Source organism: Stylophora pistillata, chromosome 12 (genome assembly GCF_964205215.1).
Source record: "Stylophora pistillata chromosome 12, jaStyPist1.2, whole genome shotgun sequence".
NCBI classification, from domain to species: Eukaryota; Metazoa; Cnidaria; class Anthozoa; order Scleractinia; family Pocilloporidae; genus Stylophora; species Stylophora pistillata.
This window is the reverse complement of record NC_142530.1, coordinates 16,886,166-16,956,450: the sequence shown is the minus strand read 5'-3', so window position 1 is coordinate 16,956,450 and position 70,285 is coordinate 16,886,166. Positions and strand designations below refer to the sequence as shown.

Here is a 70,285-nt window from a genome sequence, read left to right as displayed (position 1 = left end):
TTTCTGTTTGTTTTTCCATTTCATCTCCAGCTGTATTCTTTGGCCTCCCACTTCAGTCAATTAAATGGACACACATCTCAGTCTGGAGAGGATGACGTCATGTTACTTCAGCAAGCTGTAGCTGTTGTTCACTCTCTCCATATGCTAACAAAGTAGGCATTCTACTGAATGATTTACATAGCAATTGTAACTTAAGGATAATTTTCAGTGCTAAGTGGTTTACCTTGTGTGTGTAGTCATTGTAACTGTTACATAATTGGTTCCTGATTATTCAGGAGTTAAGCTGGTTTGTGGCTCTTTGTGTCACACCCATTGTGTCTCGAACTGTTTCTAGAAACATGCCCGATTTGGAAATTCAAGGACCAGATGGCAAAAGCGTCACATTGGACACTGTTTGTGAAGTGCTAAACCATTTTTCTCCACGTTTAATGTCAAGCTCTTCTACAAAGTCTACATCAAAAACAAAACAGAAGAGAAAAAAAGCGGAAAGGTTCAGCGGCGGTCCTAATACCACCCAGAAAATAGATTCCTCGATGGCTGAACTTAAACCGACTCCCGAAAAGAAGAAAAAGATCGGAGTGGCTTATGAACCTCATGTAAATGGATATCACGTAAACGACAATGAAGGCGCGGTTGAGAATGACCATATCAAGGACACATTAAAGGTAAGTTGCATGATACATGTCTGGTAGAGAGTGGAGGGGGCGTCAGCGAAGGGAGCGGAGAGGTGAAATTAAGAAAGGTTTTCAAATCACAGGCGCCTCGTACATTTATAACACGGGGGCGTTTTTGTCTACTGGCTTAGACAAAGTGAACAGTTTGGTTTTGACATTTACCTGTCCACTGTACATGTACGTTAAGGAAATGTTTAGAAATGAGGAGGAAGATACTCATGGGACACCGCGAGCTTCTCACTCGCGGTCGTGTGTGGTGTTCGACGGATCCGGGTCTGCTAATCGATACTCGACTGTCAACTGTTTTGAATGTCTACAACCCGAGAGATTTTTAAGTTTCGCTATGTTTTCTTTCAGGGCTCAGCGAAAAGAAAGCGCCTTATTTTATCTGAAAAGAAGAAGAAAGGTGCAGCTGGGAAGGTGAAACTCGGAAAAAAGAGGAGGTCTTTACCCGCCATTGAATTTGAGTAACAAGACGTTATGGCTGGAACGTAAAATCCGATCAACCAAACTATATTCTTGACGCAAGGTCTGTTTTCGGATGATCTCCACCCCAGCTCCTGAGGTCCTAATCGCCCAATCAAAAACAACGCTAGCTTGCGCTGTGTAGGCCCTTATTGTTAGCGCTGTAGAACGAGCGGGGTCCGGTGCTCGTTATCAGTATCAGACCCCCTGCAAACATTTCGCGGGCTAGCATTGTTCAAGGCCTTAAACTTACTCGTGAGTGAAGAGGCGTATGATAATTAGGGCCTGATCACCCGTACATTATCAAGGAAGGACCTGGCTCTCTAGATATTACTTCGTGTTTTGGCGTTATTTTCGTTTGAAATTCCAGACTCATCGATGATGCAGAAGCCCTGCTTCCGCAAATAAAATATTCTTGATGCTGAACACTTTGTCTTCTGGGTCAAATTAATTTCCCTAAAAGAAGTAATTTGGAGCAGGCTTCCAAAATGGTTACATTTCCTTTATCTCCATTCAGTAATGCCTTGTCTTTTAGGTTCATTAAAAGCAAAAAAATCAGTTAGTCTGTATCGGATACCTATACCTTTATTGGAAAGAAAACGAACCTACAAGAATGCTTTCACGATGCTTTTTCCGGCTCTAACATTATGAGACGACTACCTAACTTGCTTACATGCATACAAATATGTTATAAAACGTAAAAACAACCATTGAAAACGCCAATTTATGCCACAATTATCCACTTAGCGTACAAAAAGTCGCATAAAAATACTTCCAACATTGATTCCGGGAGATAAACATGGATTTAAATTTACTTGAAGATTATTCTTAGTTTTATTTGATTTTTTCCGCTCTATACCGTTCAATACAGGTGGAAGACAATCTGAAAAGGCCGTTGGGAGGGCTGTCAAAGAACACCACCACCACCACACTATATAGGTGAAAGTTACAGAGATTAAGGGGAAAAAATTCGGGACTTTGGAAACTGACTGCTTTCACAAGGTGCCAAACAGTGCGCGTAATACCGGTTCGACTGATAACCGTTTCACTGACTGTATTTCGAGTACGTATGTTTTGCCTTAAGCACAGCGTATATGGGCGTGTCCTTATTAACACGAGTAAACATTCTTGAAACAGATTAATTCAGAAAAATATTGGGCAGAAAAGAAAAAAACAAGCAGAAATACCAGCCCAGTTTTCCGCTATCATAATACTTTAAAACCGTGTAAAGGAGCCATCTTTTATCCGAGTGAATTGTGCGAGAACTTTATTCCCTTGTGGAACCTCGTGAAAGTTTCATGGAGGAGGGCTGAGATAAAACTAGATTCTACTATTTTCAAGCATTTTACAGATTGGAAAGGGCTAAAACCAATTTTATATCAAAGAACAAACAGGAAGTGGGATTAAAAACTAATGAAGGTTACTGATCGATTGCTAAGGAATCGTAATTGTAAGGGTTGTTCACAATCTTTGTCGCTTTGCGACCAAGATATGCAACCCCAACCAGCGCCATGATGGAAGCTACTGTTAGCGCCACTAGAACAATGTTCGTCGCACTTGGAGCCACGGACGAACCTGAAACAAGGAAGATGAAAATAAACGTTTGGAGCCTTCCATTTCCTAACCAACGCTCGCGGACTGTTCGTGTATAGCATATTTTTCTTCCAGTCTCATTTTTCCTCCAGTCAATTTATTGAAAAGAGAAAGCAGTAAATTCTTCCAGAAATGTTCCGACAATGAGGGAAAAATTTGTACCACAATTGAATTATCGAGAATTTTCATCTCTTAAGTAACACTTAGCTACAAGCTACTTTCCACAATAAACAACAGAAACAAATAATTCAAATTGAACATAAATTGTTAAGAATCCCAACTGGCCGGAGGCAAACCAGTTAACTATTTGCAAGCGTGGCCGAGGATTTGAACTCGGAGCTATCGTGAAACAAATCCAGGGAGTGGTCAGGGCGGGACTCGAACCCGGGAGCAGCAGATTACGAGTCCGACGCGCTGACCACTCGGCCACGCTGCCTCCACAAGTTTAAAAGGTATGATGATGAAAACGACAAAGATTTAATGTGTCATGAGTAAGAACGGAGAAGTAGAGAACACTGTGAGGTGGAATTATGACCCAGGTGCATGACGCGTTCATTAGGCCACGGAACTAGGTCGAAATTTGTTCTTGTATGTTTGATTTCTATTACGCGTTCTTCTTCGTACTTAACACTTCATGAGTAATGATACTTCTAGTCAGTATTGGTTCGGTCAGAAGTATATAAATTTTCTGGTTTCATTAAGTGATATTCACAAGGGCGTTGAATGCAATCTCAATTTGTTTCTCATTTTAACCACATTGTTTTAAGCTTTAAAGGTATTAGCAACTTACGTTGGTTCTTTTCCTTCACATCATGGCTCATATCAATCCCTTTCGCATCGGCGAATACTTTCTTGGGCCCAGGCTCTCTCTTGCTATTTCTTTTGTCATGTTCGAGTAAGACTGGACCTTTGGAGGTTAGGTCAGCAGAACCCAACACGCCTCTCTCTGGAAAACGCGAAGCAGCAGCACGTTTCATAAGATGGCTTAATTCCGTCTCGGCATCTTCCTTTTGTGATTTCTTGGGTTGATCTTGAACCTTCTTCTTGTTTATCGAAGGTGCTTCCGGTAAGACTTTAGCTACAGCCTTCACAGTGCTTTTCTTGCTCTCAGAACGAACTTCCGCTTCCTTGCTGGTACCCGACGCCACCACCTTCTTTACGTTCTTTACGTTTGGTTGAGCTACAGGCTTCTTCGCACGTTTTGCCGGAGTCTGAGGTTTCTTAATCTTACCAGGATGATCTTGCGCGGGCGGCTTGCCGAATCCTGGGAGGCATCCCTTCGCGCAGCGAGAGTTTTTATCGTTAACATCACACACATGGACACGGCAATGGATAAAGACGTAATCGTGGTTGCCAAGAAACTGGAACGCTTCGAAACTGAATCGGACTTTCGTTGGGTCAGAAGAGTTATGGAATTGAACAGTAGGGTCCCTGCGACAACTGGAGAGAATGAAAAATATATGAGAATACTAACTTTTATTTATGATCTATCCATCAAGTACTCGTTTTAAAAACTAAAAGAAATGTTTTATTTTATAATTGTTTCGTTATGATTCAAAATACATTACATGTATTTGGTTATCAGTTTTATCAATGCGGTGACACCAAAGCTAGGGTATTACAAAACTGTTCTTCTTTACTGGTGCTTTTTTTTTAGAGCAAAATGCCAGTGAATTGTGGTTTGCCTGTTGGCTGCTACCACACTTATTTGAAGTGGCAGGCTTTAAAGATTAAGCGCGACGGAGCGGTACAAAATTTGCCCATTCCCTGTTCAGATTGATTGAAATTTGGTGTTTATGTTTTCCTTCTAAGTTACTACACCTAAGTGTTTCTTTCGGTTTTAACTATTTCTGCATTACAAACAGGTGGGTCAACCTCTAGGCTTCAACACTAAAGAAAGAAATGAGAAAAACTATATCTTACCCTTCCACAATCAACGCGTGTCTGAATTTCATAGTAGCCTCGTGATCCTGCATTGGTGTCGAACAGCAGTTGGAGGCAAATATCTTCAGATCCTTCTCGCGAGTGTCTAACGATGCTTGCACGAAAACTCGCTCACGGAGTTGAACTTTGATGGGGAAGTCGTCTTGCGTATACTTCGCGGACAATGGCGCCAAAGCTCGAGATCTTTCTCCATAACTCCCATCCTTAAATATGTCCAGGCTTAGAGCGTATTCACCGCGTCCTTTAACGTACACATGGATTTTCTGCGCCACAGGCTTGTACCCGACGGAGTGGACGATTTCGAGGTCGTTGAAGTAGCAACTGAATGGAACTTTGATTTCGTTAACGCCCACGTGGGTTATGACGTCCGAGTCTTCGTTAGGAGATTCGATCACCCTATTGGTGTACACGATGAAGTTTTTGTACACGTGGGAAGTGGTTCCACATTTTGTGATGTCTGTAGACAAGCTGTAGTGCGTAGCGTTCCCGTTTGCTCGACAGCTTGAGTTGATGAGACTCAGGTGCTCGTGATGTAAGTTGTGGATGAGGTTTTTGGGTAGAACGATCTCCATGTGATTTGGATCACAAGTAAGTTGAACACCAGGACCTACAAAGATACGTACACCACAAATATGTACAGTTTTCGTATATTGTCACTATTCTTTTGAAGAAAATAGGTTGTCAAAGTCAATTTCCCAGATAGTGTAAAAATTTGATTAAATGTACCGATTCTAAATTTTCGAATCTTGATTGGGTAGCCACATTTTTACGGAAAAATAATTGTTAATTTCCGTATTTAAAGTACACTGGAAACCCTCAACCTCTCGTGTGTCCAACTGTGAGAACAAACATTTTGCTTTTAAACTAAGATGCATAAAGTATGAAGATTTGGCGGATCTGCCGCAAAGCAGAAGTGCGCATATGCGTCTTGAAGTTTCTTTTTCCATTCCTTTGAACTCAATATAGCGAGACCATAAAATATCAAAGACATGGCTCTCATTGGTACCATCTGTGTTTCATACGATGCCAAGCCCGTAAATTCCTTTAAATAAGCTGTAGGTCGTGCTATTTGACCTGACGTCAAGTCTTCAATTCTTCCAGAATCTACGCGAGCAGCTTACCTTCGCATTTCCTCTGATTTTTCGGATCCAATTTAAGCGGCGGAGGACACTTGCACTTGTAACTTCCAGGTTTGTTCACGCAGAGGTGACTGCAGAACCCATTAGCGGTATCACATTCATTCACATCTGGAGACAACACGTACAGATTGAATTGGATTGTATGGAAGTGTATTTCAAGGAGAAAGTAAAAATACCGTACTTTTGATTATGATACCGTTTATCGAAGAGGTGAACCGGTCGAACGGGATAATTTTTGTAGCATTGTACTTGTCATGTTTTTAGATTAACTATTTGGCATGTTTACTATGTTTATGTTGCGGTCAATGTTTAACTTTAAGGTAACTCTCGAAATGAGAGGGTCAAATTGTTTTTTTTTTTTTTTGTAAAGCACCTTTCAAAGGAAAAGGAGGGCACCACACGTTCAAAAAAATTGATTACTGCTACGTGCGCATCGCAAGGAGCCAAAGAGAAACCAAAGAAAATACGCCTTATGCAACAGGTTCTCGCGAGGGACTGAACGCCACTGTTCGGCGGATTCGCTCTTCCATCAGGATCGAGTCTTAGGTTAGGGTGAGCGACCATTTAAAAGTTGTGGCATCGCAAAACAAACACAAACACAGATTACAATTGAGATTGGACTGAAAATTTTGCCTCAAACGAATTTATGAATATGTGAAAACTTACCATCACATTTGACAGGATCATCAGCATTTGTCCAAGAGCCGTCTAACTGGCAGCGTTTAAGTCCCGGACCATTTCGCAGGTATCCTCTGGGACACTCGAACGAACAAACTGTATCGACGTCGCTTGGGGCACTAGTACAGGAATGCTTGGTAATCACACGGGCCCCTATTTGAAGGGCTGGGCATTTTTTTTCACCCGGTGCCGCAGCTGAAAATGAATTTGAAAACTTTTGTTCTTCAAATTTCTACTTCTTTAGCTAAGAAGGCCAAATGTTTCCTACGATCACACTCGCAGGGCCAAATATTGGAGTGAAACTCGTTGCAAATGGGGCAAAGTTTTTTGCTCCTATGTTACTCTCCCAAATCCATTCTAGTTTGAGTTTAGTATGCCTCATCCAGGAGTTCCTTTACAACCATGATCACTGCTTATTACCCGACAGGTCTCGTTCGACTCAACCCGCTGGGAGTGTAAAGCAGTTAGAGTTTGGTTAGCGATTAAAACTGGTCCAGAACGACTGCTTGGGTTATTTTTTCCTTTGTTTTTACTACCTCTCTCATGGCTATGTGTTCATGTGTCTAGGCACTAAAAGGTCATTGTGTGTTATGTCAGCATACAGCCGTAAAGCAGAAATTCCTTCAGGAGAAGTTTCCTTTTGATCATAAGATGTTTGAGTAGGGGGCTTCGAAAAACCTTCGACGTCACATATTTGATTAAAGGTGCTAATTGACGAGTTGTGATAACGCGAGAAAGCTTACTTCCCTCTTGTCACCTCAACATTTGGCCGTGTCCTTACATTTTGTAAAATAATTTTTTTGAATTTATCTTGCTTTATCTCGAGACGCATTTCCCCTGTCTTCGAGTTTGTCCCTTACACTTTGTTCCGACAGGAATGTGTTGAGTAGGCGATAAGATAATGGCACTCTTATAAACAATTCTTTCTCAGCTAATCAATAACGTAAATCATTTTAAAAAGTGCCAGAATTAAAGCAATAAATGCCGCCAGTAATAATGCATATCGGCGGTGAAAGCTAATTCTGGTGTACAAAAAGTTTTAATTAATGTTCTGCAGCAATTAAATGTTTCGAATAAAAGGTAAACCAAATGGGTTAAAGCTGGAAAGATAAAAGTAAGAACATTGGTGGTGTGAAAGAAATTAACCCGTAATATTGCTAGTAAATCAGTCTTGGAGCTATGTGCGTCTTTCTTAATATTTGTCCATTTAGTCAAAGAAAAGACGCGAAAAATATGTCTTTGCAAGAGTCAATGTTTCGGTAACATAGCCTTAATGAATTTTTAAATAGTAAAAAAGGACCTTTTGGTAAACTGAATCGATTTTGAATCGTTATAGTCTCAATATTTTTTCCAAGCTGCAGTGTTCTTGAAGGGGGAAAATTTTAAGCGAGCTTATACATCACATATTTGGCTCCAAATTTGAGCAACGATAGAGGTTATTGAGTAAGGAAAGTTTCAAGTCATAAAATGTATTGTTTACTTTTCTGTCTTTTTTTTTATGACACTTAAAAACGGAGTTAATTATTCCAGTGGATTTCAAATTTGTATGCTGATAAAAATCGCATTTGAACGAAAGTCGTTATTCATTGCAGTTTCAAGCAGTTATACCTCAGGCAAAGAGAACAGAGACTTACAGCTTTAAAGTACAGAAAATTGAAATTAAAAACCATCATGTTATGATTACATACTTCTGTAACTGAGCAAACATTTTCGGAACCCGGCAAGTCTAATTCTGACAATTGCAGCTTATTCCAGGAGAGCATGTGAGAAGTCTATGCCATTTCAGCTATATTTTGATTGATCCAACTGTTTCAGATTCATAAGAGTCACATCGTATGTTCTTTTATCATTAGACAAGGTTTTTCATTTTGCAGCCGGGTACACGAGAATTTGTACTGCATAATTAAAACTCTAAGGGAACATGTTAACATTCTCACAAAACTTAGGATTACATTAGAAAAAAAAAATTATAAATAAAGTCAGTTACCCCTTTTTGAAGAGATGAAAAAAGAATAAATCACTGTTATAGAGTTATTTTTTAACGCTGGAATTTTTTGGGCTATGTTTAAGCAGCCCTGTTTAGACCTATTTAAAAGCCTCTAGGTTCCCATTGACAAGGTTCACAACTGTCCTCAGTATTTAACTTATTATGAATTTCGCTTTAAGGCTATTAATCTACCGATGGCACTATAGAATTGCCACAAGGACAAAAACTATTCTTGAGTTGCAAGAGCAAGTTTCATTCAAAAATTTAACTTGGTTTATCATCAGAAATGATATGCGATATTTTCACTACCTATCGCTTCTCAAATCATAGATCAATCTACAAAACTGGAACAATATTCAACTTACGTATTTTGGCTGTTACATCGTCCAGCAAAGCAAGACACACGAGTAGTAAGTAACGGTACATTTTTGCTAGACTGGAAGAGGGAAAGTTTTTTTCTTTCCCACACCCAGCAAAACTTAACTAAAGTCAACAAAACTTTGGACTTCAAAAGAATTTTTAGACGAGATTAAAATGAGCCCCAAATTAACATAACAATCGCTTCCCACGAAACTTTAAAGGACAAGAGAGGTAAGGAGCCGAAGTTTTTGTGAGCTTAATTGTTTAAGCACAGTAAACAACTAAAAGAGGTGTACACCATGGTTATGTAAACACGTTAAAATCCCGGGATGATAAAAATTCCTCCGAAGGCAAGCTAACTGTCGAGCAGATGCTTTATTATAAGAAATAACGAAGAATTTTTTTAAAGTCCTGTTGTATTTCTAACTGCCCTGCGATATCATTCCTTATATAGATAAACTTATTGCGAAGACTCGGCTTTGTTCATGGAAATCACTGTCGAGAAAGATATTGGGAGTTATACTTTTTATAGGAAATGTTTTGCTCCCATTGTTTGCTGATATAAACTTTAAAATTAAGGTGGGTTTAAAAAGCACATAGAAGAATGCATTCAAGGAATTGACAGATATAAGTGAATAACAAATAATAGACCCGGACTTTAAAAAGGCGCTTTCCGCCTCGCTTGTTTGTAATTTAATTTATGATCTAGATTCAAAACAGAGGAAAAGGGATTGAGAAGTTGAAGTCACCACAACTTGATCCGGATTGCTAGGCTGGAGCCCAGTATCCTCACTTCCGGATAGTAATGTCCCAATGGTCGGCACGGTTGTAAGAATGGGTGCCAGCCTAATATCAGATAAACCAGGGCCCGGCTGTCCAATGCGCCGATAACGATAACCAACGGATAACTCGCTATCCAGCGGATCAGTATTACCAAAACGAACTGCGCTATCCATCGGATACAGATTTATTCAGCGAATAGCTGAATCGACCATTTGAACAACTGGGACCTGGCGAATTGCTATGGAGTAACAGGATGTTTAGTCTCTTTATTCGACTTCAACTGGCATCATGTGCGGCTGTGATGTGTTCTTAGCCTAACAGAGGCTACTTTTTTCCTTTCAGTTCCTCATCTCAGTGTCGCCATAAAGGCAAGGGTTCCACCTAATCTTAAAGTCATGCTACATGAGAAAGCATTTATGACAATTTTCTGTAGATTTTACTACACTATCCCATCATACAAAGTCACTGCTGCAGTCGGAGGGTAAGTGAAACTTGATTTATTTCCTTCATCAGTCGTTGCAGCAATCAGTTTGGGAAGACAGGTTAGGATAAAAAAAACCGGGAGCTATCTGGCTCTTTAATTCTGAAAGTTAATTCGTGAAATCTGGGAATAATAGTGGAACAAATTTCATCAAGACTGACAAAATTCTTTCCAACCCTTTGTATATATTCTGTTTCTTAAGAGTCATTTGTATTAATATTTAGTCTTGGCTGATCTGGGCGAAAGTTAAGCTTTTTTTCAACGCATAATCTTGTCATCTGATCTTGGATGTCTGTAATGAGGTTTCATACTTGAAAATGAAAGAACTACGCATGATTCGATACTGTATAAAACAAACAAACAAACAAACAAAACAGTGAAAAACAATGAACAAAAAATGACAGTAGTTAACTTTCGAAGTTATTTTATTCTTGCTCTACAGAATCCTTCACTAATCTATCTTGTGTAACATAGGAACACCAGAAAAGATGTATACAGCGCTATGAATTTAAAATCAACCCTGATCTAACAGTTGCCACTTAACTCTTTTTTGATAAAATATCTTTAAATAAATGAAAACAGTTTGACATATAGTGGGTAAAAAAATTAATTTACATGAAAGAAACTGCCAAAAATTTAACGAAATTTGTTATTCATATCAACTGTTAGGGTTTGCTTTGCGAAATAAGGAACGAAATAAATGTGTCGTTCAAGAGAATGAACAAACACAAAATGCAGAGATTGGATCATTCAAAGGCAAGTATAGTTGTTATCTCCATAAAACCTTTCAGATTTTTTTCTCACTTTTGCGTTCACCGATGATGAAATATTGAGAGAGAAAAAGCAGGATAGCTGGCAAGGAAAAATATTCACTTTTCAGCTGGCACGGTTTGCACAACGTGAACTTTCTAAAGGGCAATCGAGAAAAGGTTCGTAAAAGGTTCCATTGTTCAAAACTGGTCGACCACCTTGTAATTGCGGCCGCGTTTCATCATGCGTGTGACGTGGATGACGCCCACGAGAGCGAGGACACTTGCCGTAGCAATTACAACCATGAGACCGTTGGTCACGCGTGAGCTCCACCCTAAAATGCAAAAACTTGTTGTTAATGATGGTAGTGTTTTTGCCGCATTAACCTAAGAAGGGGTCTGGGAGTTTGGTGAGGTGGGAGGGTGGGGTGGGGAGGGGGATTGGAGAGGGGGCTGGCTACTCGTTTAACTTTTGTTGTAACTTTCTGTGCGTAACTGGATCCAGACCGTTGAATCTCACCTTTTTTCTTTGGGATCCAAACAGCAAACTAGCAGTATAAGGAACCTAAGCCACCGAAAGTAACTTTTTAGCCAACTGGCCTCCTTACGCAATGACACGCAATGACACGCAATGACACGCAATGACACGCAATGACACGCAATGACACGCAATGATCAACAGATCAAGGATTTTATCGCGGATATACACCCTGAAATTTCATTTTGCGCCTTAAACTGTTACTTGTCAATGTGAATTGGGGACATCACTCTTCTTAGTTTAAGTTTCTCAGATGATGAAGTGTAACTGAGGACAAGTTACAAGAACTCTAGAAACACCGAAATCAGCGACAACATAATTAACAGTGTTAAAAAAGCTTCAATTACAGCAGTTCAAAACACTTGCCTTTCTTTTCTTCGTTTTTCCCTTGCTCATCCTCCTCTAATTTAGACTGATCCTGTTGAGGTCCTTTCAGAGCGATCACAGGTTCATCATTTAAACTATCCTCATTCATAGAAAAGGGTCCCTTTGAGATTAAATACTCGGGGTCCTTATAGTCTAGGGCTCGCTTGCTTCTGTGCTCCGCTTCCTCTTTCTTTTTTAGCTTCTCCATAACGTCCCATGGTGGGTTAACGTGTAAACCTGGGACGCACCCTTTGGAACAGCGGGAATCGGGATCACTTGCTCTACAAACGACCACGCTGCAATGCAGGTATACGAAGGGAAAATCACCCACAAACTTAAAGGCTTCAACACTGAAGCGTTTCTTCTGACGAGAAGGTGAATCTTCCATCTTTACTGTATCATCGACTGGGCACCTGGGATAAAAACTCCGGATTAGAACTAAACACAGATTAGGACTGAAGTACAGGGAATACAATTACATCGTCTATTGAGAGTGTCAAGTGAAGAAATAGTGAAGAAATGAGAGAGTTAGACGCCATGCAAGCTACAGAGATAATGAAGCCACGGTTTACTAAAATACTTCGTCCGTGATAAAAAAAAAATGAGAGAGAAAACGATGGAATTAACATGTTGTTTACCGATTACTGGGAGCATCAAATTGAATTGCTAGGCCAAGATTCCGCCAGGAAAAAGGAAAAAAGTAGCAATTTTTGGTTCGCAATATTTCCCAGATAGTCTAATGTTTTGTTATAATCAAGGAAAGGCCAGCGTAATATATATATTATCGTATAAGACTTATACAATACAGATACTTGTAGTATTACAATATATATAATAGATAACAATAACAATAATAGATAACATTTATTATTTGTATTGCGCCTTTTCTATAGAATATTCAATAGAGCAGGGAACAGGCCGACGGGAGTTTTGTTCTTTTCTCTTACTCTTCATTTAATGGTTGAGCTGTTATTAAAATGTGCCTACCCTTCGTGGATAAGTTCGTGCCTGAATCTGTCCACTTTTTTATGGTCAGCGGTAGGTGTTGAACAACAATTTCCTGCCATAATCTCAAGACTTTGGTCCAAAGTAGCAATGGATAATTCAAAGAACAGCCTCTCACGGAATGGTACCTCCACTGGAAAGTCACTCCATGAGTGAACATCCTGGTAATCTTTACCATGATAGAAATCCATGCGGATTGAAAAACGACCATACCTGTGGAAAGGGAAGTTAAACAATTAATTGCAACGGAAACTCTTTCCAATTAGAATTTTGTTATATCAAGATGGTACCCTCCAGTGGATAGAGAAACTATTTCTCAATTACTCATAATTGGAATCAAATTTTTACTAAAGGAAATACTACTACTACAGAAGTAGCTGCAATGCACCAAGATGCAGCGGCTTGGACTGATTATTTTCTGGTCAAGGAATGAAGAAGGTACACAAACGGCAGTGCTACGTTTCCTTTCTCCAGTGACTATCTTGTGCAGAAATAGCAACAACAACAGTACATCAGGACTAACAATTCTCTCAAGGCCTCACCCTTCTTCATCAATGTACAGCTGCTTGACCTCTGGCTTCAGTCCAACCGCTGAGGTGATCCCGTTGTTCAAGTAATAACAGCAGAATGGGATGTCGAACTCGTCTTCTCCAACCCGAGTAATGACACTGCCAGGAGCAGCCTTTTTCTCCACGATTTTATTGCTATAGACGATGAAGTCCATAGTACTGCGTCTTTTGGTGCCACACTTGTCCAATCCAGTCTTAAAGATGTAATGCGTGGGTGTCTCTATTACGGGACACGATGGGTCCAGGAGGCTGAGGAAGTCTCCTTGCAGGTCGCGCAAAGCTGTTTTAGGGACTGTGACCTCGATAGCATGTGTGCTGCAGTTTAGGAGGAGACCAGGAGCTGCAAGAAAACAAAATTTTGTGATAAAAATATGACCGTTCTGGATGGTCTTGTGTAAAGCGTTGCATCCAGGGCCACCTACCGTTGCACACTTTATAGGAGCCTTACAGATTGCCTGATTTTGCTGGTTGATATTTGTACCTTGCATCAATCCACCTTCAGAAGCCCGGTAAAGTTATCAGTTTAAATCGACAACTTAGCGAATGAATCTGCGCAACAGCCTCTTTGAGTGATATTTTCTGTTAATTCCTTCTGTATTACGTGCTCTGAAAATCGAGACATCAAGTTATACGCCGTGATTGTATTTGTCATGAAAGAATAGCAGTATCCTTATTTTTCTCGTATTATTTAGGCAAGTTTAGTCTGTGAACCTAAAAAGGTCTTCCTTTTGTTCGTTGGTTCATCAATGTCTTCATCAAAGTAGAGTAATATCATTTGGATGTTTTTGACTGTCACTCAGAACCCACGATCCTAGGTTCTTGCTATCCCAGGCGTTTACGGCCATCACAACTGAATAGGCAGTTTTTCTTGTATCTACGTTTCCTGCCCAGGGATTCCTATGCCCAAGGTGTGACAGAGTGTGAAGATCAAGGATCGGTGCTTGCGCAGTCATCAGAAGGCGTGTCCACAGAGTCAACTTCCCACCGATCCTCGGACCCATGGAACCTGCCAGCGTCGTTACGTTCACGATCATTTGCTGCTCCTCGTCAACGGGACCCTTTAGTAGAGATTGAAAGTTTCACCCCGAAAAAGACCTGACATAAAAGACAACATTGTAACAACAGTCTTATAATTACCCACCTCTACAATTGAGTTTATCATCAGATAGAACCAGCGGATTGGGACAAGTACAGTTGAAACTGCCCACATCATTCACACATTCATGACTGCAGCCACCCTTGTCGTACTCACATTCATTAATATCTGAAGTTAAATAAATAATAGATAACTATATGAATGATTCCACAGAATGAGTCAAGAAATTTATAGTAATGTTTATTCCTGTACTATAGAAATATAACGCTTAAATTTTCAATTTGATCACACCATTGATGGTAAAAAACCATCTTATGCTAATTACGGAAGAAAGACCGGCTTGCGTCTTTATAAAGTCACCAGAGCACCTTACCTTCGCAACGGATGGGACCACTGGGTGGAGTCCAGGTTCCCTCACTTCCACATCGCTGAAATGGGGGTCCCACTAATTTCATGCCGCTCGGACATGCCAAGTCACAAACGGTTCCGGGAGAGCTTGGTGCTTTAGTGCAACTGTCTTGAACAATTACACCTTTGCCAACCACAAGAGGACTACAGGAGCTACCTTCAGGAGAAAGACACGCGGACATGGTTAGAAAAAATTGATGAAAGGCTTCTTAACTCTTTAAAGTTGAAATTTTCTTTAAGTATCGCAGTTTCCGTTTACTTGTTGTTTCGATACCTTCATGTCTATAATTCTTGTTTTTATGAATTTTATATTGTTTCTCTTTCGCTTTAATAGTTTTCGTTGTCCATTCTAGTAATGAACGCATCACGTCATGACGTAGTCAGAAAGATGATTATAATGCAATGAGTTCTCTTTTGATCGAGTCAACCCTCTTTGAATCCTGTTACGGGTAATGTAGAATCGCGATTGGTTACTATCGACGGGGTGCTTCATGCATCAGTAAGATTTGAATATCTACACGTCATTGCTACGAGTTAGTAATGAGTTCTGTGTCAACAAAGGGATATGATTTTATACGGTCGATTCAAACTATGTTAACTAACAACACTGAAATGCAAACTAAACATCCCACGCAAGATTAAATTTTGGCGGTAGAAATTAAAAGCATTTTTTAATCAGTTTGTCATATTTAAAGATTAAAAAAACTCGTATTTGTCGAACACAAAAAGCTGCAATCCTTCACTTTGCTCTTCAATAGAACTCATACTCCATACTTAATCAGTGAAAAATCAGTCTTCAAAAAACTGAGTTTGTTTTCCGATTTGATAAACTTTTTCTAGATTTTAAGGGACTTGATTTCCAAATATTACTAGCCACGCCAGCTGGCGAAAAACTTCGAGTTATTATCAAATAGGTAAAACATCCATATCTTTCTTATTAGTTATTTCTGCAGAGTCGAATAAATGTCTCGATCAATGCAACCGTTGGTGTAAAACTGCAAAATTTTTATTTCGGAAAGGAAGAGTCCGTTCATTTGAGCTGACCTCATACCGAGCAGAAATGTCTTGCAGGCTGTTTTAGTTTTCCTAACTCGGTTGTTAACAAATTAATGCTGAATCTTTTTTCTTCGACTCTAAGAAGAGGGGGATTGCCTGATACAACAAAACCTGAAAATAACTCAACTGAAATTTACGGCTCAAATTTTATGTACCAAAGAAGATATCAAGGCCACATTAAAATGCAGTTATGATACATCTTTTCAAAAGTAGGAGAAGGATTTATAATTTTTTTTAAAACAATTTGCCACGCGTTGATGTTTTGTGAGTTGAAGGAGTTTCTCTAAACTGAGTACAGCTTTGAATTAAAGTCAGTTTATGATCAATGCTTCTGCCCATATCAGTTGTAAAACTTTTTTCAATTTTTTGAACGTGTGTGCGCGTAAGTGGATCGTTACTTTCCAAGGCGTTTCCAACTAAACTTACGAGCAAAGTTTCTAGCTCTGCACGTCTACGAAGCTATGCAGTATAAAATATCATTTACCTGGCTGGCCAATGTCAGGAGCATTACCTACTGCGATAACTTCAGCCGTGGAAAGGAGAACAAGAGAAGCGAGGACTAGTAAAAGCCTCATGGCTGATTTGAAGAGAAAAACAATTCCGTTCTTTCCCTGCAATCTTCTCTGTGTGTAAACAAGGTCAGCTAAGAAAGTGCAGTAAAAGAGATTTAACTTGGAGTGATTAACATTACAAAGCCTCCTACACACAAAAGTGAAAAGTAAACCGAGGGATTGACAATAATTGACACATTCCAGAGCGTTCTTATTGTGCAAAGAGAGCGAAAATTTAGCCAACTTTGCTTTGTGCTTTGACGTCAGCCTGAGTCAACATCGTTGCTATATGAAAGATTCCTGTGAAACTAGCTTACGGCGCTTTATCTAAACTGAACTATGATTATCAAAAGCTTAATTCTCAATTAGCTTTCGATGGTTTGTTGAGCGCGTGGCTGTGATAGAGACTAAAACAGCCAGAAGACGAAAAGAATGAGCTTAGATTATACACCTACTATAAGGAATCTACAATTGACGTGGTTCCTAACTAAGACGGTTGAATTTTTTCAAAACATATATAAAAAAAGGGAATTGAAAAACTGGACCACGAAGTGCAGTTTTTAGAAAACAGAATTTGGTCACACCTAGACTACCGACCGTTGCTTTAATGGCCGTCATGGATGTCGTGACACATGTACATGCAATCGAAATACCATTCAGCTGTTCTTTACTTAAGTTTGCTTTACATCGTCGATTGATCGGAGAGCCCTCCCAAAAATATAGTAAACAGAAGGAAGGGCGAAGGAAACTTCAAACTATTCCTAAATTTGTCACCTGATAAATATTCATGCGTCCTTGTGTAAGAATGACTTCCCTGTTGCTCCGCGTATGTCTGCTTTGTGGGGTGAAAAAAGTCAAGTCCTATATTGTTTGAGTCATCGAAGCCATTGACTGTAAAGAATTTATTGGCAGAAGATTACTGCCCAAAGAGTAGGCAGCTCCTAATATTTTACACCTTACAATTATTTATTTAGGATGTATCGTTGTGTTCTGAACTCCAGTATGTGCACCTATCAAAAGTTCCCTGGAGCGTTCCAAAGGAATCGATGCAGTTTAGTCGGCTACGCGCTTTTCCGTAGTTGTGTAAACACAGCGTAAACTCTTCATGTTTTTCTCTGGCACGGCTGAAGCGAGAAGTATTCTGTTGAAATGACTGAAGCTTTTTGTTCATTTGATCATACAACAGCTATAATATAGTTCTGCTTTATTCCAAAAAAGGAGCCATCAAGAAAAATGTATATTCCATTGCTCAGATTGTGCCATAAATTCACGGAGAAATTTTATTGATGCCCAAAGACTGTTGGTGCACGTCTCGCAGAAACACCTTTATAATCCAGCTTAAAAGCGCCACAATTTACACATGCCACTCGCAATGGCCCTTTTACAATGGCTATCTGTACTTTTTGAGGGATTGTCAGTCAGATGAGAGGTTCAAATTTGCTTCTACGAATTCAGAGACGCAATCAATTCACTAGTCTCCATCGCAGCCGTTGTTTGGGCTCGTCACGCAACGCTCCTCGTCACGCAACGCTCCCTTCCCCAAACAACGGCTGCGAAGGAGACTATCAATTCACTTCAAACTTTCCAACCATTTTTTTGTTTGTTTGCCGTTTTATTAAGAGGCTTCAAGAGCAGAAATGTCATTTACTATTTAATGACGATCATGATAGCTTTAACAGAGAGTCTATGTATGCCTTCGAAAAATGATCATTAATCTTTTATATAATAATTCTTGTTGACCTTGATCGTGAATTGTAACCTTCCTAAGTCGCTCATCCTACAACGAATCTTTATAACGCGAATGGTGGCTCCTTGAAGAACGGAAAATTCGCGCCTTCAACGGAAATAATCCTAGAAAGAATCAGTTCAGTGTAATTTTCAATTCAAACCATGTCATGGAGATGTACTGAGCCAGTTTAACGCTTTTCAAGCTGCCACAATAGTTACGCATACAGTCGAACCTGCATTAAACGGTCACCCATATACTGTAATTACCAATAATTATCGAAAGGGAAAGGTGACTTTAGTAAGAAGCAAAACAAAATTTACCACAAGTTCATTGAAGTATCCATGGAAATTAAAGCCCGGGGCATGCGCGCTCCATTGACAGGTCGATTCGTGTTACACTTTCCACGTGACTTCATTGGCTACTTCGCACCACGTAGTGTATAATTGGCGGACAATTATCTCGCCAAAAATCCCCTTTACATCGATATTTGTCCTCCGAATTGTTCGTTGAAAAGAGACAAAGCCATTGGAAGTAAGCCAGCTGAAGAGTTTCAACTTTTCATCTTTATTGCTTTAGATGGAAGAAAAACGAACTTACTTTGTAGTGGTTGGGGGATTAAAAAGCTCTTCTCCAATGCTGCTCCGAAAAGTACAAAAATTTGAAAGTTGGAAACACAAAGACGAATATTGAATACCGTTTGAACTCCAGATTCGTGAATTGGATTTGGTCAAGAAAAGAGTTGACTCTCTAGAAGGAGTGCGGATCTCTCTGGTCGTGGCAACAATGTGTGATGAGATACAAAACAGAAGATTTAACCCAAAAGTAAGAAAAGGTGGAGGATATCGAGGACATGCTAAAAGCATCAGGAGACAGAGAAAAGCGCCAGTAAGCTTTGTTACGAGCTGAGCTGAATAGGCAGTACTTATATCTTATTAACCAAGCGCGATGGCCGTACTAGGAGAACATCGGCCCGAGGTCTTGACAGTACAGACTGAGCGCAGCGAGGTCCGTACAAAAAAGACCGAGAGCCGATATTCTTCCAGAACGGTCCCGAGCAAGCTTGGTTAATAAGAGATTTATTATACGACTGAAGTTCAAAGGGACACAAGTGCGGTGTCATTCGGGACCATTCGGGACAGTGCCCGGTCCAATACTTAGAGAATATTGACCGGCAATAGAGCATTTTGATTGGTTGATTTTAATTATTGGCCCTCTGACTGCCCGAGTCGTGTAATAATACCACTTACATGCACTGAGGTCACTCAAAATAGTCAGTAATATGCGCGCTCATCCCGTGGCAAAACTGACGGAGGAAGCTTAGAATGTCTGTCCAAGAGATGAAGGAAGAACAGTTCTTCGAAGACGATAATAGCGGGCTGTTAGTTGAGGTCGTCAACGAACTGTTACCATGTGGAAATAGATAAAGGAGAGACACTAGTCTTCAATTTTGTAAGATTGTTGCTTAAAACTGCAAAAGCATGTGAAGCCCTAACCAGATACTCATAACAACATATGTCACATCGCTGGTTAAAAGTTTGAAATTAATTTAGACGTTTCGCGCACAAACCTTGAGCAAAAACAAACCTCTTACTCGCTTTAAAACATTAAAAAAAAGATAGCACATTCAAAATTCAAACTGCTTTATTTTGGCTGCGTCAACGTGTATGATGTGTTGCGTAGACAACAATCTGTCGAAGAAGCAAAGATGTAAAAACAAAAAAAAAATTAAGTGTCGCAAGAACCAACTCGTGATAGTCCTCTTCAGTTTAAAAGAGAGGTTAAGTCGTGAGTTTGTCATTTGTTTTCTTTCTTGCGTCCGTTTTAACATCGTCAATTTCACTTTTTCTGCAACAGGTAATTATGCGTAGCTTTGGACCTAAAAAAGCGTTCAAGCGTTTCATTATATTACGATGCATACATTATGAACGCCAGAATTACATTAAAATAAACCCTTCGACAACAATAACAATTGCTGAGTATATCAAACCTTTCGGTCGTTAAAATGCGGCTGGTTCTCGTTCTATTCTTCATTGTTGTTGTTAGCATCGAAAACTCTATTCAAAAGGTTAACCGTGACACAGAGTATATTGGAGACAAATGCTCGATACATTCATGTGATGATTACCACAGTACACTGAAAGTTGATCGCGAGAAATTTAACTCGAAAGGTATGCTACCTCGTCAAATAATTACTTGTGTTATATCCGATATACAGTAATTACTTCATAGCGATGCAACATACGTTCTGTATAATAGTTACTGTTATGAAAGTAACCCAAATTCGATCAGAATGCAGAATTCCCTTTACCAGGATGCCACGTCAACAAGGAATAATATTTGAACTTACAAATAATCTTTGTCTGCAAAGATTTCACCTTATAATTAGGTTGCTAGAATTTTTAAACCAACTATCTACATCACTAGCATATTCAGTTGCTTCACGTGGAGATTCAATTTGCCTATATGTCTGCAAATGTTTTCGGCAGACAAACCTGCTTTAATGACTTAGCTGCACGAACCAAGAGCCTCTCATAGCTCAATGAAAAAAACATGCGAGGCATTAAGCAAACCCTAAGCAGAATTTCGTCAATTTGACACTTTTCGGGACACCCGCAATTAGTTTCTTCCAAAGTATTGATGTCGGCGTAAACTGCAAAAATATTGCAACAGTGTGTTAACTATTAGGAGTTACTGCTGTCTGTAATACAGCTCAGATCAACTTATTTCCTGTTTCACATATTATTTTCAGCCAGTGGAGCTGTTGTGATATGTCTTCCAAATGAAATGTCGATATCTCTTCCCAAGGCCTTGCTCGCCAGGGTTTCTGGAGAGGACCTCCGACTCCTGGACTCTAACTGCTCAGCAACAGAAAATGCCACGCACTTTGTTCTGACTACATCTCTGACTAGATGCGGCACATTCGGTAGACAAACGGACAGCAGTATAATATACAGTAACGAGGTTCGACAAGTTTATCCTGAGACAGTGATCATTACACGGGCTCCAGAAATTCAGATCTCTTTCAGCTGCCATTATTCCAGACATGGTTTAGTATCAACTGGCGCAATCCGCGGAAAGGACACAGAAGAAAATTTTGAACTTGAAGATGATAATTGTTGGAAAGACAGGTAACGTCGGGCAGCAAAAGCAGCCCATTTTCCACCTTAGCTCCATGTGACTTGCTGCACTGACTTCAAAATATCGACGTCCCACCAAGTTTTCCTTTCTGCTCCTTAATTCCAAATACCCCAATATCGATATACATATTCTCCATACTATTCGCTACACATTTCCAAAGGTGCTGAGAAGAAGAATTTGTTTAACAGTCAAGAGCTTCTATCGTTGTTGATCATTTCCTTTATTCTCACGACCTTTAATTACGTGTGATTCAGTGGTGATATTGTAAGGAGAAATTAAATGCTAGTCACTCTTAGGGTTTAGAGGAAGAAGGGGGGTTAGAGAGTTAACACTTTCTTTTTTTTTCATGTTTGCATCTCTCTTTCACATGAAGTTTTTTTCGGTAGATTCTTTCCGCTACAAACAATTTTTTTGTCATCGTTTAAGAGGCGAGGGGATATTTTTAAAGAATTGTGAGGGTCACAGTGAGGTTAAACTTTGGACGTAAAACAGCCAGAAAATTTGCCTTTAGGCGTAAAAATTGACAAGTTTTAGTCATTAGTCGTGAAAAAAGTTAGCTATTAAAGTATTCCTTATAATTACTGAGGAAGGAAGTTGGCCCTTAGCCGTAGAAGAGCCAAAATCTTCAACATTCCCCATTTGAATCCTTAATTGTCCTCAAGTTCATCCACCTCTTCTCGAGGACTAGAAAAAAATTTTGCTTCAAATTTTGTAGTTGTCGAGGATTCAGATTTCTGTGCAATATTTCTTTGAAAATTCAACTGAGTGGTATTTAAAATGATGTTGAATGAACATCATAATGGTAATGTCTTCACCAGTCGATGTTTTCCTTACGTAAAGAGATATCACGTTAAGTTTCTCAGTGACACTTAATTCACTTATATTTCTCTTTTGTCTCCAGGTTTCCTTTGTATCCTCGTTTTCCATCGTGTCCCGCTGAATCCAGTGACAGGAACATTGAAACAAGACGACTAAAGCCATAAATAACAACGCCCATAACAGAAGATACAGACGCGACAGCTCTGAACAAAGGACAACACATACTCATCCGTTACGAATCGATGTCCTAATTCAATCTCTAATATATATAAGTATCTGAACGGACGTCGTAATAGATTTAGATTTTACACAATTTAGCAGTAAGTATAAGAGGTGTTCAGTCGATGAATAACGCAGCAATTTCAAAGTGGCAAGGCTAAAAGCTCAGATTTTGTTCCTGTGGCATTGCCGACGTTCATTTGTTGTACGTAGGCAATAAAAAATTGCACAGTAATTTGATGTTTTCACCCCAACATCAGTAAGCATATTTCCCGCATTGTTCTCTATATAAATTTCCTAATAATGAAGATCATTTTCTTTATTCTCAAGACCTTGATGTATGATGCAGGGGTTACATTGTAAGGAGAAATTGGATGTTAGTCGCTCTCATCTAGTGATAAAAAGGTCAAGGTATCTTTGGATCGAACATATTACACTTCATCCACGTAATTTCATGGTTCGTAGAACATTTTCCGTGTTCACATTATGTAAATAGCTTCAAGATAATAAAAGAAATTAATAAACAAAATTTCCTTTTGTCCACATTTGAAATAACTTCTGATATATCATTTTCAAAGCGGAAAATCTAATCTTGTCGCCAAAAAAATTCATTCCCAGCGATGAGCTGAAGTCAGTTCCACTTTTGGTCCTTAAAATGTACGAGCAGCTAGTCTTACTAGTATTATTGCAAGTTTGCTTCTCTCTAGTGAGGTGTCGTCAGGGAATCCTTTCATATGATACACCGCAACAAGCCATGCGCGAAGGAAAGACGGGGAATCAAATAAGCGACGAAACTTCACAAGAAACCCTTGTAACAGGTACAAACATGCTGTCTTACAGACTAAAGACAATTTTAGAAATTAGATAAAATAATTTTTTCATTCTTTCCTTAGAAGATGAGTTAGAATTGAACTGGTTAGAAAATCAATGTTCATTGTCGAGTGCTTTTGGCCATAACGTGGACAAATATTTGTCATTTGTAATACACTTGTAAGGCTCAACTTAAAGGAAAGTAATCAAGGTTGATGTGGGAAGAGAGCTTAACTCTAAGGGTGGTTTTAAGAATGGCTAAATAATTTCAATCATAATTCATCCGGCGGGAAACTTTATTTAGTTATCATTTTTCATTTGTCGCAATGGAAACTGCCCAATGAAGCTGAACTCAACAGCTACTGTAATTATTAATGATCAAGAATTTTTCACTTAACAAGAGAAAGGTTATCCTTTCTTGTGAAAGTCAAACATTAATATGTTTTCGAAAGAAAAAATTTTGCGCAGTTTGTTCGCTCCTTCTATCCATCTGTTCTGTTCTGTCGACGTTGTCCTAGCATGCATTCCAGGAAAGAACTCGACTAGATTTACTTTGTCTCTGAGTTACCACTTACCAGTATGTCCTATTCAAACAAAATTTTATCGCAGATAAACTAAATAATTCATATTTTGACCGATGGATAATAACAGTTAACGAAATGATGCTCACAGGTGAACTGCAGTTGAAGAAAATGCTAAAAAGGGGAATAAAAAGTAAAATTCATCCTCGAGGAGCTTCAAACCTTAGTTATCGCTGATTAAAGTTTTCAGTGTTATTGTCTGTATTTTCTTCAATTACAATTTATCTGGAAGAATCATTTAGTGATAGCAATAGAATATATTGGGAAAATTTTGAGTTCACTGATGAATCCTCCATCATGGATCCTAAAATGAATCAGTAAAAATGCTAAGCTGTAGTGACTTTATTTTAACTTCAACAGAAGATGACTCCTCCCTACATTATTCAGATGATAGTAAAGGTTAGTTCTTTGGGGTAAGACAGAGATTCTGTTGCAAATGATTGACTTTTTAGTTCAATTTCAAATTTCATACGACTGATGAATGAATATCAAGAGAAAAGTAAACATATTTGAATCATTTTTTCTTGGGCACTTCTTTTCAAATATGGTTTTATTCCTTGTGCATAATCATGGATTATTTAGCAATACTTCTAAATGATATATTATGCCCCTTCCTTTTCAGATGATGAAGTCACTGTGGAGTGCTTACAAAACAGCATGCTTATTGCTATTCCCAAGTCCTTGCTCCGTGGTACAGACCGTGAGCATATCAGAGCCCTGGACGTGGATTGCGGAGCAACCGACAATTTAACCCACTATATCCTTGACGTACCGCTGACCAGTTGTGGAACAAAGAGCAGGCACACAAACTCGTCAATTATTTACAGCAACGAAGCTCTGCCTGTCCCGCCTATGGCAAAGGACGTTGTTTCTCACGTGCCCGATTTCCAGATTCCGTTTCATTGTTATTACGATAGTGAGGGACTGGTGTCAGGAGTTGGACTCATGCCACGAAGTGAGAAAGTTATCTTCTCCGAAAAAGGCTTCGGCAAATTCACCATGAGGCTACAGCTCTTCCCAGACCTCAGGTTTGAATGAGATGTTATACTGACACTATTGATCCCAGCGAAACGGTTTGCGTGTATATATAAGCCGGCGGTATTGAAGTAATAACAATAATAATAATATGCTAACCAGTTGTGGATAGAATGCTTGTCATATATCGCCTGGCTTACAAACGAGCATGAGGAAGCTTTTTGAAGCCATGATCAGTTTCGTTGGGGAACTCGAACTTGTCCCTGAATTCATAGGTATGATTTGACCTCTAACATCTACTCGGCTGTAAACCAGTACTGTCGTAGTTTAAGATAAACACTGAGAGTAGACTGAGAATCAAATCTGGGAATTTGCGTTGTTCAAGGGATTGCCAACCGCCATCTCTCTTTCGCTGATGAGTTTTATATCACACGGCAGAACACCACTCGGACAGTTGTCAATATCACACTTGATATCAGTCATCATTGCCTTACTTTATCATTCTAGCTATAAAGTGAGCAAATGCTAGCCTATTTCAACCCAGTTGCACTCAGTTTCAAGAGAAGAAGAGTATTTCAACAGTTTCAAAACGAACTTAGTATTGGACACTATGCTGATATGGCTTTTCACTTTCATGTTAGGTTTGTTGGCCCATACACTCAAGACGATTACCCCATTACACTAAGACTACGCCAAAAGATATTCTTTGAGGCATCTGTTGACACCATTGACCACAGGCTAACCATCCTCGCCAGGGAATGTTTTGCGACGCCCAGTCCCGACATCAACAGCTCACCCAAATATTGGATCATCAAGAATGGGTAACTTGCATTGAGAGTGTGCGGCTTATTAATTCTTACATCAATCTTCTTTCAAAAATAGTAGAACCCATCTGATTTATGTCGTGATGAAAAAGTTAAAGGGGAGATGATAATTTCTATGTCTTACACCTTTTCCTTTTTTCGCTCATACTAGCTGCAAAATGGATGAGACACTCGAATATTACCCGGCCAATGAGAGATCTGAGCGCTTTAGTGTGGAAAGTTTCAAATTCATCGGAGAGCACCCATTTGTCTTTGTGCATTGCCATATAAGGGTTTGCAACCATTCGGATCCAGAATCCAAATGCGTACGCATCTGTGAAGATCGAAGTAAACGTGATGTCAGCGTTGTGCAGGAGAGCGTCGATGACGTTTATCCTCTTGCCCAGGGCCCTATCACGTTGAGAAAAGAAGAAGTCAAAGATGAAATGGCGACTAATACTACCAGAAATGGTGAGATATTAAAAACCGATCGCAGTTATGGCCTTGTGTGTATTGCATCTAAATTCTATTATATTTTTTTGAGGGTCATTTGGAACAATACAAAAATAGATTTTCAAAGTTTAAGGAATTAGTTCTCTACGGAGAAAACAGATGAACAAAAACCCAAACGAGCAAGTGAAAAAAGACTGAGGGAAAAAGTGATATGACTGAGTCCTTTCTGTATCGTTTTTCTCAGGTCCAACTGTACCCGTTATTGCTATGGCGACTGCACTTCTAGCACTGAGCGCTCTGGGTGCAGCACTTCTAACAAAACACAAGAGGAAGTCTGTACACGAGTACAAGATGCTTGTCGAAGAAATTCAAGGCTGAAAAAGTGTAATGATATATAGATACAACATTTTGCTCATCTGTCTACGTAAAGAGTCAAGCTTCATTTTTTTTTTCAGACGAGAAAGATATTATCACTTAAGTAAGGTATGAAAAGCCAAAGAGGCGCATACAAAAAAAAGTTACCGTTCAAGAGAAGCTGACCAGAATATGATAATTTGCTTTCACAGCTGTTAAGAAAAGAATTAATAGACGTGATCTTCAAATTTGTGTGTTTACTTTTAGCTTCTTAAGCAGATGGTTCAAGAAGTTTGCGTTAGAATACGAGAATTTCAACCCTGGAAATAGTAATTGGAGGCAGGCTGCGATCAAAACTGAGGGTCTCAGGGGGTTAACCGTTAGCCGTAAAACGGCGAAAAAAATTAGCCGTTAAGCGTAAAAATAGACAAATCTCAGTTAACCGTTAATCGAAAAAATGTTAGCCGCAAATGAAAGCCATCACTCCATTAACACCCTCTATAAAATGCCGATTTAGAACTGTGGGAAGTTATTCTTGGACAGATAATTATTAAGAATGAATTTTGAATTACTTTGAGAGTGTTCATATGTTCATGTTGGAGTTCAGAAGTTCAGTTTATCATATGACTTTGAAGAAGACAAACTGAAAACTGCGCAAAACACATTTTTATCGGGTATATGCCAATGTCTTCAACATTCACTTTTTTCGCATCGATTTATTACAAATAGAAAGCTCCTCTGTTATATCAGACGTTTTTTGAAAAATTGCTGCTCATCATAAAACTTGAAAGAGAGTGTCAATCAAAATCAAGTCACACCCGCCAACTGATAAGTTTATTGCTCGTTCACTCTCGATCTTTCTTTTGCCGCCATCACTTAACTGAATGCCTCTCTCCCACAAATACTTTTTTATCATCCCACAATTAATTTCGAGAAATTTTCGCTCATTTTCACTATCACGGCCCTTTATTTCATTTCCCATCTGCGAGAAAATAAACTTGAAGAGATTTTCCTATCCGCTTATAAAGTGGGCCATAGCACTGAATCAGCACTGTTATGAGTGCATAACGATGTGCTACGTGCACCGGATGATGGAAGGTGTGTGATGTTGGTACTGGTTGGACCTGTCGGCAGCGTTCGACACAGTGGATCATGGCAGCCTACTATCGCGTCTCTTCCAGTGTATTGGTGTTCAGGGCTCTGCCTACACTTGGTTTGAGTCCTACTTGTCCAGTCGTTCACAGTTCGTCCAAATCAGAGATACTAGTTCTTCTGATCGTCAACTGATCTGCGGTCTTCCCCAGGGGTCTGTGTTGGACACAATCCTATAGTTGGTCTATACCTCTCCTCTCAGAGCTATCCTGCGTCGCTATGGTGTCGGGATTCATATGCACGCGGACGATATTCAACTTTACCTTAGCATAAAGACCATTGAATTGGAGGACGTCATGTTTGCGCGGAGTAGGGTTGAAGTTTGTTTGCGTGAGCTGAACCAACGGATGCTTTTAAACAATCTCCGGTTAAACAACGAGAAGACTGAACTCCTGGTTCTGCATGCTAAACACCGCCCTAAGCCACAATTAGATTCGATTACTGTGGGTGATGCCACTGTCGAGCCCACATCTAGCGCACAAAACATTGGTGCCGTCCTCGACGATACCATGAGTTTCGAGGAACACTTCAATGATCTATGCAAGACTGCTTTTATCATATCAGAAATATTAGTCGCATACGTCCATGCCTTAGTATTGACTCCACCAAAACACCAGTGCATGCATTAGTAACGTCTCGCTTAGATCATTGTAATTAGCTTCTTTATGGCCTACCTGATTATCTTATTCAGAGACAATATGTTATGAACGCGACGGCAAAAGTGATCACTTGCAAGCGAAAGTTTGATCATGTCGGTTGTTGGCTTGACTTCGCGAACCAAGATTAAAAAGGTTGTCCACGTTGACGTCGGCTGCAGGCACGTTCATGGCTGACCAGACCGATGCGGGAAAGGCAAATCCGCGGGCAGTATCTGTAGAGAAAGGTGATCTCCGGAATGATGGTGGAGGCGGCGCGGCCTTCCTCTGTCGCTTGTCTTTAAGTACCTCACGTCTATCCTCCTCAAATTAAGCGGTGGCTTGGTTGATTGTGTGGCGCCAGGTACCACGGTCTGTAGCCAGGTCAGATCACTCTTTGTGGTCGATGTTGCAGATGCTGAGTGACTTCTTTAGGCTGTCCTTGAATCTCTTCTTTGGAGCCCCTCTCTCACGATGTCCGGTTGAGAGTTCACCGTGCATGACAATCTTAGGTAGGCGGTGGTCTTCCATTCGGGAAACATGACCAGCCCATCAGAGCTGGTGCTTCAGGATCGTGGCTTCACGCGCCATACCTCTAGAACTCGGTTCCATTTGCGATTAAAAGCAGCGCATCTGTCTCTAGTTTTAAAGATAAGCTTAAGACCTATCTTTTTCGACAAGCATATTTTTAAACTTTCAATTTTTACTTATTTTTTGGATTTTTAGTACTTTTAGACTTTTGATTTTTTCGATTCTTTAGACTTTTTTCCATTTTCTAGTGTATAGGTTATGATAATTTGACACCGTAAAGCGCATTTGGGCGTTAGGAAAATGCGCAAAAAGAAATAACTTATTTATTATTATTTGTATTTTATTATTATTCTTTGTACCGAGATGAAAGCTACACCGCAGTTAGCCTCGTTCTCGCACAGTAATTTGGAGACCAAATGCAGACTAGAAGAACTAGGAGAACTAGTTGAGCACGATAACCAATGATCCTTTAGCAATCTTCCGACATTGCACGTGTTTGGAAATCAACAATACTGTAGTTTATTGAGTAAAGGGCAAGGGCAGTGAGTCTCTTTAAGTCCCGTTACTATGCAATTTAATGATCCAACGAAACAGATCACACTGACCTAACAGATTAATATTATATATCGATGTAGCAAGGAGGACTGGGTTAATTAAGTGCAATCGAGCTCGAGGTATCAACTGAGCAACCTCAGTGTGATGTATTTAGCTGTCCAGTAAACGTTTTTATTCCTTCTTCATCCAAACGTTGAGCCGTTTGTACGTGAATATCTGAAGTTCCTCGTCCACTTGGTTTACCTCAGATGACTACAAAATGGCCACGGAGGAAATCCCTGGAAACTGCGAGTTTTCCGATTTCTGTAGATTTCGTGCAATTTTAACGAAATGAACAAACATGTAGTTTACGAAAACAGACCAAAAGCGATAGTTTAGATGAAGATTTCACGTCAACACGGATAACTAAATCAGTTACCCAAAAGTTTATTTCTGTCTTTGGAAATCAAGTGATGGCTTTCACTCCCCCTGTGGGAACTATGGTTTGAAGTGGTTGGTCATCGGAGATATTGGGGCTTAGAATACCCTCATTTTTGGACTTTTTCAAACTAGAAAAAGTTGTCTTTTTCGATGTTTTTGAAGTCTGATAGATGTAGAACACAACGGGGACTGAAGCTGAAGATAGCTTTTCCGTTTTTCACAACAGCAATGCAAAATTAGCTCGTTATTTATACAACAAAACGCAAAAGATAAAGGTTTCCCAGGGAGACCCCATATCTCCCAGGGAATAAAATACTTTGAAATACTATTTTCACATTTGTTAACTCTTGATGCTTAGCATTTGCGCCAAGTTTGAGCCAAATTGGTGATTTTAGCATTAACGCCCCCTGCCCGGTTTTTCTCGTGGACTCGCTCTCAAAGGCATTGTTATCAGTCTACATTTCCTGACCTACTTGATTTTCTACCTCCGAAACTCGTTCCAACGGAAAACGATTTGATAACGTTTTTCTTCAGCCAGTCTTTGAAATGTATTCTTCAAAAAAAATACAAGTCGTTATCCATAGTGATTTGTAAGAATGGTCCGTTTAGTTATCAGTAGGGCGTGTTTTGCGTGAATTTTTCCATGCATACAACCCCCAAACAACAATCGCTTAGACCCACCACATGTTAAAGAGCTTTTCATTTTTTTCAGATAATTGACGATTATCCAAGGAATAATCATATTCGTGTGATACACTTCATTTTTAATAATGGTTTAAAAGAAGTTAACAAAATTTAGTTCATGTCATTATAAAAAAATTCCCTTTGCGACAAATTTCATCTTTAACATCAATAGTTTTTTCATGTGGTTCGTCCAGGAACTGTAAAGTATATAGCAGCAGATGCATGTACTGTCCCTAAAACTTTCTTAGATCGTGTACTCATAGAGATTTGTATTAAAGACAGAGCTCACTCGAAATGCGGAAAGTGGAATGCGCGATTTAATATGGACATTGACTCAGGACATTAAGGGGAAGATAGCTTAGGCAAACTGAGGGAAAGGTACCCGAACCTTGGATCACTTACAGCTTCATGCTTCTTTATTGTTCGACTTCCTTGCTGTTACAACGTCTGCTAACTCCAACTACAACTCAATCTTTAACTCCGACTTTCACTCCTACGTCCACTATTATTACCAAAAAAGGCTTAACGCTTATTTTATAATATGGTTGTGTTTCCTTAACCTTGATATCTGACGTCATACCTGTGTAATATACGAGATGAGCCACAAATGACCGAATAAAAACAACCTTAAGAGCTAACCACTACTTTAAAGCCGATAACTCCCAGTTTAAGAAAACATCCATACTCGCAGTTGTGAACCTTGCGCTACCAGAAAGTACAAAAGATTAATGAAGACTAAAGAAAAATCGAATTCTAAATATATCGAAAAATCCCAAAATATCTTTCTCTGAAAAACTACAATTCTTAATTTCAACTACACAGCAATTGCTTTAATCAACGACGATGGTAAGTTCTTAATTAGCGGCAAGGACAGACCGCTCCCGCACGGTTTGCAACCCAAACATCATGACTTTGTAATGCAGCTCTGGTCTTATATCTTGTCCTAGGATAATGAAAACAATAGAGCAATGTCTTGAGTAACAAAATTGGCGTTACTTATCAATGTATATTAGGCCCGGAGGGTGGGTCATTTAATATTTTTGATAGCTACCGAATAAGGAGCGCCTGAATGGAGGAGAATTTCAACCACGTGTAAATCCATAAGGGAGTGCTGCTTGTTTCTAAATTTTGATCCTATTTCCTACATCCTGTATATCAAGAGCGTTTTTCACATTCAATGGTGGCGTTGGCAAAAAAATAGTCGCTAAGTTCAAATCTATGATGGGCCGATTAGAAAAAGTATAATTAGAGTAGGCTTCTTAGAAACCACAAAACTGCCAAACGTTGAAAATCAGCTATTTAGGGTTCGTTATGTAGGGATTAGCCTCAGTAAAAGTTCCCTCTGAACAACCCCCCTCCTTACGTAAAAAGGAATTGGAGAAAATTGTAAGCAACTGGTTAAACCCATACAAGTGAAACTAAGAATAGCCATAGATATCCGAGCGCTAATTAGAGTGGAAAAAATAAGCGTTTAAGCGGCGATGAGAGTTAGGTAAATTTTCATACCTTGACCTTCTGCACCTTCTTAAACCAAGAAAACCGCAACTTGTGGTATAGTAACTTCTATAAGAGGTATAGACGGTTGTGTAGTAGTACTGAGTTTCAAGACGGCAGTCAGCTACAAGAAGGAGAATTATCAATAGAAGATTGTTTCATAACGCATTCTCTTTTCGTGCATCACAACTCACACCAGGACCAGGTCAACACCCTGTTGCATCGACTACTCATGTTGTAAATATCAATGCAACACTGCCAAAAATAATTTAATACTTACATTTACAGCTACTGCCAGACATGTAATAGCAATTGTAACACCGGCAAGTATAAGAGCCAATGGTATTCACACAGTAGGCGTTGCCAAACGAGGAACATGAATGGCGTCCTGTTGTGCACTCGTCTAAATCCTGACACGTCGTTGTTGTAATGGGAGGGGTGAAGCCAGAATTGCAATGACATTGGTGCGACCCTTGAATGTTAACACATCTCGAGTTTAATGGACAGCTGTGAGATCCTTCAGAACACTCGTTAATATCAACGCATTTATGAGGACCTTGGTTTCTCCATCCGGACAGGCAGTTACATCGGTATGAACCTGCGTAATTGACACATAGTGACTCTGCTGGGCATGCATTTGCATTCTGGACGCATTCATTGATGTCTTTGCATATAGGCAAGCGCGCATCTGATGGATCTGGGTAATACCCGCTATTACATGTGCATTGCCAGCTTCCTGCTGTATTAATACAAGCAGAGTTGGGATCACATCCATCAACTCCGAGACTACACTCGTCGATATCTTTACACGCAAACTCCGAAACTTTCTCCCAGCCTGGATCACAGATACAGTAATAACTTCCAAGGGTGTTGACACATTTGGATGGACCAGGACATCTGTGAAGAATACGCGTTAAAGGGAAAAAAATAGAGCAATTATGTCGAGACAGTGCACTTCACGGCTTATGCAAAACCAAGTTTATGGGATTTAACGTTATTCATTCTAGGACTTGAATGACAATAGATAATAGGAAAGCTCTCTGTAGTAACTGTACATATCTCTCTCCATTCGAGGTATCCACAAATGCAGAGGATGTCGGATAATTTAAAGAACGAACTCCGTCAGTTTTTCTAGATGTTTTTCATCAGCTTTATGTTTTCGATTACTTGCTTAAAAAATAAAAATTAAATCGGACACCCGAATAGAAGCCAAACTACTTAAAGCCAAATCGAGAGATCACCTATTTTTATTGATTACATCTGTTCCTTTTGTGCATACGTCCACATATCAGGACATATAGGATGTGCCCCTCGTCTTCCCCATCTCATGTAATTCCCACGGGTAGACAAAGAATTTGGGAAAGCATTAGGATTAATTTCTTCCGAGTATTCGGATATTTACTTCTCTTTCTAATGCCCAATACTACTCCTTTTTTCATGCGAGGAAACTCACGCACCTAGATAAAATCTTAAAAAAAGTTACGTCCGGTAAATTAAAGAAATATTGGATGATACCTATCTGTTCCTTCAGCACATTCGTCTATATCAAAACAGATGGGATGTGCCCCTTTTCCACGCCATCCAGTGTTGCAACTGCAGTTAAATCCCCCCGGGAAGTTAATGCAGGTGGCCTGAGAATCACAGACATTTGGGTATTGGCACTCATCAGTGTCGTTGCAGGTTTTGCCATCGAAGGACCAACCCACAAGAGTGGGGCATTCACAGCGATAGGACCCTGGTGTGTTGATACATTGCGCGGGCGGAAGACATTCATGAGAGCCAAGAAGGCATTCATCAGTGTCCTCGCATATAACAGAAGTGCTATTCCACTGATATCCCGAGAGGCAAACACACGGAAGGAGAGAAGAAGGATCACGATTGCAAAAGCCATGTAGTCCACAGACTTCACCTTCCACAATGGGGCATGCTGCATTTTGATCGTAAGAAAAAACCGTAAGCTCTAAGTATAAAGTAAGTAATAAGGCTTCCCTCGTCTTCCATTTTTAATAAACAAATTTTCTCACCTTTGCTGCAATTTTGTCCAAAGAAATTGTCATTGCAAAAACAAGACTTGTTTTTGTAGGTTTCGTAGTCGTAGTTACGCGTCCCGTGACCACTGCAGAGAGTCTCTGGTGAACAAATGCTGCAGTCGAGTGGTTGCCTTGTCCAGCCATGGTCACAATAGCACTTCCCGTCAAAGTCACAGTGCCCATGGCCTGAGCATCTGACTTCTGACATGCATACTGAGCAGTTAGCTCCTCGATAATGCCTAAGGCAATCACAAGTACCATTTCGTAAGCACTTTCCATGACTTGAGCAGAGGGCGTTTGGATCGCACTTGGAACATCTCCCGTATGGTTCAAACCACTGACGTTTCCACCCATACATACATGTACATGTGTAACTGCCTTGATTATCTGTGCAATATGAGTTCTCAATACAAGTGTGTGACCCATGAGAACATTCGTCGATGTTTGTGCAGTTTGTACCGCTGCCTGTCCATCCTGGGTTACACTTGCATTCGTAAGAACCAGGGGTGTTATAACAAGAGGCATGAACTCCACAGAAAGGAGAGTCGCTTTTGCATTCATCAATGTCTGAGCAGCTGTAGCCATCTCCCGTGTAACCCGACATACAACTACAGTTATAACCACCGATGTAGTTGCCACAGGACGCTCTTGGGTGACAATTATTGAAGTCTATGCTTGAACATTCATCTACATCTTGACACAAGGTTCCGTTCCGTTGAAAACCATTTTCACATGCACAAAAGTAGCCACCAACGGTATTGATACATACGGACTTTAGAGTACAGTTTCCAATTTTCAAAGAACATTCATTTATATCAGAGCAGTTGGTGAGTCCATCCCCAGCAAATCCAGAATTGCACTTGCAGTAAAATGACCCGACAGTGTTAAGACAAGAAGCATTTGAATGGCAAGTATTATTTGTGAAGCATTCGTCGGTATCTTGACAGGCCCATTTACTTCTATCGATGTGGTATCCCTCTTGACATGTGCACTCATATGATCCTGCCGTGTTCTTGCAAATCATTTCTTTCGAACAGTTATGAAAGGTTTGGTTGGTAATGCTGATATTTGCACTTGAAGCACCTGTTGCGTACCAAGGAATCGAAATAAGACTGGAAATACTCTCCCCAGACTGAATTACCTGCACAGTGGCTTCGATGCATTCTATTTGTTGGCTGTCGCTGTGATCACAGGCACAAACCAAGGTAGTGTTGGAGTCACGGACTGAATCTCTGGAATTGTTACGGAAAATACAAGCTTCCGTGGAGGAACAGACACCGGCTTTGCACTCCTCCAGGCCACCTGCAATCGTTTTAGTAATGGTTCCTTCACATTCATTAATTTCGAAACAAGCATCTCCGCTCTGAAAGTATCCCGAACGACATCTACATTCAAAGCTTCCCTTGCGGTTAACGCAATCAGCGTTTTCCTCGCAGGAGCCATAGAACTGTGGATTGAGACACTCATCAATGTCAACACACGTAGTTCCATTTTCATCTTGAGTAAATCCATCGGGGCATACACAGTAGTGTTCCACACCCACTGCTATACAAGTCATGTTTTGACCACATCTGCTTTTATTGGAATTGCATGGGTTTACAGGATCACACGATGAGTTGTCCACGGCATCACATTTGCATTCATATCCACCAAGCAAATTCTGACACAGCGGGGCAGAAGCAGGACAGTCAAATTTTTTTAACGAACATTCATCGATATCCATGCAAGATTTCCCAGTGTTTAAAAATTCTCCAATGCAAGTACAGACGTCTTGAGTAGTATAGGTAACGTTTATCCCAACCGAATGAGTCTCGTTGTTTGTCTGATTTCCACATTGGTATTCCGTGCATACCCTTTTTTTATCCTCAAATCCTTCCATGCATTCACATTTGAAACTTCCATATGAGTTCGTACAAAACGCAAATGGGTCACAGGCAGCCAAACCAAGAGCACACTCGTCTAAATCCTGGCATTCTTTCGTAGAGGTCTCCAATGTAAAGCCATCTTTGCAATGGCAAGAATGATTACCAGGCAAATTATGACATTTCTGGTTGGTAGGACAAACAGATTCGTTTAAACATTCGTTGACGTCAAAGCAAAAATAACCATCACCTTCCCATCCTTCTTCACAAGAGCATTTAAAACCGCCAATAGCATTGGTGCAGATTGCATTAGCTTGGTTTTCATATGTAGAGCAATTGTGTCTGTCCTCAAAGCATTCATCTATGTCAACACAAACAGGATTCATATCGAGGTAACATTGTCCATGTGCTGCTGATCTGTAGGTGTCATTTTTTCGCCATCCATGTTTGCACGAGCAGGTATAATTCCCCTCGGTATTGAAACAGTTCTCATTTCCACAGCACAAGTGTCTATTGGACTCGCATTCATTGACATCCGTGCAGTTGTAGCCATCGCCAGTCCATCCTTCCTCGCAAACGCATTTGTAACTCCCAGGTACATCTAAACAGTTTGCATTAACGCCACAGTTGTCGTAATTATTTTTGCATTCATCCACATTTTCGCAGAAAATGCCATTTCCAACCCAACCTTCGTTGCAGTAACACTCGAATGTTCCGTTACCTTCGATACATTGGCCATTTTCGGAGCAAATGTTGCTATCATTAAAGCAATTTCCTCTTTTCACACAAGAAAAGCCATCTCCATAAAAGCTATTTCTGCAACGGCATTTTACGTATGGCAAAGAATCATTTGAAGTCATACAATCAGCATTTTCGTCGCAGATGTCGAGGTGGGACTCTGACTCACAGCCCCCACAGTCCAAGCCGTCAAAATTACAGGCTTTTGTATCACAAGCTGGATCACAAGAACCATCATTGATCGAGGTTAGAGCGCAACCTTCCGCACAAGTGCAATCTCCACCATCAAAGTCACATATTCTATTATTGCATTCTTTATCACATTGACCATTACTAAGGTATTCCTTCGGACATATACTTGAAGAGCACATGCAGTCCATTTTATCGTAGTCGCAAGATTCTACAAAGCATGCCATGTCACACACTCCGTCTCCTATTGATGTGTTTGAGCATCCTTGAGAACACTGACAATCACTGGCATCAAAAGAACATTCTTCTACTTGGCATTCTGATTGACAGATACCATCTCCTACCATGTCCACCTGGCATTCAGCAGCACACTCTTGAACGATGGGTGTCGGACAGTCACCATTATCAAAGTTGCATGCCTGCACATTGCAAGCAGAATCACATGCCTCATCACCTAGAAAACGAGGAAGACAGCCCTCATAGCAAAGACGCATTGCAGTAGCTGTTGGATTACAGTCTCCTCCATCCATTTTACAAGACGACACATTGCAAAAAACGTCACAAAATCCATTTCCGATCATAGGAGGAGAACACGACTGAGGGCAGTCATCGCTTAGAACCTGCGAAGTGCAATCTCCGTAATCGTACATACAAGACGCTTTATTACACTCATCATCACAAACACCATCTCCCTGAATGTCCTGGCTGCAAGAACAGGTTGCGGCGAAGAGGCAGTCGCCGTCATCTAGACTGCATTGCTGTGTGTTGCACTGATGGTCACAAATGCCATCTCCTAAGATTTCTGAAGCGCAACCAGGACTGCACTCCTTTTTCGCACAGTCACCACCATCGTAGTCACAGCTTGTGGAGTTGCAGGTGTGGTCGCACAATCCATCTCCAAGCCATGTATCTGGACAAACACAGATATCCTGACAGTCTCCTTTATCGTGTAAACACATAGGTGTATTGCAGCTCGGATCGCAAACGCCATCGCCAATCCAATGTTCTGGACAAAGCAGAGTGCATAATTTAACTTTAGAGCAATCATATCCTTCCCATCCAAAGTTACAGACACATACACCATCGATACAAGTACCGTGACCAGAGCATTGACTTGGACAGTTGTTTATCTGACACTTTTTTCCTGTATAGTAAAAATCACATTGACAACTCCCGTTTACCATGCAAATACCATGACCAGAGCACCAAGACAACGAGCTGCACTCAGTAGATAAATACAAAGATGGGTCGTAGTCGTTTAACTTGCGTAAGACAGACTTTTGACGGTAAATCTTGATATGAAAATATGTCTCCCCGTTGGAGCTTTCGTTTTCAACAAGGGCGAAATCCAACAATCTAGCTTCGGAAAGTATTGCTAATCCCACTTTGAATCTTGTTTGATTTCGAAGTGATGACGTTGTAATCTCAGCAATATCGTAGTCGCCGCCATTTCTACCATATGGTGATACTTGATCAATTCCAAGCTCGATGAGTTTTTCGGCGGTTAACAATGTGATTTTTTCCAATGATGCGTTCTGAGATATCACATTTTCCACAAATTTTACAACTGGGCGCCTGTAGCTTTGAAAAATAAGTAAGGAATGCAGATCATCACAGTTACGTATTTCGAGTACAACCTCTTTTGCTAAGGAAAAGACGCTTAGTGGTCCACGTGCAATAAGGATATCCTTCTCTCCAGTTATTTTCTTTAGGCGGTGTAGCAACCTAACTGAAGTGTCAGCAAATATGTCATTTATACCTCCAGAGTGTACTGAGAAGCCAGATAAATTGAAATGCGTTGTTATGCACTCACCATTGTCGTAACTGCATTCTGTTGTGTTACAATCTTGGTCACAGATTCCATTGTAGAAATGTATTACTTGAGAACAGCCGGGGCTGCAAGGAAGTAAGTAAGGCAAAGGATCTTTTAAGGCACCATCGTGCACAACCTTGACTCTAACGAAATCAGGTAATAAAGAATCATTTCTCGAGAGCGTTGTCCCAATAATCTGTCCACCATGTACACTGGTGATATTAAAGGGTTTTAAGTGGGACACTGTTACAGAAAAACCTTCCCATTCACTTTTAGGCCAGCCAGTAATCTGCAGACTGTCCTCTGTTATGTTTACGTTACCAGAAATTGGTGAAGAGATAACTGATGACTGATGTACAAGTACGTCAAGCGACTTCGTTATCTCAAAGCAGCCTTTCAACAACATACCAGTACATGGCTCCTTGACATTCCAAGCACATCTTTCAGTTCGTAGACATTGTTCTCTACTCAAAATCATATCACAAGTGGGAATTCCCTTCCGCTCAGATGCTAAAGATCCAAAAAGTCCACAAAAGCTATGTAGTCCGGCCCTATTCACACCGATGCGTAGCATTCTTGGGAACAGAGGATGAAAACTCGAACTTGTAGCACGATTTTGACAGTCTTGTGGTGTCCCTATATTCGGTATGGTTACATGAAAATTGAAGGCCAAGGTGGAATCTCCTTTGTCTGCTCTGTTTGCCATTTGAATGTCAGTTCCATTTACCTTAAACCTGCGAGATATGAACTGAAATGTATCGTTTTCTTGCGCCGTGTAGACACAGCCATCTTTGGAACAATCATCTCCATAGACACCTGGAATGCAGTAACATTTACCACCTCTACAGATTCCTTTACCGTTACAAAGATGTCCATGGCTTACAGGACAAGTAGAGGTGCAAGTTCCCTGGTACCACTCCACCGAGTTGCACAAAGCTGGCGATCGTGGTCCTTGTGGACCACCTTCATGACAGGCTGGTCCCTCATCGGACAACAGAGACTGACACCAACCGCACCCTTTTCGCACAGTACAGTCTGAACATCTTTGACTAAGCTGGCACGTTTCACTACATGGAAGTTTAAAAAATGTGTGATTTTTGCTACATTGGTTTTTTGACTTTTTCGAAAGGCATTCATTCGAGCTCTCGCACCAAAAACAGCTGCTACTCGCTCCACTAAAAATGCATTGTTGGCAAGTGATATAAGTTTCGCAGATGCTTTCTTCATTTCCCTCGCTTTCAAGATTTGTTATATTTGCTCCTAACCTCACTAAGTCCAGAAAAGTGCTCAAACAAAACTCTTTTATCGGAGACACAAAACCTTTCAAGCTGGAAGTTGCCTTTGACAATTTAGAAGGGAGTATCACTGGATCCCAGATCTTATTATCGTCTGGCGTTTTCGAAAGGTTTAGAAATCTTCTATACCTCGTTTCCCAGCTGAATGTAACATCGGAACTTGAGGGGCAATAATAATCAAATAGAAAGTTTGAAAGCTTTCCATTCTTAGGAAAATCAGCCATTTGTGCACCGAAAATATAGCCATCAAGAGCACTATTGATCGTTGACATGGAAAGTCGATTTTGGCAATATTCTTGTCTCGTTTGCGAGAAACTCCACGTGTTTAAAAACTCTTCTGTGCTTAATAGTACGGAGGAGATCCAAGTAAACAATTCGATGGGATCTCTGATGTGTGGGTGTAAAAAGCTGCTTTCGACTCCAGATAGATGTGCAACCTTGGACGAAAGAAATCCAGCCATGATAAAGTCTAACTCAATAAAGGATCCATTAAAACTGTAATATCCTGTCAAAGTTCTTGAAAAATTTCCTGTCGTTAACGTTTTTAAAGTTTTGTAAGGAATAGGGTGGAAGAAAGACAAAAATTTCCAAATCCTGGCATAGCGTTTCTCTCGTGGACCTGCCTTTAAAGAGTGCAAAAATGACCACACTAGTGAGGCTATTTTTTCTGGAGTTTCAAATGGAAACATTGTCTCTACCTTCCAAATATCACAGAAAAGCTGATCACAAGGAGAGGATGAGATGTTCACCAGGAATCTTTTAGTGATAGAACTAACAAGATTGCTAGCAGTTACATTTATAACGAATTCTCCTGATCGTGAAAAATAATGTGATACGGATCCAGTAATATTGCGCTTTAAGCTCTCATCTCCAAAGTCAATATCAAAGGAGACGTTTGTTCCAGTAGCTGCTGGAATAAAGTGTACAGCACGGCAAGGCTTGAAATCTCCCAATATGCGAAGGCTGATATCCGTGACTGGAGCCTGGATAACAACAATTGCGCTCTCTGAGGAATTGCTGACATCATTTTGCGCCCAGACGTCCACAGCATAGACTCCTGGAGAGGTGAAAACGTGTGATGAGACACCGTACCGGCTAAAAGCAGTGTTAAAACTGTACTTGTACTCAACATTTGTTCCCGATACTGTAAACGCCGAGAAGGAAACTTCCTCACCGATTGGTTTAGGGCTATCTGATATTATTGCTACAGCTTTAATTGGTCTTTCACAATAGGTACCATTTCCGATCCATCCACGTCTACACTCACATCTAAATGATTGGCCTTCAGCTCCATTACGAAGGCATGTGGCATGTGGGTGACAGTTATTTTCTCCTGTTTTACATTTACCTTTGTTGATAATTTCGTCGTAAGACGTCTTTTTGTCTGCCATGTCTTTTTTAAAGCCGTTTGTAGATTTTCAGAAGAACGTTTTGCATCCCTTTGTGCTTCATCTCGCAGCACTGTTTTAAGTTGTTTTTCTTTTCGAGCACCTTCCAGCTCTCGTTCTTTACTCCTCACTCGAGTCCTTTGGTCGCTTTGATCTCTTTGTAATTCATTTTTTTCACCCTCTCTTCTCCTTTTTTCGTCAGTAAGTGCATCGCGTCGATAGATTGCACGTTTTCCAATCCACCCACCAAACGTTTTTATAATCTTTCCACCAATGTCACGAATTCCACGAGCTATCTCATCCGCTATTTTGTGAGCTAAATCACCTATTCGGTTGACTACATCTTTTAATGTCTTTGAAATGTTTGTTAGAACTCTTTTTGCCTCCTTAACAGCATTGTCGATGCGAATAGTCTTCTTTATAGCTTCCGTCAACGCTTTATTTGTTTCAGCAAGTCGTCTCCCTGCTTGTTCTGCAATCTTTCCTACCTTCTGGACGGTTTTCTCGGCTACTTCTACGGCTTTTGATGCTGCCTCTCTTAAGCCTCTTGCTGCCAGTACAGCAGCTTTATTTAAATTTCTTGCAGCCTCAGCCACGGCCTTTTCAGCGTCGACAAGGTCGTTAAGAAATTTTCCAAGTTCTCTTGCGGGGAATTTGAGCCCAACCTCCAGCAAGTCTTCAAAAAGCCGACCCATATTTCCAGCAAAATCCAGAACACCTTCTACAAATGCCCGCAGTAGCTCAGTGGGACTACTAACGAGGAGATTTTTAATCAAGCTAAGAGCTTCTTTCTTGATGAGCTTTTCAAAAAGGTGAGGAATTTTCTCTGGCCTTGCGTCCCTTGTGTCGAATGTTAATAATGGTAGCTCTATTCTTATTCCCATGAAATGGAAACTAACTTTTGCTGAGCTCCTCCCTGGGAATGATATCTTCAATTCCCCATTAAAGCCAGTACTTAGGACAATTCTTCCAATGTCTACTCCGGCCACATTTATTTCACCAAGGTCGACCTCGAGGAAGATTCGAATTTTTGCAGCTGCCTGAACATTAAAAGACAATCCTTTCCTTATCAGATCAATAATCATGTCAGCTCCCATAAAAACAGCCCTGGCCCTTACAACCGATGTGGAGAATGAACTCATTACGTATAGATGAGACTTGGACAGTCGCACACCGAAAAGGTAGATATCTGCATTTGCATCAATAACAAACGAAAGACCTGAAAGAAACCTTGCGGTGACTTTTCCATGAAAACGAATTACTCCAAGTAAACTGAATCGTAGTTCACCTGATATGGTTATGGAATCTTTTGAAACTTTTGCCTCACCAGTCAAAAGCAGTAAGGAATTCAGTTTCACGACGGCTTTTGATAAAAATGTCACCGGATTTGCAGAATCTCCCAGGTTAACGCGGGCCTCGGCATCGAGATCTAGTTTTATCAGGTTGGCTATACCCGCAGCAACTCTAAAAGAGAGACCAGCATTTCCGAAATTCTTTATACGAAGTTCAACATCTGTAGAAAGAAGAAGCAGGTCGGCTGAGGCTATCAATAAGGCATCATCTCCACTTGCGTGAACTGGATAAGGCCATATATCTTCGTTTTCCTTTAGTTCATTGGCTGACGACGCCGCAAATTTAAGTACCGACCACCTGAAGGGACCAATATTAAAAGCTATATCAATAACACGGTAACGGAGTGGAACAGTTTGTAGAAGCCATTTAGGTTCAAATGTCTTGAAAAAGTTCATCCATCCAATAAGAAACATCTTGCCATCTATCGGTGGAACTCGTAAAGTGAGTCTACTACCACCTGTAAATGTCGGAAGCTGGATCATAGTCAACTCATTATCATGTGAAAACTTCAAAACGAGTAAAGTACTGTTAGCCGTTTGTAAATCCTCTTTCGATAGCAAGTAATCAACGTCTGTGTAAAACTTTAAAATCCCAATAAAGAAAGACGAAAGCGTTCCAAAGTCACGGTAGTCTGGTCTTCTATGATATATCGTCGCTTGAGCTTTAGCGCCAATGAGAGTGGCATACTTGATGGAAAGGGGGGCGGCAAAAATGGGAACTGGATAGACTCCAACAATGACGAAAAAGCAGTCTCGGCAGAGAATTCGCGATTCCATTTCCTCTGCACTAATAAATAAAGGATTGTCTTTCGGAAGGTGAGAGAGAAGAAATAAAAACTTGAGATCCCAGAGGTAAACTTCGACATTCACATCCACGAAAGGCACACCAAAAACCGAGCCAATTGAAAATTTTTTTAACGAAATTCCTGCTAAATTACCAGAAAGAGTAAGTGGCGTCAGAACGTCGACCGATTCGTCGTTCTGAACTTCAATAGCGAAGGTTAAAGGGCCGCTCTCACTGATGGATATGGTAGCATGGATCTCCTTCGGAAATTCTGGACTTTTGAAGCGTTCAATGCCCCTTGGTAAATTGTCGACGTTAGAGCCAATCTTTTGCAAGAAGCCTATTATATCTGGTGGAGGCCACAATGGTAAGTTAAGGTTAAAAAAGTCAAAGAGGAACGGAATCTTCTGAAAAAATTGCCTCAAAAAAGGCGGCGTCAGTGGAATGCAAAGTTTTTCCAAGTCCTGAACATTAACGGCAGATGAAAATCCATCCTTTGTGTAAGCAAAGGATGGAAGTTGAAGTCTCACGTAGGAATCCTTCTGACAAAGCCAGGTAAAATCACAGGTGTACCAATCTTTGCTTTTACTGCAAGGTATTACTTCGTCCAAAATTGGAATTTCTTTGAGCCTGATTGCCAAACCTGTCTCTTCTGTCACCGAGATGTCCAAAGTTAACGAGTCTTTGAATACTTTGAAAGGCAAATGTTTGTTGAGGACATCGAACCCATTGACAACGATAGCTAATTGAATCTGGGGTTTTTGAGGTGAGACAAATACGATTTTTGGATTGAAGAATTTGATATCTAATTTACAACTAATCCCGGCAAGTTCCTTCTCAATCGTAACGTCGCGTAGCGTCTTTTTTATACTGAATGTAGCCGAACTTGATTTTACAGTTAGTATCCCTTCAAGGTCGCTTAGATGCTTCTCCAGCGGCACACCCTTAACAGATGCTTTGATACTTGCGGTTAGTTCCCACTCCTTATTTCGCCTCAATTCGAGATCCAGATGTTGAACGGCAAGTCTCACTTTAAAAATGTTTGTTGGATCAGGCAGTGGAAGTGGAAAACGAAAACCAGCGTCGAAACCGTGAAGATGGCATCCAATGCTTGCGTTTAGAATTTGAAAGTTTCGTTTGCTAAACGTTATCCCCAATCTATTCAAGGTCACTGTATTGAAATTCAAGAGGGCAGCTGGTACAATCTTTAAAAGTTCGTCGCCACCAATAAGATCAGCAATGTCGCGCAAAACCAATGGCTGATTTTCCAGTTCCTCTATTTCTAGAAGAATGTGATCATTGTCAAGTGACAAAGCTGTTGGAATAATGGCTCTTCCAAGCTGGATTTCTACGAAGATAGTAGCTTTGACTTTTTGCTTTACTGCGTCAAAGGGATGTGCAACAAATAGCTGAATTTTAATATGTTTAATGCGTATTCTCAAAGGAAGCCAGACATCTGTGAGGTTAGCTTCTACTGTGCATGTTATATTGGATAGTTTGAATTGAGCGTTTGGAATGAAGGTTGCTTCAAATTTTTCCAACACAAACTCGTTGGCATTTGATAGAATCTGGTCCGGAAGAAGCGACTTTAAATCAAATCCACCACCTACCAATGAAACAATGGAACCTGCTGATAACGGATCGGTCTTTTTTGGTTGAAGAGTCAATTTCCAAGCCCGAGTTGAGTACTGTGGCATTACTATGACACCTTGGGCCTGGATGACATTGGCGCCTACTCCAAGTGTGACGAGGCATGCCAAACGTCCATCGACACTTAATTTGGGAACTTTCTGCACTCTTAGTTCGGCTTTTACTCTTTCTATCCTCAGCCAGTTGTTGATCAGTGTCACTGGATCGTTGAGTGTAAAATCCAGCCTAAAACTTTGTATGTTCAGTTTCCTCAAGGGAGAAAGCAATCCTAAGTTTAAATATCTCACTGTAATCTTCACTTTGTCAAACACCGCCGGAAAAAGACTTTCTAGAACAAATCCTCCAATAAGATGTTGGCCAATTTCTTTGATTGTTATTTCAGGCGATCCGTCGAAGTCCATTATAAGCTCAGTTAAATTTGATGGGGTTGAGCCAAATGGTAATTGAAAAGGGATGGGATATTTTTTCATAATAAACAGCCCTTTCAAAGCTGCACGAAGAATATTTTTCATTTTAACATGTAGGGTTATATTCTGAAGGGCCAACGGAAATCCAATCAGGTTCCACCGTTCAAGGGCGGTTGCGGTTAGGTTAAACATAACCAGGCGTCCTGTATCGGATTCAAATCTCGCTTCGAAAGGCCAGAGGGATATGTTGCCGATGACTTCTGAAATTGGTGAAAGTAGGCCTTTTGGGATCGCATTTCCAACCAAAGGTAAGATGGTAATTTCTGATAGCTCAAAAATCACAGCACGTGTAAGTTTAAGTGTTATCAACGAACGCTTTGACGCCGGAATGTTGCATTCTAGTGGTAATACAAGTCGCTTCATGTTGTTGACAAGCTCAAATCCGGTAGATATGTAGAGCATATAGGTCGGTATGTCTCTGAGATCCTTAACACGAAGTATCATGGTGGGGGCTATCAGTGAACAACAAGATCTGAAAAATGACCAAGCTTTTGATATCCTTATATCAATACTGAAAGAGTTCACAGAATCAAAATTGTTCGAGAACTGAACCTCTGATAACTGTACCAGCGAGTCTTCGGTGATGTCTAGCCCTAGAAGACCAGCGTCTGGAACATTTTTTAGCCCCGGAATCATCTTTTTAAAGGCATCTTGGAGGAGCCTCTGTAGTTCAGAAGTGTTCACGGGCTTAACCAGAGATAATAGCTGACCAGTGGAAGTATTTTTTAGCTCTAGTTCCAAGTTTGTATTTCCCAGTATGAGTGATCCTCTTAACTTGAATATCTGAGGGGACATCATAACTGTTGCGTTAACGATGGATATAATTCCAGCTCCACCCAGGTCCCAAGGAGTACTGCAAACGGCCTTCAATTCATCGATTTCGAACTTTGTCAAATTTTCAAGGAAAGAAATAGTTAGTTTTTCGAGAGTGATCTCAGGGATGAAGCTCTCCAGAGCTGCTGGAAATCGGCTTCCGGTGGCACCTGTCAGTATTCCGATAAACTGCTTTAGTGGGACTCGAAATACACTGTTCTTAGGAAGGCTAATTGCCAGATTCTGGTCCCCTTTTAGGGGCACTTTCATCTCGAACGGTATACGTATATTTCCTTCCAAAACCATATTTCCTTTAACAAACATAACATATGCTTTACCAACTTCAATTTGAACCCAGAACGATGAATTTTCAACAGTGAAGAAATCATCTAATGGTTCCCACGAATACTTCGGAAGAGCTGCTCCAAATATAACTTTTGTCAATGAAAGGTCATTTGCCAAATGAAAAGATGCTCTTTGAAGTGAAATGCCACTTATAACCGAAAGTCCCGTTTTTGTCAGTCCATTCAAAGATTTTTCAAGTGTTGCTGGCCCATAGAAATTTAGAAAAATATCTTTTATAAACGGAGAGATACCAAACATTTGCACCGACTTTGAAAGCTCGATTATTGCCTCTTTCGACGGTGGTGGCCATTCAAATTTGCAGGGTAAGCTCAAGTTTCCGAGTACTATGTGACCACTCAATAAGGTGTAATTTAGCGTATACAGCAGTTTCATATCATTCAGGTAGAAATATGGAAAGTTCCATTTTGTCTTTGACAGCAACACCATTTGTAGATCAGTTATTTGGTAAGGACCGAAGAAATTCGAGGAAAATCTCAAGTTCATTTTGGTGACTTGGATTTCTGTCAAGAGTGACCCTATAAATGAGGGAAAAGCCTCATTCAGTCCTCCAAGGTTTTGAATATGGGTAAAGTTAGCATGTATTGTCTTTCCTTTCTGAAGAGATATCGAAATTTCTTTGGCTTTTGTCGGAATTTGAATATGAAAAGGAAATGTCACAATTGACGGCTGGCCTAAGTCCATTTGACCGAGAATGTCCGCTTTCACGTCTGGCGAAAGTAAAACTATGGAATTGTTAAGCTTTAAGCTTAAACTCACATTTGATAACTTTGTTGGTAATGACGCATGACTGAAGACATTCCAACTGTTGGGTAGCTGAGCGAGAATGGACATTTCGTCTATCTCCAGCCTTGGCTTCCGTCTGAAAACGAGTTTTAACAGGTCGAGGCGAAGTCCGGCTGAAGAGTTGATGCTCATGAAGGGAAGGTTTGGTCGATGACCTTTCCTCTCTTCCAAACAGGACAGGAGACTGGTTACAGAAACAGATATTCTTCTGTCTCGCTCGACTTCAAAAATAAATTGCATGCCGGTAACTTTGGACATTTCAACCTTGAAATATTGGTCGCATACCCGGATACTGGCGTGAAAGATATAATGTCCTTGTGAAAATTCAAGTGTAGCATTGGTGATGTTTATTCGCCGTAGAACTGAAAATGGATCAGTTGATTCTGTTTTCACGTTAACCACGGTCATATTGACCAAACCCGGGGCCAATCCAAAGACAAAACTTGAAACTTTGACGTACGGAGAAATGCTACTGACTGCACTCAGAGTCTGTTCATTCACAACACCGGCAAGTACTGGCACCAAATGTCCAAAGTCAACAGTAGCGTCTACATCGCCAACACGAATTTCCATATTAGCATTGGGTCTTTTCGGGAAGGCAATTTCAACGGGTAAACCATGAAACGACCCTCGATTTAAGGCAGTAATGATACCTACAGCTTTTACACTGAGCGATTTGCTCATAAACTCAAGTTTTATGTTTAACTTTGGCTTCAAAATTTTGAATTTAAACTTGTTCAAAGCATCCCAGCCTGGAATAGTGAGGACAATCTGAATAGCTGATACGTTTCCTTCGCTAAGCGATATCAGAAACTTTTCAATAGAGAGACCAAAGTTTCCGACGCCAACCAAATGAATTGGTGGCAATGAGCTGCTGAATCCTACCTGTTGAAGGAGTCGTTCAGCAAATTTATCAACATCGGGAACAGGAATTGTCTGGTTCGTCGACAACTGTATGGATCCATTTGTGTGCAAGGGCCATGAGAACTGAAGGGAGATGTTTAAACCTCCAATAGTTGCATCGGCATGCTGTTGACCAGAACTATCATTGCGAATGTTAAAAAGCTTGATGTCTACTCTCTTTAAGACCATTTCCACGTCCCACAGCGAGCTCAAGTGTCCCTGGTATGCAGCCTGGCAGCTAACAAGGCAGGAGACCTTTGAGGAGAATAATAAAAAAAAAAGCAAGCTTTGTTTTGATTTTTGATTAAATTTATGAATGATTTAAACCATTTTCCTTGAATTATGATAATGGAGCTCGCAGCGCGCGCAGCGTAGCCCCATACTTAGCAGTAACTTATCTAGCCCAGAGAATTTGGTTTGGTGTTCGACCGTACGTCCTTACATACTGTACTGTTACTTTTAGCATGCGCGGCCAACTGCATTACAGGTATAAGTTTAGCCATTACGTAAGAAACGCGAAAGAGAACAAGAAAAGGCGAGTATCTAGCGAAGTGCAAAGTGCGAAGGAAATACTAAGAGCTACTGAAAACAGACTGAAAAATGGAAAAGAAGTTATGTTACGAATTTTTTCTTCGCTGGAAAGTTTCAAATAATGGCGAACACCGTAAGCAAGTTTATATCATTCACTCTTCAGTCAACTATTTCAGGTTTAACTTTATCAATATTTAAAGAAATCACGCTTTGTCGTAGGCTTGATTACCAGCCACTGTTCGGGAACCGGAGCCCGAGGAGAAACGAAAAAACCGGACTCGAGAGAGCGGGGGAAATCGAGCCAAGCATTGTCGAAGATGCGAGGTTTTACCTTTAAACTGGGGTAATGGCCTCTCTGAATATTAAAACCTTGTGATTTGTGTTTTCTGGTCGATTGCCTCATTCAAAGTCTTAAATGACAGACCTTGGCGCCTAGCGAGTTCTGACCTTTTTTTGCGCATTGAAAGTACGATTTGGTGGCCAGAAAGTGTTCCCATATAGCACGTGGCCAAAACGATCATGTTACATAGCTGTGACGTGGAAAACGACGGTGAAGAAAGGAGAAATCAAGAAGAGAGGATGAACATATTGTCGGAGCGCCAAATAGTGTTACTTGCAGGAATTATACAAATACAGCGGGTCTTTCTATACACTAATTTCTAAAGGATTTAGCGGTATAGGCAAAATGAACGATCGTCAACATAGAGGAGTTTTTACTCTTTAGGTCTTATGCTCCGTCCCGGTTTCGAAGACGGCTGTTACGAACACATACCACCATTCAAATCAAATGAAAAGGTGGCATATGACTTCAGCTTAAAAGAATGCTCAATAGGGAGCCTATTTCCACACGATTGTTTCATGTTCTCTTTAGCTGACACTGCGCAAGCAAAGAATGATGAGCTTCTTATTGTTGTTAATTACACACACTTGAGATTTACGTATATTCCTTGTCTTTCCAAATGATAACATTCGCGCTTATCGTAAGAAAATCTTACCAATTGTAATCTCCTTTGCATTTTAATAACAGAAATGCATCATTTGTAATAGTGGTCAAGCCCTTTCCTGAGCTGTCCGAAATCCTGTTGCTTGAACAGTGTGAACCTTACGGCAATTGCTAGCATAAACACAAGTCGAACGGGTCGTGCATTCTCCTAACATCCACCTCACGAGCCATCAATTTCCCCCTCCCCCTTCCGAAAGAAACTGAAAGTAGCGACAATAGCAACAACAACAACAACAACAACAACAACTTTATCACCCCATAATTTAGGAATTACAGTCATTTGTAAAAAAACTCATTTGATAAACTTGTTTAAGGGTTACCAGCTTCCTGAAATAGCTAAGTAGCTAAAAACACCAGAGAGCTGATTTAAATAGTGTAAATTAAATATTTACAGCGGAGGTAAGACCTAAACTATCACACACACACACACAGACACACACACACATAACACGTACACACTTACAACATCAAAATTGCACCGGAATTTTTCAAGGTCTGTTTCTTTTTTCTCAAAACGACTCCGATGATTTTCCGAAGAGTACGAGCTCTGAAAGTCTAAGTGATTGCCAAAATGAATAGAAACCTGAATGTTCAGTTTTGTAAACTCAACAAGGTCGAGAGACCGAGTTTCTGCTCAGCCTTTCCCCAAATTATCTTGTGTTAGAAAGAATACCAGATACTGTTAAGTTTTATCAGAATTTGAAGCATTGTAAAATTTTTGGGCAACAGTGCGGTTTCAGATAAATAATTGAATTCCACTAGAAGCAAAACGGACGTGCGAATACCCATAATTAGCACCTTGGAGCTTCAAGCCTTCTTCGTGACTATAAACCACATTCCACATGTCTGCACGCGAACCCAGAAAAAACAGCTTTGCAAGTACATTTTCCGGGTAATAAAAGATAGGGATAAACAAAAAATTAAAAGATAAGGATAAAGAAGCAACGTTTACTGCGGGGATACTAAATTGTTCAAAATCTCCACTTCAGTGATGGTTTACGCGCGAGTCGTTCAAATTGCTATTGTTGCAACTGGGTTTTACATGTAGTACTACCGCTGACAAGTTGCGATTTATGCTCTCAGACTCTCAGTGTTTACGAGCGTTCAATCGAAGTTTTCCTCTTCTTTTTTTTTTTTTTTTTGGTTGTTTTTACTTCAGAATGCGGAGAGATCTGCTGAAATATCGAAAAATGTCCATTTCTCGTCTTCTTTGGAGCAACCGATGGAAACTTCATGGGGAAATACAGCTTCACGCCATTGTGACAACGTACACGTTTATGACGAATTATCGGTTTAACATGTTTCAAATGACATACAAGTATAACAGTGTATCTTCAGAGGATTTCGGATTGCTCAAATTCCCGTGAAAGAAGATGCAGCACTCGGAATCTGGATGATATGCAGACGACTTGAGGTATATGTTTGTAGCTACGTAGAGTAACCTTTCACGAAGGCTGATCCATTCTTTCAAAAGATAAAAACCAGAGGCGAGATTTCTCTTCGGGATATTGCTCATAAGATAACATTCTTTCCAAGCCTTGCACGTCTCATTTGTCTGAGACGTTTGTTGCCGAGAACATTAGATGTAAACATCGCTAAATTATGCAGTATCTGATTTTTGAGCTTCGTTTGCGAATTGCCCCTATGAAACTGAAGTAGAGACTGGCCCGCAGAGACTTTACATATTTAAAAACAAGAATGTTATAACTAATTAGGTGGGTAGTTTCAGTTCCAGAATCGGTGTACTTTTGGAGAAATTCAGATAAACGTTTTTCCTGTCTTACCCTACATAAAAAATGACCGAAACTGTACCGAGATAAATAATGTATTGGTGTGTTCACATTCACTCCCAGGAAAAATTGAATGCATCAAAATGAAGAAAAATGATGTCGCTATATATGGTAGAAGTACCAATTGGTAATGTATTTAGCTTGAGATAGAGAAATGAACATTTTACTCTTTTTTTGAGATGTTTTTGTATGAAAATGAGGCCCCAGGCCTTGAACAAGCAGCCGTTGTTACCATGGCAACACGAGTGCTGCAACCTTTAAAAAGGGCATTTTTGTGCATCCCCCTGAGTGCCTAACTGCGTGCAGAATTTGAAGGGGGTTGAAAATTTTCATTTCCGAAGATATTTGATTGTTACAAAGACTTGTTCTTAATGTAGAGTTTAGTATACTCAGCCAAGTCGAGTAACCGAGTTACTGCTCATCATTTAATTTCCCCGAATCATGTTATGTTAGGCAGAAAACCAGGTACGGTTGTTATCAGTGAGCTAAGTATGTAGAAAATTGCTAAATCGAATGATTGTTGTGGAATAGTCAGCAAATGAATAGGAGAAGAAACAACGTGTGACAAATAGATACTTAACAGCAAGAAAAACCATAATGGAGGATGCGGCTGGAAACCTTTCCTGACGAAAAAATTGCCACCTGAATACTTTGGAATAATTTGGGTAGCTGAGTATATACAACTTAGGACTCATACATGGGAGCTTGAGAAAAATGTTTTGTCGAATATTAAAGTATTCCAATTACGCATGTGTATTTCAACAACAATTTCAAATCCTAAACACATGTTTCCCTTAGGACATAGACCAAGTACACTTACCAAGAATAAAAGCTCTTGAAGCCTCAACCTCATCCTGACGGCTGAGGTTGGTTCCGTTGAAGGGAGAGAAAACTTCACTCCTCGGATCGAACAACTGATATTAATAAGTCAGATCTACTATAGGAAAAAGCCACACGATACAGTTAAAAAGGGGTAAAATCACAATTTCAAGCTCATGAAAACCTTTTTTCGGTATAAAACAACACATTCCCTTACCGGGTTGCTAGTTTGCTCAAGTAACGAGTTCTATTGTACTGGTCAGGCTGAGCTTAAGAGTCTGTCTTGATCAGTTTGTTTGTTTATGGACCATTAAGTCACGGTTTCAACCCCGACCATTTTCCCCCACACTGATATGCGATTAACATGTCAGCGCTGAGACGGAAATTTGGCTTTTGTTCTCTCAAAACCGCTAACCGCAGTTTGAAGTTTGCGGTTAACACACCAGAGGTAGCTGGATGCGTACCAGCGCTGAGACGGAAGTTTTGTTCGTTGAACATCGGATCTAACCAATCAGGACGTTTTCTATAGCTAAAACTAGGTCAGCAGGTCGTCCTCAAGATAAAATGTTATTCTAGCGTTTCGCATTTGACAAGGAAAGAAAGTTTTGTCCACAAACAGGTCTTCTTAGAAGTGGTGGAGGCTTTCAGTTTGGTTTTTTTTTTTTCAATTCATGGGCTAAAAGATGTTCGGACCTTGGATGCTCTTTAATCAAGGGTAAAATGATTGCCCCTGTTCCATCACTCCACCGTTAATTAGACTTGCATAAGTCACGTTCTGCACTCTTAACTGAGGACCGTTTTGCTTTATCATTATTTTTAGACTCCCAGTGTCGAAAAGAGATGGCAGTATTAGGGAAATATCAAGTAATATTTCTACTAGCCATAGTAGGAAGCTCCTGTTCGGGTGAGTTTAATCAGTTTTTTAAACACATCAATAGATCTACGAGTAGCCTCAATTGAATTGATGCTTAGACAGCTATGCAATGTATTTCTTTGTTTTTGAGACCTACCGACACGCAAAATTTGTTTAAAGTGCTACTGAAACGTAATTTTCATATCCGAGATTTTTGCAATATAATAGAGTTTGAACGTTATTTGCAAACGCTGTGTACTTTTTTTGGGCCAACGCACTGCGGAAAGTACATTTTTAACCATTCGAAGTTGACCGGCTGAGATCAAAATTGGCGGCCATCTTGGCGCGGCCAAAACAGCCCTGTGACGTCACTGGTTGTGTACTTCTGTGAAAGAAGGGTAAACGCATGGAGTGTGGCTTGCATGTTGGGAGGCCGAAAAAGAGGATTTCGGGCAAAATGCCATCCTCGTCTTATTCCTCGGCGGCCACATCGGCATCTTGGCTATCTGCGAGAGGTTCGCCTAGATAGGGAGCAAAATTCCCGACTGATACCGAGAACGAATCTCTACGAGTCTATTTAGTTAATCGGCAACTGACGAGATCCACAAGATTAGTATCGAAACCGCGATCTTGCCTGACCATCTACAGAAATGTCGAAAGACATTATAACGGCAGATGGGCTACTAAATGCCCCGGGCCAAAGCAATGCCATTTAGAGAATGAAGAAAACATGGAAGCCTCATACGACACCGCTACTGAAGATGATCTATTCGGCAAGTCTGAGGATAACGAACAAATCCCTCAGTACCAAATGCCCAGCAGAACATGCCCAGAATCCCTACAATATAGGGCGAGGGCCAAATTAAGAGCAGACGAGGATTTCAGAAATGAGATAAAGCAAATCCTTAACAACGTGGAGCAAGAAACAGTAAAGGCGATCATGTGCTTTTATGAACGTGAAATCGGTCGTTTTAATACCGAAATAAAGAAAAGAAAACGAGCCAAAACGGCTGGAACACTGAACACCAAGAACTGTAGTATGATCGAATCAGCGCGCGTGGCGCAAGCTGAAAGCAATCAAGACAACTTAACGATCGAGACAGTCAAAAAAATAGCTGTACATCTACGAAGGCGAACGATTCGAAAAAGACGCAATCCCTGATGTGCGTACTCAGTGCCACACACAAAGCAAATTCTCATGAAAACCTGGCATTTAATAGAAACGCAACCACTACTGAGCGAACTATACAAAAATCCGCCGCTCGTATCTTACAAAAGAGGGTGGTCGCTCAAAAACATACTCGTGAGGGCTAAACTTTGAATAGGCTACTCTAAACACACGCTTGGGAGTCGTGTAGGCCTGTCAACCCCATTTTACGCCACCATCTTCCTCTTCGCTACTGGAGACAACTTCGCTTCGTTCAGAAGAAGATTCACTTGACAAAATTTTAATATCTGCCATCTCCTTCGCCCACGAATACAAACAAACAGAGAGTGAAATAAACCACGCTATCGAAGTGAACACAACCAGTGACGTCATCAATCCATTTGGCTCGGTACCAGGGCCCGGACATGGTTTTGTGTAAAATTTTTGATTTGAACGGATAAAAAAGATAGCTTTCGCTTCTTTTTGGCCAAAGAAAATTATCTCATGATGACCAGCATATTCAAAACTACAGGTTAGAGCAAATATTTCAGATACGAAAATTTCGTTTCAGTAGCACTTTAAGCATTTCGGTTGTACATTAGAATATAGAAGCACCCGTGGCATTCGTAATTTCACCACAAGAGTTACAGGCTCGACGAAATAACAGATTGAGCTCTGAAATATCTATGTTTTACAATACGTTTCCACTTATATATCAATAAAAACCCAACAAACGAGTGAAGTTCTTAGGTTGGGACTCATCATTGGCATGTAGATGAAGGTAAAGTGGAACTCTTGGATTCTTAACGAAAACAGAACGCACTCGCGAGCTTTGTTAAATCTTGAAGCATTCTGCAAAATTTTGAAGATAACTGCGCAGTTTAGGTAAATAATTGAATTCCACTAAAGCGAAACGGAGTTATTATTATCCTAATTATCATCTAAGAACATTTCCTGCCGATTTCGTGACAATAAGCCACATTCCAGATGTCTGCTCGCGAGCCCGAAAAAAAAAACAGTCGAGGTTTGATGGTAAACTTTCCGAATAATAAAAGAAAAGGTTAAGCACAGGCGTACCTAGCTCACTTCTCGAGGAAAAGCGAAAGATTGTTTCATGAAGGCTTGCTTAACTATCACTGTTTTTCCTGTCATGAGCACAGGGTATCCGGTCAATTCGCCACTACAATAAACTCGCCACCACAAAACTCGCCACCACTCAAAGTGAAATCGTCACCGGTGGCGATTTGACTTATACGTTGTGTAGCCTCTCATGTGAAACTTACATCAAATGAAAGCTAAGATGTAGTATTATACTGCGAAAAGGGAGAGGGACACAGAAGTTGGGTGTAACGCCTCAATAATGGAACGTTAAACGAAATAAAACATGTGTATATCACGAAGATTATGATCAGTTTGAGAACAGCGAAACCAGAGTGATATTCGCCGAGTGATATCAGTGATTTATGCCAATATGAATGAAATCGTATGAAACTTACATGATCTAAGTTTCATACGGATTTCATTCATATCGGCGTAAATCTCTTGGCGAAAATGACTCGGTGAATATTACTCTGGTTTCGCTGTTCGCAGACTGATCATAATCTTCGTGATATCAACAATTGCAAGTTTTATTTCGTTTAACGTTCCATTATTAAGATGCTACACCTTTCCCTCCTCGCAATATACCACTACATCTTAGTTTTCATTTGATGTAAGTTTCACACATAACGTTTTAGACAAATCGCCACCGGTGGCGATTTCACTTAGAGTGCTGGCGAGTTTGTTTGGGTGGCAAATTGACCGTAAACCAAGTACAGGTATCCCAAGCTCGCGTCTCGGGGAAAAGCGAAATACTAGTTTAGGAAAGCGTCACGCGTTGTGTGACGCGGTGTTAAGTTACGCGAATAGTATGAGGAACGAAATATGGTCGATTTACGACTCTAAATATTCCGAATTATGAACATTTTACCCGTAAGATTGATAAAACGTACTCACTCTTTGTGTGTAAGTTGTGATTTTCGGCGATTTCTGCCATTTTAAGCTTGCTTTGCCATCACTGTTTTTCCTGTTCTAAGACGAATTCAAGGCTGCACACACACACGATTTCGACTGTCTCCACGTGGAGGCGGTTTGCACCCAGAATATCCATCTATTCGCCAATTTTTGTACCCACAGCCTACGGTCTAAGATTATTGCACCCTAGAAATTGTCTAAACTCCCAAAATCTCCGCGCAGTGCGCTGAAAACGAGCGTTTTCTACCATCACTTCAAAGTTCGTTTCTTTCTGCCTGTGCCTTTGATGTGCAGACTGGACACGGCCGCCAAAGCGGCTTGGGTCCGAGGTTAATTTTCTCTCTACCGAGAGTGGTACGGTACGTACACACAAGGAATGCAGAGTTTACTCACAGGCAGGCCAAACGTATACCTGCCAACTCTCCCGTTTTCGGTTAGAGCACCAAGTCTCCCGGGAAATACCTACCGTGGCATTTTTCAATTTTTTTTTCAATGATTTAGTTGTTTTCGAGATGTCAAGAAGGAATTAATGCTCTTATTTAAGCTGTTCTCCATCGGAAAAAGTAAAACAGAGCAATTAAAATGATATACATTTAACTAGTATCGTAATTGGTCAGAAAACAACCAATCAAATTGCACAATACATGATAGAAATTTGGCGCGGTTCAGGTTGTCGCGCGCGGCTTACATCGACCGAAATTGAGGATGGCCACCATAGATTTCGGTTCACTGCAAAAATCGCAAGAGGTCTCCAGATTTTTGTACTCTGAGGGTTGGCAGGTATGCAAACGATGTGTTCGTGGTTAATAATCGCTGACGTGAGTAGCCTGTGAACAGGCCTTTGCTCGAGCGGGGAACTGGGGAGAGGAAATAGCGAAAAGGCCTGTAGACTTACATTTGGGACCGCCATTCCGTGCATCAGATCCTGATGCAAGCTCCCATTGGCGAGGATTTGACTGTTGACAGTTCTGATTGACATCGGCTCTTCGGTCGGCGCGTGCCACGCGATTTGAGTAGGCATATGGTATTTTGTGGACTGGACAGGACTGGACTAGTAAAACGCGGACTAGTAAAGCGCGGACTAGTAAAACGAGGACTAGTCAAACGAGGACTAGTAAAACGAGGGCTAGTAAAACGCGGACTAGTAAACCGCGGACTAGTAAGACGCGGACTAGTAAAACGCGGACTAGTAAAACGCGGACTAGTAAAACGCGGACTAGTAAAACGCGGACTAGTAAAATGCGGACTAGTAAAACGCTGACTAGTAAAACGAGGACTAGTAAAACGCGGACTAGTAAAACGAGGACTAGTAAAACGCGGACTAGTAAAACGCGGACTAGTAAAACGTGGACTAGTAAAACGCTGACTAGTAACAGGCGGACTTAACAACAACAACAACAACAAACAATTTCATACGCAGGCGATCACAAGACTTAATGGCGAGCCAATTTAGTGAGTGACAATCCCTGTTTGACCTTTAAGCTACAAATGAGTCTGACATGCGCCAGATACAAACGAATTTATAAGTTTAGGTTAAGAAAGAATTTTTTTCAGCACCAGTTCAAATTCCTAAAATACACTTTCGTCGTAAATTTCACGGCAGAAACGCAGGAATTTCATGAATAAAAGTCGCATTAAATCTCCTTGTGTCTAGGTAGAAAGAGTCTCATTGATTTCAGCTTTTCGGTGGAAGAATAACCGATTTACACACGCCATTGCAGAAAACAAACAAGCAGACTGACAACTCCAAAACACATATTTGCATTCACTTACAGTTTGACTTTCCGTGACATTTTAAAACGGAACAGAGGTAAATCTTCGAAGATTAATCGTTGTTGGAAATAAAAAATACTTTCCGTAAGATCTCTGTTTTTCTCTTTACGAGAAAATCGTCGCATGATCAGTTAACTCGTGTTTGTTTGTCACACCAGTACTGCTGTTTCTTCAAAAGCGTATGCTTCTTTCCTCTTCAATTGACAGGTGTCACATCGTGACAGTTACTTTTCAAAAAAATGTTGGAAAATTTGTTCGGAAGCTTTTTAACTACCTTTACAAATAAAGATGTCTCGGCGAAAGCTTTCTCTTTAATTTGAATAACATTTGTTTTCCTTATAACTCACTCGCTATCAAATTGTTAAGTTCAAGGAGGATATTCCCGTAATTAAACTCGTAATTGTATCCCTAAATCATTCGGATTCTTCAAATTAAAGAGAAAACTTTCGCCGAAACATTTTTATTTCTAAAGGTAGTTAAAAGCGTTTTACTAGTCCGCGTTTTACTAGTCCTCGTTTTACTAGTCCGCGCTTTACTAGTCCAGTCCAGTCCAGTCCAGTCCAGTCCAGTCCAGTCCTCGAAATACCATATGCCATTTGAGTAAACATCTCTTCTTCATGTTTGACCAATTGACACTTACGTGTAACACGTGCCTACGAAAAGTCAAAATTTTGGAGAAACCAAGAATGCAAACACAATGCGCAGTAAAGTTTTAAAAATCGTCTTTTCCAAAAAACAAGCTCCAGTGAAAGAAGACTAATTAAAGAACTTAATTTCCGACAAAAAAAGCGATATGTGCATATTACGTTTTAACTAACAAATCAAGATGAAAGATAAAAGTCGCTAACTATTTTCGCATGTGTGCAAATGAGCCTGTGCATCATATTTCAAAAGGTAACATGCAAATTTGTCCGTTGATTTGCTGTTATAAGCGAAAAACGTATGAATTTCTCACTTGTACAAAGCCCACGCGGTAAAATTCATCATGCTCAGATCGTTGTTTACTTGCCTTCACAGCCAGAAATTGCGCAGCGTTATGTTGAAAATTCTGAAAAAACTTCGATTTGACGCAAAATCTTCTATTAAACAATACTTTTTGAACACATTGTTACTCGAACATAACATTTACCGGGCCATCGAATCGTCAAATTGTCGCTAGGCCCTGCTTGAAGTCCGAAAGTTCGGTTTTCAATTTACGTCCATAATTCGCATCGCCTTAGAGAATCGTAGTGCCGTTGACTCGAGAGCTTCAAGTTTTGGAGAAGTCGTAGTATCCAAATCTGTACCATTATAATTTAAAATAATTTTCGATAATTTTCGCTAAATAATTTTCGATAATTTTCGCTAAATAATTTTCGATAATTTCCGCTAAATAGTTTTCAATAATCTTCGCTAAATAATTTTCGATAATTTTCGCTCAATAATTTTCGATAATTTTCGCTCAATAATTTTCGATAATTTTCGCGGGAGAGCTACTCATGCCCGCGCGAAATTGATTGACAGATAACGATCTCCCTTACAGATGATCGGCAGGATAATTACAAGAGGGCGGAATAGTGGCCTCAACTGTATGTCTACAGGCTCTCTCCCCTTTCCCCAATTCCCCAAACAAACTTTTTTTTCCAAGCAGAGAACCTGTTCACAGGCTATGACATGAGACGAACAAAATCTCTGAGGGTTATGAACAAAGCTCTGAAAATTGCATATCTAAATTACATCTCGGTCTAAATATCTCCACAAAGTTAAGTGTAATGTTAATTGACTCATGTTTGGTATTATTTCGCCTTCATGGGCCGTTTGAAGAGTCTTTTTACGAAATTACTTTTAGTTGGAGGCCGGTGAAGAAAAGAAAGGGTGACAATGCTTGCAACTTGGTGGTCACCAGCTAAGACTGTAATGAAATCAGGACATTACCTGTCAATTATATACGTATAATTAATCTTTATGTACGTCGCTAATCAGATACTCTTAACATTGGTTGAATGGAATAAACACAAGATCATACACCGAATTCAGTCTGATTGATATCTCCGAAAACGACTTCCTCTACTTCCAACTGAAATTAACGCCAAACTACTGAACATCTCTCCAGACTGGCGACGGTTGTTGATTAATGAGTTGTTGCTCTCTCACTTTCCCAAATTTGAGATTCATCCCTCAGGCGTTTTTCGATACAGTCGATGCTAAAATCATGAAACTCAACTCAATACAGCTTTCTCGATATGATCGGCGCAAGACTCAGTGACCAAAGGAATTCGAAGCATGCAGGGCGTTTCAAATTAACCAATCAAGTTTTGAACCGCGGTAGGCTGCCGCAGGATGCCAAGCGCTGCTTGGATGCAATTTAGAGACGCAGTTTTCAGAGCTTTTGTGGCTGCCTCCCGTAGACATAAAAGGAGGAGTTTCAAAAGCCCAAACGAAGTTTATTCACACAGTCTTGAGAGATAACATTCTAGCGAAAATATAAAGGTTAATCATACAATTGTCTAACTTCGAACAATCGAGCGTAATACCAAAGAAATGTTCTTACCGTTTAGGTTGTATACTTGGAAGTTATGGACCTGGTGGATCATGACTACAAACTAACTGGAACTGACTTAGCTAATACACGTGAAAAGCGAAAGTAAAACAAGATAGCGGCCAATAACAAAAAAAACAAAACAAAAATAAGGGCCGCGATCGCTAAACACTTGTACTTATTGCCGCTGGCCGAACTGACTGCACAGCGCTGCAGCCACAGCTTTATTCGTAACCCTTCATAGATTTTGTTGGCCTCGTGTCAACGAACACATGGTATGGTCTCTCTGTGATTTATTCAAGGGAATTTTGGGATCATGGAGAACATGTAGACAAGGGGTCTCAAGCAAAGACTTTCCTCTCTTCACTTAACAAACAAGGTTATCATCTTTTTTAGTTTAGTGGACCAAATGAGTGAATGTGTCAGTGATGATGATTAGCTTATTTGTGCATATAACCAGAGGAGAATAAAAAGCAGGACATCGTGGGCACAATCCAATTATTTAAATTTTGTAACCAAGCTATCAAGCCGTAAAGAGCCCATATCCTCGTCCTATGCACCATGTGAATGCTAATTGATTTAAACTTTATGCGTCAAGGTTACCCCTAAAGATTAGGAAAGGTCAAAGTAAAAACATAAATTAAAAGAGGAGGGTACCCAATAATTTAAGATCTCACTCAGTGAATAAAGAAGGATCCTTGCTTTTCCAGATTCCCCACCTTTTGAAACTCGCATATGTTGTGACCAATTGGCTGTATCAAAGTTCCCTCCATTTGTGGATTGGCTATCAACATTTGTAAGAACACCATGCACTATTGGAAGGTTAAGCCTGAATATTTAACGCCATCCAAATAACATTACATGTTACAATGTTGTACACATGCAACTAAAAGTACGCAAAATTATGTTCACACAATTTTTATCGATGGAAATCAGGTTAATTAGAGACTCACCGTTTACAACTTTTGAGGGCTTAAAGTAAAAAGGAATAATTACGGTAAACAGTTACAATTCAAAGTTGAAAGTTTGAAAATTGAAAATCATGAAACCCCATGTTATCCAAGCAAAAATACGGTCAATTGGCATCATAACTTCCACACATTTATGCTTACAGGCTATCATTAACGTTTGTCACTTAGGGTGCAACTGCACTGTCAAACACAGATATTTTTTGTCAGTTACCAGTATTTCATAGGTCATATGGAATGTACATTCCTGTGTATGAACTGACATTTCAATTACCTTAGCAAACTGTAAACCATCAGATAAAAGCCATGACTTATTTACAATTTAAGTTCTCAAGTTTCCCAAGTCACTTTTGCTATAGTCAAGCTCACTCCTTTTCACGGGGCTATGAAAGCAAAAATATTTGAATGATTATAATATCTATATCATTTATAACGTAGCTATGACCTGTTAGATTTTGTGGTAGTGTGAATTAAGATTTTTAAGTTTTTGCAACTGTCATTCAACGAAATTTGATTGACTTTCTTGTCCCCACCGAGACGAGTTGGGTTTATAAATGGCTATTCCCCTCCCCTACCCTAATATGGGAAGGATATTTTCCTTTAACGGCCTGGCGTTTCTATTTTTGAAAGCCAGGTCTTGATTTGGATGCTCTTTCCCCAACTGATCTTTAACTTCTCGTGTAGAGGGTTTTATATCCACTGGCTAGCGGGTGAATCTACCCATTTGTAATGCCCTAACATACGTGTAATTCTCTTTAAATTTTCAAGAATTGGTCGAACTCTAGCAACAATGGTAAAGAATATTTTTTAATAGACCTGACAATGCAGGAATGTGTTAATTAAGAGTATTGATCTTCAAAACTTCCTGAGGGAGACCGGATCTCCCTGGGAATAATTTAAGGCTCTCCAGGACTTCAAAGCTTTCCGCCTGCTTCTCCAAACTATTCACTTCTACCATATTTTATTGAGACCACTGAAGTATCAAGCGTTTGGCTAAGGTTGTCCTTTGCTTTAAATTTTCAGCTTCACCTTTGGAAATACAAACATTTCAGCCAGCAGTCGTCCCTATAAGAGCAGTCACAACCCTGACCATCAAAACTAACAGCGTTCTGAACATGACGTCAAACAGCAGCCTTCAGTGTCGCTTCAAAGATATTTCAGTTCCGGCCAGAATGCAAGATGGTTTTATATTCTGTGACACGCCGCCAATGAGAAATGTTGACCGAGTTTCTGTTCATCTTGATGTTGGTGGGCAACTGTATAAGACAAAAACGCCGCTCTACTTTCATGGTTAGTATATTTTCTCATGATGACTAGCAGCAGTGTTCTTAAGCAATCCACGACAGCTACGACAACGAAGACAGGGCAAAGCCAAAAACAACATATTTCTTGTCCTTCCTTTGCAAAAAAAAACAACGTTAAATCGCTAAAATGTGTGTGGTCTGGGAACAGAAACCTTGACGGCAATTTACTTAGAGATTCAATTGGCTGCTCACATACGTCATGCTGAAGGTGAAGTGTGGCGCCATAGGAGACGATAAACACATCCAGCCATTCGCAAAATTCTAGCCAAAAAAAAAACAAATTCGTTTTTAAATCGACGTCTTCCTCAGCGTTTTCGTCCTTACCACTTAATGAAGGTCCCTTTTGGCACTATCTTCTGTCAAAACCATGACCTGGATTAAGACATGATTTTACAATAATTGACTCAAACAAAGCTACAGCAAATTCACTAATATTTCACAGCATGGTCGTCATATACCAATCGCATGCTAAGGTATCAATGATCTATTTTTTTGTCACAGAGCCCTTCAAAGTATCAAACATCTCACCCTCAGTTGTCTCGCCGGCTCAAAGTATTCACTTGACCATCAGCGGCATCTCCTGTAAGGACTGGATACGGTATTTCGTCAGATTTCAAACAGCAAATGGTACAAAAAAGACCCAACAGGGGATCTGTAGGGATTCCATTGTTTCTTGCTATGTTCCTGAGTTTCCACCCAGCACTCGTCTGCGAGTTGGCTTGACTCTAAGTAACAGGCTGGTGGAGTGGGTTTCCAAGAAGATTCTTATCCAATGTGAGTAATTTTTAAACCAGATTTCTTTTAAATCTTGGTAATTTAGGGTTCTGGCTAACATATACGATCAGACAAGTACTAGAATTATGTGGATTCCAAGCGCCAATATTCTCCTCCCCTACGGGAAACCCACGAGCATTTGACCGTCGTCCGTGTCTGAGAAGGAGGAGGTGGGAAATATTGCCTGTACGAAATGACCTGAAATCGCTATCAGAGAACCAAAATAGCACAAACAACACTATTGGAAGGTTAGAGTTTATTTGCTTTATCATTTACGGAGTTACAGAGCGGAGCATAAATTTCTGTACCAAGCTTTATAATATTATCCTATCATACTAAGTGCTTGTGATATTATCTTCTCATGGATAGCTTGGGCACCCTGTGCCAAGGTCAGGAATAAATAAACATTCTTAAATAAAATAATATTAAATTAACATTCTTTTTATGTCAGTCAACATAGCAATTACGATACTGTTCCTTCTTTTTGCGACTTCTCTTTTTGTTTAGAAATGCCATGTACATTCAAAAACTTAAAAATAATCATGAGTTTGTGCATTCGTAGATCCAATTGACGCAATCAAGAGTACCGTCGAGGATGTTAGAACTGATACCACCAGAAAAGGGACATTCACATTCTTAGTTGTATTACGAGACCGATTCAAGAATCCCCTGAGAGCCATCGAAGATGAAAACAGGAAATATGCCAGAATATCTGTTCAGTATTCCTCAAGAGAAAATCTAGGATCGATGAAGTTTCTAGAGTGCCCTATGACTCGAAAGATTAACAGTGCTGAGGATGCTTACATGCTTAGCTGCACAGGAGCAGAGAAGGAGAAAATATACTTTTATCCTTCCATAAACAATGTTCCTCTCGGTGGGCAGGAGAAATATGAAGCAACGACTACCCTTTGTCCTGGGAGAAACAGTTGCGTAGGTAAGCAATAAGCAATTATTGGATGAGGTTGAAAATGAGATAAATTATCAGTACCGAGGTCTAAGGTATCTGCCGAAGCCGAAGGCTGAGCCAGGTAACAAAGACACGAACTTTGACAATTCTTGTTATTATATAGTTGGTGGCGGCCATGGGTAATGTGAGGTTAATCCTAAGTTCTGATTGGCTACCCGAGCGGGAAAGATGGGCCCGAAGTGCCCGCTCGGGATTGCCCGCTTTGATCCCGCGCTGGAAAAAAATTGCGTGGACCGGACTTACAATTTTCGTAACTTTTAGATAATATCGCTGATAAAGTCACAGAAAACAGCAGATGACAGTCAAAACAAAGAAAAAATAAACGAGTTTCGAGGGTTGTTGTCTTACAAATACGGTTGGGTTTCTTTGCCGGCTCTTGAAAAAAAGAAGTCTCTCTTGATTCTTAATAAAGCGAAATATCTTTGCTATGCAATAAATCCTTTATTGACCAAGCCTGTTTGGTCAAGATGACTGGATATCAACCTCCTTCCCTTTTTTGCGATTTTGTGGACCTTGTCTTCGTCTCGATGCCTAAAAACGAAAATCGGCTAATATCCACTCATCTTGGCCGAACAAGCTTGGTTAATAACGCGTACATGTAAGCTTGTATTTGTTTTAACAGTGATTGGTTATGCTTAAAAAAGAATCAACAAGTTGTTAGACCAAGGAGGACGACGATGTAGTCAGACACAGGTATCATGGCTAAGGAAGCGTTTCGGTGTTTTCTTCCCAAAGTACGAAAGTCGTCTTTGGTACTTTCTTGAATTGAAGTGAACTGATTACATTTATCCATGAGGCGCTTAGGAGCATGGTAATACTAAAAGATTCGGTGGGAAGACTCCGTGAAGTTTCGCTTTAGTTGCCTGACAAATGCTTCCAGAAACGTAAAGCCGCACAGACGTCACTCTTAATACAACCTTTTTGGAAATTTTTGGTGAATGAACCATTTGAATTTTAATCTAAATGGGAATAAGCTGTACAGTGAGACCTATATGGGGTCCAGGATGGTCTTCAAAGAAGATTGCTTCTACTGGGCTCATAAATCTTACATGAATTTTCGTCTTTTCCTTTACATGCGAGTAAATAGAAGGTCTTATCTTTTCTTTGAAAATTCTTTGTATGACAATTTGTAACCAGTCTCCGTCTGAGATCAAGGTTAAAATATCTATTCTGATTTTATTTTGATAGCAGCGGAGCCCAAGGCCTTCCCGTTCTCTCTTGTGCTCGGTTGTGGAGGGGCCGCTCTTCTGCTATTACTGTTTGCAGTTATATTTCTCGTGCGACGCGCATGCAGGCGTGCAAGGTACCTGGTTAAAAGAAAACAACAGGAGGTACAAGCTGTTTCAGCGGAGCTAGAAATGGAAGTCTCTTTACCTAGCCATGAGATAATTGAGGATCTAACGGTATTGCATATATATATATTTTTTATTTAGCATATTTGTTTTCTTTTCTTTTGCCTCGTTCTCCGAGAAAGCATATAAAAATTGATACGAGAGTGCGTTCTCGGTGTAGAATCTCTTTGAGCAACTTTATACTTCACAGTAGGGCCAAAGTCTGATGGATTAAAGGGAGCCTTGGACTTATAGGCTGAAAAATAACTTAATAATTCCTTGACCATTTCGCAGAAATTTTGTCGTGTTTCCATGCTGAGTTTCCTTATAAGTTAACTATCGCATACAATTTATGTGTCAGTACTGCTTGTTTAGCTTACCTCAGTACATTTACAAGTCTCATCCCCGTGCACGGACGAACCAAATGCCCGTGGGTTACCCAGGGGGGATGTTGAGGCTATGAATTGATCGGTGCATTACAATCTGCGTTCTCTACTTTACTTCGTAAGTCTTTATCGTCCTTTTTTTCTGTGATCAAAGCGTGCTCGTGAAGGGGAGCTTGAAAACCCCGCTCTCGAAGCAAGGGAGGCTATTCACATAGAAGAATGTGGAACAGTTCAAGCACAAGACGATGACCAGAAGAAAGAAAGAAGGCTGGAACATGAAATGCGTGGGAAGGAAAGAAAACGTCCAGAAGAAATTGAGATGTCTTCGATGAAAGTAAGAACAAATTTAAAGAACAAGATTGAGGCGAATGTGTCTTGCATTAAGTCCCTTTACTTAGTTCTTATTAACCGAGCGGGAGGTCTGTATGGGAGAATCTTGACCGAAGTCGCCAGTACAGACCGAACGCAGTGAGGTCTGTACCAGCGACCGAGGTCAAGATTCTCCCATACAGACCGACCTAGCGCGGTTAATAAGATGTTTATTATATGGCTGTGTCTTATATGCCAATTTTTTATATTCTTTGTACCTTTTTTTTCTAGACCGGTCTAGATGCCGGTCTAGATGGGAAAATCTAGACCGCTTTCAATATTGATTTCAGCCAATCAAATTCGTGAATTCGGTAGTTGCCAGTCCTTGTGAGACACAGCCATATAATAATTGTTTTAGTATCATTTCAGAGCTGAACAACAGAGAAATTTCTAAAATCATAACATTTTAGTAACATTTATTAACATTTTAGTTTAACAATTTATATAAACCGCGCGGAGCGGTTTATATAGCGTCATATAAGGAACCGCTCGACCAATCAGATTGCTGGAAACTCTTTGTTCAGCTCTGAAATTATACTAATGTGTATTACAAATCACGCGCTGACAAAACATTTCACGGGAACGCAAGGTCTTTAGGGGCTCTCCCAATAACTCAGTTGGTTGGGTCATTGCAGCGGGATCACATCACTGCTGTACTTGTACAATTCATGTTAGACAAACAACAACAAAATACTCAAAACCAAGCTCAGAGTCAAAGACTTTTATAAATGGTTACTAATCGAAAACTAAGTGAAAAATATCAGCCCGCAGAAGGACAAACAATAACTGTTTGACATTTAGTGAAATTTAACAAGTATAAATCAGTGCAGCTGCAAAATTATGGTATAACCTCAGCATTAATTTTCTTGAACCACAGGAAGAAGTAGATGGAAAGTCCACCTGTACTGCAAGCCTACCATCCTTGGTAGGACGTTTGATAAATCTGACCTCTGTTGAACAGGGAGGAACTGAGTCAGACGATGATGAAGTAAACCTACGAAGCCAGGCACAGGAGCAAACAATGACTGTCATAGACGAGATTGACGCAAAACTTCAAGAGATAGAGAAGCGACGCAAACAACAGGGAGGGGAAGTTGGAGCTCAAAAGGCGAGAGAAATCGTAATAGCTTTGCGAAAAGCATATGGAGCACCAAGCAGCACTGGAAACTTTAATGTACTGCCTCTGATCGAAGAACTTCAAGAGAGCATTTCAAGTTTCGAGGAGTGATAAAAATACAAAATCTCACTTCTCTATGGGGCTGTGAAAATGAAATGTAGCGTTCAAACACGTGATGAACTACGCGCAATTTTATCATTCGAAGCCACGCTGGCACAAGTAAAAATCATGCAATAAGTGACAATAGAGTGGAATCTTATTTTTTAACATAAAGTACAGACGGCATCATTCTGCATTTCCATTTTAACCCTTTTCCTCTAGGGAAAAATCAGTTTTTATCTAGAAGTCCTGCTTTTTTTGTGCTCAATTATGACTAGGGAAGGGGGAAAAATACAAAAAAATTAAAAAAATCAAAAAAATTAAAAGAATAAACATGAAAAAGCTTCGCTAAAACGGCTTGTAAGAATCAATGTAGAAACTGTAGAGATCGTTCTGAGTTCCGGAAGAAATCAAAACGATCAGAAAATTTCTGTTGTTGCGAAAACGAATGTTCCCAAAATTGTTTTCTTTGGGCTTCGACCTAAATGATATATAATTTTGACAATCGACCTCAGAGACGACCAGTCAGAATTTCCAGGCTCTTGTTGCATGTGTAACTATTCGGCTTGTCTAATTACTAGCAGCCGAGACAATCGGTTTGCAGCGCATAAAATCACAGCGCATGTTTTGTTTGCTTCTGAGACTGTGCTAATAGCGTGCAGCATCGTTAACTGCCTCCCTGACAAAATTGACAAAGAAAAAGTTGACGACGCAATAGCATTTTCGTCTTTTCATCAAGAACGATTGTTTGGGCAATAATTACGTAATGAAGGACAGATTGTGTACATCAGTGCTAGAAATAATAACTTTGTTGTTTGATCAATAGTATGATTCTGAATGTCTTAAATAGGTAAGTGTAGAGTGAATTAAACTGAATTAAAAATTGCAACATTTACATGTCAACACAAACTGTAAGATGATACCAGTCATGTAACCCTTTAGCTCTCCGGATGTCATTAGAAATTCTCTCATAGAACTCAAGTTCTACATATTTTCAAATTCGGAGTTTGGTGTGACACCAAAGCAGCCCACTCCGTCTGACATGTTTCCCTGTTCTCCATACCTGGTCGCTGGATGAAGTGGGAAAAACCTCTGGACAGAAGATATCTGCTATTTTCCTAGTAGGAAGATAAAGATTGGAAATTGTAGGAATTTCGAAGAAATTTAAACGCCTTAACTTAATGACGTCGTTGAGTCTAATAACGTTTTCAAGTTGGTCAATAGCGTTTTTATATTTAGGAATTAAAGAAGCCTTGACTGCACTCTTCTGTTGCAAAGCACGCGGAAAGTGGCTTGAACATGAAACAAATGCAAGGAGACACACAAGACGTAGTCAAGTGTTTCCTCCTACTTCTTGAGTTCTCTAACTGCTTCCTTAGTGCTTTACAACAGAACAGAGCCCAGTAATGGCTTCTTTTATTTGTTTGAATAATAAAGAATCCATTAGTTTCCTACGCATTTTTTTTTTTTTAATTTTCAAAACAAACTTTATTTCTCGAGCGGAAAACAATGTCGTCAACATGCTCTATACTGTCTCTCATGAAAACACGCTACAATAAGCCAATCAGAATCTCCGTTAGAACGGTTCAAGTAATTTGATTGGTTGAACAAGACTAGAGCTGTCCAAACTGTCAAAGCATCAGGGTTCCTAAACCATCAATACTTTATAAACTGAAAAAGTTCGGCAGGTAGACATTAACACTTTTGCCTGAAGATCTTTTAATCTTATAACATAATCTGAGAGTAAAATGTTCAGCGGAATCCGGCCGAATTGTGGCTCTTAAAAACACGCGAGTTTTTTTTTCACATGACAATTAGAAAAAAAAACTGCTCAAGGCTTTTATGAATTAATGACAGTCAAATTCACAGGAACAAGACGATTTCTCGGGGTGGCAGCTTCATAAAACTCGGCTGCTGTGACTGATACGGCTTTCCACTCAACGCATCCAAAGGGATATCAAAGCAGTTCTTAGTTGTTCACTCCAAAGGGCACGGTAATTTTCACTCCTATTAAGCGGTGTTAATACGCATCACTTTACATTTGTTTCTCACTAAATTAAAATTTGTCCTCATCAGACTTGACAACTAGCTGAGTCTCTTGTGGGACTCCAACCGGGGTATCTCCCCATTCCCACTTGCAGTATTGTTTTAGCTTGACTGTTTGTTTGCGATCTTTTAGAATTCGCCTGTGATCCGGCACAAAATACCATACGGGATAACCAAGGCCACATTTTTTACAACACGAATTGTATGATCTGTCAAATCAATATCATTTCGGTAGTCGAACAAAACAACT

The 70,285-nt window shown here is 40.1% G+C and overlaps 7 protein-coding genes across 10 annotated transcripts in view; 4 read left to right on the top strand and 3 right to left on the bottom strand.

Annotated features, from left to right (window-relative positions):
- LOC111333784 (uncharacterized) overlaps positions 1-1,565 on the top strand; it is an 8,902-nt gene extending 7,337 nt beyond the window's left edge. The window contains exons 6-8 of one of the 2 annotated variants that reach the window (XM_022939407.2): positions 31-152; positions 437-665; positions 1,032-1,565. In XM_022939407.2, coding sequence (XP_022795142.2) covers positions 31-152; positions 437-665; positions 1,032-1,145 — 465 coding nt within the window. In that variant the 3' untranslated portion in view covers positions 1,146-1,565. Of the gene's footprint in view, positions 1-30; positions 153-334; positions 666-1,031 lie in introns of both variants that reach the window. The other variant, XM_022939406.2, reaches the window with a different exon arrangement.
- A 143-nt stretch (positions 1,566-1,708) lies between these two features.
- On the bottom strand, positions 1,709-9,005 carry LOC111333780 (oncoprotein-induced transcript 3 protein). The gene is made up of 6 exons (XM_022939403.2): positions 8,846-9,005; positions 6,482-6,688; positions 5,798-5,923; positions 4,656-5,283; positions 3,523-4,172; positions 1,709-2,714 (listed from the first exon to the last, which is right to left on the bottom strand). The coding sequence occupies exons 1-6, from the start codon at positions 8,904-8,906 to the stop codon at positions 2,560-2,562; spliced, it is 1,827 nt and encodes a 608-aa protein (XP_022795138.2). The 5' UTR covers positions 8,907-9,005; the 3' UTR covers positions 1,709-2,559.
- Positions 9,006-10,511: 1,506 nt separating this feature from the next.
- LOC111333781 (oncoprotein-induced transcript 3 protein) lies at positions 10,512-16,543 on the bottom strand. The gene is made up of 7 exons (XM_022939404.2): positions 16,376-16,543; positions 14,801-14,992; positions 14,473-14,595; positions 13,305-13,671; positions 12,745-12,975; positions 11,758-12,170; positions 10,512-11,188 (listed from the first exon to the last, which is right to left on the bottom strand). The coding sequence occupies exons 1-7, from the start codon at positions 16,464-16,466 to the stop codon at positions 11,055-11,057; spliced, it is 1,551 nt and encodes a 516-aa protein (XP_022795139.1). The 5' UTR covers positions 16,467-16,543; the 3' UTR covers positions 10,512-11,054.
- A 3,551-nt stretch (positions 16,544-20,094) lies between these two features.
- LOC148719024 (uncharacterized) lies at positions 20,095-22,892 on the top strand. The gene is made up of 3 exons (XM_088741399.1): positions 20,095-20,339; positions 20,921-21,299; positions 22,211-22,892. The coding sequence occupies exons 1-3, from the start codon at positions 20,174-20,176 to the stop codon at positions 22,290-22,292; spliced, it is 627 nt and encodes a 208-aa protein (XP_088597525.1). The 5' UTR covers positions 20,095-20,173; the 3' UTR covers positions 22,293-22,892.
- A 97-nt stretch (positions 22,893-22,989) lies between these two features.
- Positions 22,990-26,571, top strand: LOC111333782 (ZP domain-containing protein). Its single transcript, XM_022939405.2, has 6 exons — positions 22,990-23,165; positions 24,099-24,137; positions 24,361-24,766; positions 25,355-25,534; positions 25,689-25,987; positions 26,214-26,571. Exons 1-6 carry the CDS (start codon positions 23,003-23,005, stop codon positions 26,345-26,347), a joined length of 1,221 nt encoding a protein of 406 aa, XP_022795140.1. The 5' UTR covers positions 22,990-23,002; the 3' UTR covers positions 26,348-26,571.
- Positions 26,572-30,694: 4,123 nt separating this feature from the next.
- Positions 30,695-52,486, bottom strand: LOC111333779 (uncharacterized). Its single transcript, XM_022939402.2, is given in 7 exon segments — positions 30,695-31,243; positions 31,807-31,918; positions 32,075-32,691; positions 33,310-33,721; positions 33,819-41,118; positions 41,121-48,482; positions 52,372-52,486. Coding segments are annotated over 7 exon segments (15,921 nt in total). The 5' UTR covers positions 52,405-52,486; the 3' UTR covers positions 30,695-31,158.
- Positions 50,924-68,884, top strand: LOC111333766 (uncharacterized). Of its 3 annotated transcripts, none has more exons than XM_088741357.1 (8): positions 50,924-51,175; positions 53,191-53,274; positions 62,666-62,932; positions 63,448-63,720; positions 64,283-64,654; positions 65,879-66,090; positions 66,559-66,738; positions 67,651-68,884. In XM_088741357.1, exons 2-8 carry the CDS (start codon positions 53,211-53,213, stop codon positions 67,999-68,001), a joined length of 1,719 nt encoding a protein of 572 aa, XP_088597483.1. In that variant the 5' UTR covers positions 50,924-51,175; positions 53,191-53,210; the 3' UTR covers positions 68,002-68,884. The 3 variants fall into 3 exon arrangements, with proteins under 3 accessions (XP_088597483.1, XP_088597481.1, XP_088597482.1); XM_088741355.1 differs by having other exon boundaries at positions 50,928-51,175; positions 65,876-66,090; XM_088741356.1 differs by lacking the exon at positions 50,924-51,175 and adding an exon at positions 52,971-53,085 and having other exon boundaries at positions 65,876-66,090.
- The last annotated feature ends 1,401 nt before the right edge of the window (positions 68,885-70,285 follow it).

Coding starts and splice junctions, on each gene's coding strand:
- LOC111333782 (XM_022939405.2), top strand. CDS start 23,003: ATGTACGAGCAGCTAGTCTTACTAGTATTATTGCAAGTTTGCTTCTCT. Junction 24,767..25,354: donor CAGCTCTTCCCAGACCTCAG/GTTTGAATGAGA, acceptor CTTTCATGTTAG/GTTTGTTGGCCCATACACTC. Junction 25,988..26,213: donor GACTAATACTACCAGAAATG/GTGAGATATTAA, acceptor CGTTTTTCTCAG/GTCCAACTGTACCCGTTATT.
- LOC111333766 (XM_088741355.1), top strand. CDS start 53,211: ATGGCAGTATTAGGGAAATATCAAGTAATATTTCTACTAGCCATAGTA. Junction 62,933..63,447: donor AACGCCGCTCTACTTTCATG/GTTAGTATATTT, acceptor TTTTTGTCACAG/AGCCCTTCAAAGTATCAAAC. Junction 64,655..65,875: donor TGGGAGAAACAGTTGCGTAG/GTAAGCAATAAG, acceptor TTATTTTGATAG/CAGCGGAGCCCAAGGCCTTC.
- LOC148719024 (XM_088741399.1), top strand. CDS start 20,174: ATGCGGCTGGTTCTCGTTCTATTCTTCATTGTTGTTGTTAGCATCGAA. Junction 20,340..20,920: donor CGAGAAATTTAACTCGAAAG/GTATGCTACCTC, acceptor TATTATTTTCAG/CCAGTGGAGCTGTTGTGATA. Junction 21,300..22,210: donor GATAATTGTTGGAAAGACAG/GTAACGTCGGGC, acceptor TTTTGTCTCCAG/GTTTCCTTTGTATCCTCGTT.
- LOC111333780 (XM_022939403.2), bottom strand. CDS start 8,906: ATGTACCGTTACTTACTACTCGTGTGTCTTGCTTTGCTGGACGATGTA. Junction 6,689..8,845: donor CGATGTAACAGCCAAAATAC/GTAAGTTGAATA, acceptor ATTCATTTTCAG/CTGCGGCACCGGGTGAAAAA. Junction 5,924..6,481: donor TGATCCTGTCAAATGTGATG/GTAAGTTTTCAC, acceptor TGTTGTCTCCAG/ATGTGAATGAATGTGATACC.
- LOC111333781 (XM_022939404.2), bottom strand. CDS start 16,466: ATGAGGCTTTTACTAGTCCTCGCTTCTCTTGTTCTCCTTTCCACGGCT. Junction 13,672..14,472: donor TGATAAACTCAATTGTAGAG/GTGGGTAATTAT, acceptor GTTTTCTTGCAG/CTCCTGGTCTCCTCCTAAAC. Junction 11,189..11,757: donor GAAAAACGAAGAAAAGAAAG/GCAAGTGTTTTG, acceptor TTTGCATTTTAG/GGTGGAGCTCACGCGTGACC.